Raw genomic sequence first — 60,948 nt, 5'->3', positions numbered from 1 at the left:
TACAGCTTGCTAAGTTCTTCCTCTGGAATTAGAGTAAAAGCGGACATGGCCTTAGCATCTGCAGTCCCATCTTCAACCATTTCTTTAAGCCTTTTGTAAGCCAAGGTGACTGACCAGTAAGTTCTTCCTTGATGATCAACATAAACTGCATCAAGGTACCCTTTGCTCCTTCTTGGTCGATACTGAATGGTCCAACCTGCTTCCTTGAGAATGCGGATGATTTGATTTCTTAGCAACTTTTTTTCTGCGTTGCGTCCCACTACGCCTTCATTCTCGTGATTGCTTTTCTCCACCTGGAGTTCGAGCATGCTAGGTTCCACAGTTAACTCGTTTTCATGATCTCTTGTATTTCCTTCTCCGCGAGTCTGCTTCACACTACCAGTTGAGCCTATTGTCCTGGACCTCAACATCTTCGACGGCCTAGCTTCCACAGCCAACTTTTCAGCCCTGTTTCCACCATCTTCACTAACCCCATTGCCACTAGGATTTTCCAATATCATCCTTTTCCGTCCTTTGCGGCCCTTGCCGATTTCCTGCTTGCTTTCACTGGTAATGAAGCCAAGATCAACACCCATATCTCCACCTATATCAGTATCTCTACCATCTTCCAAAGCTTCATGCGTACTCCCATCCTCCCCATTTTTTGCAACTTTTGGACTCCCCGCCGTAAGGAACTCCAGTTTCGTACCCTTATCAGCAGGACCCCCACTCACACCAACACTTACAACTCCAACGTGGGCAGCATTGGTACCACATGGCAAAGGTTTAGACTCACTCACTTGCTCAGTGATTAAACCCCCACGGGTTGAAGGAAAATGAGACTCAGGCTTCCTCATAGAATCCTCAGAATATTCACCACTATTGCTTTTTGAATTGTTTTCTTCCTTCCATTCGACCCTCTTTCCTTGTCCAACGTCATCAGCAACAGCATTGGTTGCATCTCCAGGTTGTTTGTTTGAATCAAGCATTTCCCTTTCCCCTTTCTGCCGAACATTTGATCTCAAACCCTCCCACATCTCCTTCACGAAACCCTACAAAAGCAAAATTGCACATAAAATCCAAAAGGGTTTTAAAAAAATTAAAACCAAAAAGCAAAAATAAAAACAAGTTAGAAAGATGGAAATTGAAAACACTATACTAACATTTTCTAGCAATTCCAATTAAAAACTTCAAGATTTTCTAACTCCTAACAAAAAATTTTGGATTACACTAAATTTCCAACCTAAAAAGAGACATAAATCATAAATGTACTGGGGAATCAATTAAAATTTACGCAAAAAAGAATCGAATTTATACCCAAAAACTTACCAATGAAGCAAAGTTCCCCATAAAAATCAATCAAGACTGAAGGCCTTCTCCTAAAAAGATCAACGTTTCGATAACCAACTGTGCTTAGAAGTTTAAGAGAAAAAAAATTAAAACATCAAAAAAGGAATTTAGTTTTTGGAAGGTTGAAAATAAAGGGTTGTTGGGAACTGGGGAATTGGAGTTCAGAAGGACAAGAAATGGGTGATGTAGTACGTATGGGTTCGAGGTTAAGGAGATGAAATTACTATTTAGGACGTCGTGTATTTGTCGAGCAGTCCTTAGATTGGTGTACCATTTAGGAGAGTTGGAGAATAACAGATAAGGCTAATTAAGATGATTCACCAGGGTTACTTTATCTTTAGGATGACGTATACGTCCAAATTTACACATGTATGAAATTTTGAATTTGTGTCAAAGCTTGTCTGTATATTTCCGTTTAAAAATTTAAAGAGAAAATCTAGGATCATATGGAAATTAATTAAATATAGATTTTTCAACACTAATGTATGTATGGTAAGTCAATAACCTAGATATGAGAAATTACTTCAAACCATTTTTTAAATTTTCTTTCCATTTTTGGATAGTCAATTTGAACAAAAAAATTTTTTTGGCTTGAACAGTAATTAATCAGTCCAAACCTAAGGAATTCATGACTCTCTGTTATTAGCACATAATTTGGTATCAAGCGTGGATTTATGTTAACCAAAAACGCACTAAAAGCCTATTAATAGACTTTGTGATTGCCAATTTTTTATTATTGAGTAAGGTATTACCTAATTAATCACTGAATCAAGGCCTTCTCCTAAAAAAATCAATCCTTTGATGACCAATTACGTTTAGAAAATTCAGAGAAAAAAATTAAAACATCAAAAGTGTTTTAGTTTTTAGAAGGTTGAAAATAAAGGGTTGTTGGGAACTGGGGAATTGGAGTTCAGAAGGACAAGAAATGGGTGTTGTAGTACATATGGGTTCGAGGTTGAGGAGATGAAATTACTATTTAGGACATCGTGTATTTGTCGAGGAGTCCTTGGACTGGTGTACAATTTTGGGAAAATGGAGAATAATTGATAAGGCTAATTAAGATGGTTCACCATGGTTACTTTTTCTTTAGGATGTCATATACGTCCAAATCTACGCATGTATGAAATTTTGAATTTGTGTCAAAGCTTATCTTTATGTTTCTATTTAAAAATTTAAAGACAAAATCTAGGATCATATGGAAATTGAGTAAAATAGTTTTTTTAACACTAATGAATGTATGGTAAGTCAATAACCTGGATATGAGAAATTACTTCAAACCATTTTTTAATTTTCTTTCCATTTTTGGATAGTCAGTTTGAACAAAAAAATAATTTTTTTGGCCTAAGCAATAATTAATCAGTCCAATCCTAAGGAATTCATGACTCTTTATTATTAGCACATAAATTGGTATCAAGCGTAGATTTATGTTAACCAAAATGCACTAAAAGTGGGTTAATAGACTTTGTTATTGCTAATTTTTTATTATTTAGTACAACATTGCTTAATTAATCACTAAATCAAGGCCTTCTCCTAAAAAAGTCAATCCTTCGATGACGTTTAGAAAATTTAGAGAAAAAAATTAAAACATCAAAAAGAGTTTTATCTTTTGGAAGGTTGAAATAAACGGTTGTTGGGAACTGGAGAATTAGAGTTCAGAAGGACAAGAAATGGGTGTTGTAGTAAATATGGGTCTGACATTAAGAAGATGAAATTACTATTTAGGACGTCATATGTTTGTCGAGCAGTCCTTGGACTGGTTTACAATTTAGGGAAGATGGAGAATAACAGATAAGGTTAATTAAGATGATTCATCAGGGTTGCTTTATCTTTAGGACGTCGTATATAAGCCTGTCAATGAGACTATATGAGTCGGGCTTTAATAAATTCAGACTCAGCTCATTTAACTTGTAACACTTTGGGTTTCGGGCTGTCAGTTTCGGGTTAATAAATGTGATGATCATACTCAACTCACAAAATATTTGGATTTTGAATTTTATTTGGATTTGGCTCAAACTCACTTATTACTCCTCAATTTTCTTAATATAATAACTACAACTATTGAGTTGTAAAACTAATTTAACATTCACAGGACTACAACATTAAAACTAAATCTCTCCGTGCTCCCGTGTTACTAAATCTCTCCTTTCGTGATTTCATCATTCACGGTCACTGGAACGTGCACTTGTTGGCTCAAATGCTTCCACCAGATGTTATCCCAACTGTTCTGCGTACATCGGCCCTGATGGAGCAGCAGGCGGACGAGGTGGTGTGGATGCCCACACAATCTAGCCATTTTTCCTTGGCAACGGCCTTCCACGAGGTACGTCAAGTAAGCAACATTTCTCTTATGTTTTCTAGGGTCTGGCAAGCCCCAACTCAGGCAAAAGTATCATTTTTCATGGTTCGACTTCTATTGGGACGCCTTCCTTTGGATGACATGCTCCATACTTTTGGAGTTCACGGTCCTTCGAAATGTGTGCGTTGTCCTTGCCCGTCGGTAGAATCGCTTGAATGTGTTTTCTCAACAAGTCACATAGCTAAAATGTTTAGGCATACTTTGGAGGGTTGTACAGCATTAGTTTAGGCTCATTAGTGCGGGGGTCACCTGGTCTCTTGGTGGCTCGCCTCTCCTATTTCTGAGAGGCAGCGAGTCATTTATTACATTCTCCCAAGCCTTGTATGTTGGCATCTTTGGAAGGCAAGGAATAGAGCCATTTTTGAAGCCATCAAGTCTCAATCCACTTCTATCTGCGAGGACATCTTTTTGGATACTAAGTTGTTGCTTGGGGGTTAGTTTAAGGAGCAGATTGGGGCTAGGACATTTATGCAGTTGTATGACTGGTCGCGTCAATCTGGCCGGAGGTTTGGTTTCAAATTGATTTGCTGGAAATCTGTTGAAGGGGGGAGTTCACTTTGAACACCGATGGTTACTCCAAGAGAAATCCTGGGAACTGTGGTGGTGGTGGAGTCGTTCGGGACGTGGCCGGGCAGCCATTGGAGGGTTTTTCAGCATTCTTTGGAGAGGCGACTAGTCTCCAGGTAGAGGCATTGGCTCTGTTGATGGGCCTTAGGATATATGTTCAGAGAGGAATAACAAATATTAGCGCTCAGGTAGACTCTCTGCTTTTGGTAGGGATTCTCCAACGTCGATTGCACTGCCCGTGATGGATCCGGAGGGAGGTCCAGCACATATGGAAGTTCATTGATGATCCACCTCATTTCTCCCATTGCTTTAGGGAGGCCAGCCAGGTTGCGGATATTCTGGCTAATGTTGGAGTTGCGCATCCTAACCAGGCTATCAAAATGTATGAGTATTGGAGTGATTGGCTGCGCTTGGTTCATGGGAGTCTTCGCCTAGATAGCATGAAGGTGCCTTCCGTTGGGAAGGTGCATCAATTCTAAGTCTTGAACTTGCTCTTGCTGGGCCCCTGTATCTCAGTTTATTATGAATAAAAATGGGGGTGGCGTCCCTCCCCAAAAACGGGGTTAGCCAGAAAAAAAAAGTACATAAAACATAGTAATAAACCATATACTGATCTGCTTCTTCTTGCGGCTTCAGTAAACCCAGAACTAAAATGTATATAATTTTTTTAAAAAAAGGCTAATGGGCAGCTCTCGTTTACAGTATGAAAAGAGACAACACTTACCAGACAACACGTGTGGTGATTTTCGGTGGAGACCAGGGAGCAAAGATTATCTGGAGTAACTGGTTTTACTGCTGGCTGTGGGTAGTGGCTGTGGCCCGTGGGTAGCGGAGAAACCTCTGGCTGTGGGTTGCGGCTGTGGGAAGCAGTGAAGAGGCAGAGCTGTTGGTTGCGTCTGTGGGTTGCGGCTGAGAGGGAAGTTGAGGAAGGTTGCGAGTTTTGGGGTACAGTGAAGAGCCAGAGGCGGAGGAGAAAAATGAAAGATGCATCGAACCCTAGTCCAAATTTGTATATTTGATTGCTAAATTGACAAAAATGCCCTTACTTATCGAGCTCAGTTGAGCTACTCGATAAACAAGGAAATTCGAGTTTACTCGGCTCAATAACTAAACGAGTATATTTCGAGCTCGAACTCGACTCGTTAACTGAAATTAACGAGCTGAGCTCGAGGCTTAACGAGCCGAGCTCCAACGAGCTTTTGAGCTGCTCGTTTGGCTTAACAGCTCTACTTGTTCCTAGTTTGACAAGAAAATTATGTTTGCAGACAAGATTAGGTGACTACAATTCGTACAAGCCAAAAATAAAAAACAAGTATAAACACAAAACCCTAATTTCCCTTACTCTGTACTTGGCACATCGACAAAACCTTCTTTCTGGGTTCATGGCAGTCCATGATGTCATCATCAATGTTTGCTTTCCACAATCACAAAATTGCCTCACCATTTCTCTTTGTTTGTTGAACCATGCGTTGGGTTCTCCTTTTCTTCTTCCTGCCTTGTGGATAGCAGAATGACAACTTGGGTCTCTCAGCATACCGACCTGAAAGTGCCATTTTATGATTTGGATCGGGTCTATATTATCCATCTGAAGTGGGTTGCATGGAGGGAAACTTTCCCTCCATATTTCACCAGCTTTTTTTAATTTATATATGTGATTTTTTTGTGAATTTTCAGTGTTGCCCTCGGTCAAAGGCTGGTGGTTGCCACGCTCTTCGACCACCAATGGCATTCAGGATTCTGTCAACAATTTTTCTTAACTGGGAGCAATTCATAAGTCTAGGGACTTAAGTGTCCCATTTTGAAGTTTAGAGACTAAAATGGGTTATCGTCCATAGTTTGAGGGGACAAAGTGGAATTAACCCTTTTTAAAAAAAAAATGAAGTGGACCTTAAAATGGTAAAACAAACAATTCAACCTGAACTCATAGAAATTGACTAAAAATTATCCGAATTTGAAGTAAAATTCATATTCCTGCACTATATTTGCTTGCCAGACTACATTCGCCATGCTTATTAATCCAATCCTGCTTTTGCCTCTTTTTTAAGAAATTTCTTTTCTCTGCAAAACTGAACGAAGTGTAGCAGGATCATAAGGAGGAGACATAGTACATGGAAGCACCCCAGAGGGACCAGCAGCAAAAAAATCCATCATGTACTTCTTAATGAATCCCTCCGCTGGGCAGGCCATAGACTCTGAACACAGTTCTACAGCTTGTCGAGGAACAGTTGGCTTGTAATCATGGTTCAAAGTCGTGGTCGCGGTTGCGGTCGCAGCATGGATGGTTCCATATCGGTCTCGGCATATCGATCGCAGTTTCGGCGTGACGCAAATTTTTAAAATATTTAATATTCTAAAACTTGTAAAAAATATATGATAAAAATATAATTAAAAATTAACAAAAATAATAAAATTTCGAGCTGATTCGGGATGACTCGGGACGATTCGGGCGACTCGACCATTTCTATCCATCTTGAAGACGTTTCGGCCGAGTTTTCGGCGATTCAGTATCTCGGAGTCATCTTGTCCCGATGTCGGATCGAGAAGTCCTGTTCCAGTGACGACTCGGCAGAGTCGTCTCGGTCTCGGCGGAGTCTTTGAACCATACTTGTAATAGATGGTCACTGTTTTCTTTGATCACAAGCTAATCTAATGATTAATTTAGGACAAGGCAAGGTTCTCTGATGCAGCAGATGATGATTAAAAAGATGACTACATAAAGGAAGATGATGACACGAGGGACGAGGACGAAGACCACGATGAAGATGATGGTGAAGATGACCAACAGGACGAGGAAGATGAAGATGGTTTAGATACAGAAACCAAGAAAGGAAAAATTCGACGGGTCACACATGATTTTCACTTGGTAGAAGGAAACATGGGACATGACATGGAGGATTGTCTAGTAGCAGAAGGAAGGAAAATCAATGGTCATCAATTAGGCCTTTATGCAATTTTTGATGGTCACGCTGATCGTGAGGTTGCTGAATATTTGCATAACCATCTTTTTGACAATATCTTGAATGAGGTATTCATATACTGAAATAGGCGTAATAAAGTTAATTAATGAAGAAAGTGTAACTTTGAACTATAAAAATATTGCACAGGTTGTGACTTTATTAGGGACAGATTATGACTAGTTTTCATATGTCTAACGTTCTTCTATATCTTCATACCTATATTTCAAGTATTTTCACCTCTGATTCTATAACACATTTTTGCGAGTTTTTTAAAATTCCAAGCGATTCAAAGCAACAATTAAAAAGTTCTATACATATATGTAAGTTTCAGAAGTTGCAATGTCTGTGTTGCTACTGGATTCTATGCCTTGCACAATATATATTATCTACGTTTTGTTACAGGATTGGGCACATAATGTAGAGTTCAAAATTATTCCTCTATAATAAATAATCCTCCTGGAGCACTCTTTCCAGAAAATTTTCCTTGACATAATTGTGACAATGCTTCATTTCTTAATTATAATCTCGATCTAATCAGCCTACTGTGTGTTGATTTGTAGCCTGATTTCTGGAAAAAATCCAATTTCATCTGTCAAGAAGGCTTGTAAAGAAACTGATGATGATATCTTAGAGAATGTGGTTGGATTTTGAGGAGGATCAACGGCAGTAACTGCAATACTGGTCGATGGGAGGAAGCTTGTGGTAGCAAATGTGGGAGATTCTCGTGCTGTGCTATGCAGGAATGGTAAAGCTAAACAAATTACAGTTGATCATGATCCTAAGAGGGAAAAAAGACTGGTCGAGAGCAAAGGTGGATTTGTGTCACAAAAGCAAGGTTGGTGTCTTTTTTTAAGACCCTTTAGCACATTCGACTGATTCAATAAACTCAAAAAAAAAGGGTTAAATTAACTTGTGTTAGACTTCTGTGTATAAATATATTTTTGAAGCACAGAATGATCTTCCTTCCATTTATTTTTTACTGCAATATACCAAATTTTACGTTTTGTCTATGCAATAAAAAAGTGAAGAAACTGCCCAGCTGTTAATTGTACTTGGATATCATTTATTGCAAAGAGCTGAGGTTCTTGCTTAATCAAATTACTTTGGCATTAAAACAACAGTAAATGGAATGTTGCATTTGAATCTGAGGCTTTACCATAGATTGTTCTTTCGCTGAATTTAGGTTTCTTTCTTCTTCTTTTTTTTTAATATTTAGAGCAGCTGAATTTAGATTAAGAAGAACTATACTATCCAAACAGGCAATGTTTCACGCGTTGATGGCCAGCTTGCAATGACTAGAGCATTTGGAGATGGGAGACTGAAAAATCACATTACAGCTGAGCCTGATGTGTTTATTGAGAAGATTGAAGAAGATGTTGAGTTCATAATCTTGGCAAGTGATGGCCTCTGGAAGGTACTAAACATGAGCTAATTGTAATTCTTGTATATATTGTTTGTTTGTTTTTTTAATTAGGTAATTCTTGTATATATTGTTATCATTACTTTTCTTGTCACCTTGTTCTTTATAAATGATGCTTTGGGGATGTACAGTTTCTAGTATTAGCATCTTGAAAATTAATGATGACAAAAAAGCCATACAGGATTTCTTAACCACGTGAGATCTAAAGATGTCCAATCCGAATCATGTCACACTCAGTTTACCCCTTGTGGTTATAAACAAAAAATGAGCTGCTACAGAATCTGATTGAGTCCAAACATGCCCAAATAAGTACGTGGTAACTTGAATATTCTTCTGAAATTGAGGATGTTCTAGCTAATTTTTTTAGAATTTCTAGCACCCCTCTTGCTGCCTTTGATGTAAACTACTCAAGTTTTGTTACCGTTGACAAATGGATTTCATTCCTGATATTCCGGTTTCTGCGCTGCAGGTGATGTCTAACCAGGAGGCCTCTGGTTGCATCAGAGAAGTCAAAGATGGCTGAGAAGCAGCCAAGGAACTGGTCGAAGCAGCACTTGAAAGGGGAAGTCGAGATGACATTTCATCTATTGTCGTGATGTTTGTAGGAGTCCATAATTTCTGGTTGGACTCTAGCAGCTTGTAACATCCCATATGCTATATTAGTTGCTAGCATTTCTCCTTGAGCCAGTTTAAAATGTGCAACTTTCATGTTGTTGACAGGCTCGTACTCCTAGTCATGTACCAAATTCTTATAGCTAATCCAAGCAAAGAATTCAACTTTAGAAAAGATAAACAGATACCTTTATTGTTTCGGGACAGAAGCTACGTTATCTACTGACAACATCAAAGCTTTTATATCAGCCGCATTGCTCACAGAGAAAAGGATATATACATCTAATATCCAAGCAGCAAGAAGAGGCACATTCATTAGCTTTGCTTTTGTATTGTACAAGGAAATCTCTAGAGAGCACATGGGCTTGAGGAAGGAGAGGTAGGGCATGTTGCATTCCCAACAGTACTCTGAAAGCTAGTAACTTCAGAAACTTTTAATTCAATAGCGCTAGGAGCCACTACCTATATATATATATATATACAGGGCAAAGAACCTCAGCGGCCATTAAACTATTGACGGGATCAGGTTTTGGCCATCAAACTATTTTTTATTAATAATTGACCACTAAACAATTTAATCCATAAATTCGTGACCATTTCGTCATTAATTACTCTTAAGTTCTGAAATTAGCATTCCACGTGACAATTTTCGGGGGCAATTTTGTCCAGCTACAACTCAAATCCTCTGTTTACTCAAAAAAAGGGGGTACTAACCCCATTGTAGGAAATGATTAAACAACACACGGATGAGATGATGCCTGCCATTATCAGAGGAATTGAATTGGATCTTCTAAGGCTTGGCGTCTTTATCAGCCGTCCTCCTTGCCCGCCTTTTTCTAAAGCTCATGGCATAGAAGGTAATAGAAGCAGCTGCAAGAATTCCCAATACAGGAAGCGCTACCTGCTGAATCGTCTACAGTGGAGGTCCATGGAACAACCTCAGCTAAAATTCTGGTTTTAGAGAATTCTTCTTCTTCTCCTTCATCGTCATCTTCTTCTTCTTCTTGGTTATTTTTTTCTGCATTTTCTGAATTTTGAGTAATGGGTTGGGCTTGGGTTGAAAAAGGGACTTGGAACTAAAAAGATTGAATCTTTGGGACTTGAATGGGAGTTTGAATGAAAGAGGGGGAAAAGAGAGAGTGGCGTTGAGCGTGGGAGGTTTGTGAGTCGAGGGTTGTGGTGACGCTGAGGAAAGGTTCTGGTGGAAGCAGAAGAAGTTTGTGGGACATGATGGCAAATGGAGAAGACGAAAAAGTGCCATTTATGGGTAGAGAAATCAAAGTTGAAAAGAAAAATCTAATGACTATTCATGATTTGTGGAGTTGGGTACCCTGTTTCAGAAGGGGCGGAAACAGAGGGGTTGAATTGTAGGGTCAGTAAATTATCGGACAAAATTGCCCCCGAAAATTGCCACGTGGAATTCTAATTTCAGAACTTAAGAGTAATTAATGACGAAATGGTCACGAATTTATGGATTAAATTGTTTAGTGGCCAATTATTAATAAAAAATAATTTGATGGCCAAAACCTGATCCCGTCAATAGTTTAATGGCCGCTGAGGTTCTTTGCCCATATATATATATATATATATATATATAAGAAGCTATCTATCACCACAGAGGTTTTCAGTAGGCTGTTGTCACCCTTTTATCTCTCAATCAAACTGGTCAATAGAGAGTGATGATTTGACCAGGACAATTCACAATCAGCCCCACTATTACTGCCATCAGTCTCTGCTAATCATGTTACAGTTGGCAAATGAAGAAGCCCTCGCCTATCGTCTTTTTTGCTAGATCTCACCCCTTAAGCACCACATGAAATATCATACCAACTCTACAGAATGTACACAGCCTTCTAAAACCTGTACACTGAAGCCTGCTTGAAATAGCTCCCCTGCAAAGCACAACTCGAATGGTCAAGCTGCTCAATTTGCAAATTTTCTGTTATTTATTCCGGATTCTGTGCTACATGGTTTTCCTGCTGGGGAGATCCAGTGAAAACTTGGCCCTGATCTCTTAAATCTCGAAATATAGACAGGAAAGAATTAAGGCCTTCAGAAGAAGCCCCTCCTAGAATCCATAACAACAAAGAACTGAAGGAATTCATTGACCCAGGGTTACCACCGGCTTCTGATTGGCGAAGATCCTGCTGCCCATCTAGCTGGAGAGGATTGCCCAACCTGTCTGGGTTTCCATTATCTGGGCGTTCTTGAAATTCAGAAAATTCAGCTGGACCATTTACAGGCACTGCTGGGCCCACACCAGCCCGAAGCCCGGGCCCAGAAGCCAACTCCGAATTAATTGCTCCTGAGTTCCTTGTGTTTAATCTTGTGATATGAAGTGTTGAAGCAAGAATTGTGGAGGACGTAATGTGAAAGTCTGGATGCTGCTGAAAATGTGACCTCTGGTTTTGTACAAACCTTTGCAGGGCTGGAACCTTTGCATGTTATAGTGTGGAAAAAAGTAAGGAAAAAAGAATATTACACATCTAAACTACTATAAAGTTAACATGAATTATTCATCACGAGGTTTGCAATATTTTCTGCTAAATTCATTCTGTTGTTGTTTGCATCATTATGGCTGGTGCAACAGATCCAATATGTAGCCATTCTGTTGTCCATTATTTATTTCCTTATTAAATTAAACCTATCATAATTATATGTCACCTATCACAATTTGTATATTCAAATGCACATTGTGTTGAGTAAAGCAATGTATTACACCTATTTACGGTTAAGTTGCTATTTGAATTATGAAGAATTTATTACCTCAAAACGATTCCAGAAGTACAGGATAAGGTGTTGCATAAAAGCTGCTGTTGTTGAAAGCGCTAGATATGAAAAACCTTGCAAAAAAAGATACACCAAATAAGAAAAAGTGCACTGGAGCAGAAAGCCAAATCCAGATAAATAATGCGTTCCAGCCATACCATAGGTATATGAGAAGAAGTATATGTGAAACACCAGAAAATAGAGGAGAAAGAAGCGAGGAAAGAATTTCATTGATATTGGCGTGCGGACACTGCAAGGAAAAGAAACCAGAATTTTCTTAGAAAACAAATTTAAAGGTAGATCAAGTCAGACATGCAAATGTCTATTTGACCAAATTATTATCTCAACTAGACATTCTAAGAATGAAAGCGAAACTAATAAAATGCTATGCGTAATAACCTTCCATCCGTGCAAGGTTCTAACATGGTTAAATTTCTGCTAAAGAAGCTGCAATAGTACTAAACCTTCAGACATAATTGAAACTTGGACCACCATTTCATTATCACAGGATGTTATTGTACAACATGCTTAGTGATTTAACTACTTGCGCAGAGAGAGAGAGAGAGAGAAGGAGGGTGGGGAACCTGATCAAGGTGAAAAGTTCACAGAGCCAAACAAGAATCAAAACCATAAAAGCCAATAGTTGATCATCGTAAAATTCAAACAGGAAGAATAGGATGCCAATCATTATCTGCAAAAAGTAAAATGATTTCCAATTTAGCACATCAAAATTCCCAAATAAAGAATACAAAAGGAGAAATTCAACTAATAAAATAATTTCATAAGCTGCACTTACTGGTACAAAAACAAGGGATTCAATCACGTGGACGAATATCAATTGGAATGTTGGAAGCCTATGTCGAGCATGATGCTGGAGTTGCACTGCAGGATGAAAGAAAATTCATAAATGATGGAAGACGGGGACTAAAATATGAGCACTCTGACCATTATCCATATGTTGAGGGGTTCAAAGTAATTAGAATGCTACCAAGCTTTGACATTCAACTCTTGATACAAATCCTTGGTCAACAATGAACAGGACATTATTAATTGATCAAAAGTGCAATCTGGTGCTCCAAATTGGAAAGCACCAAAGCCAACCAAGTTTTTAAGACAACAGATAATGGATCAAAAAGAAACCTGTGAACTTCAGCATGCGGGTTTGTGTCTCTCTCAATGTAAAGGAAACTGACATTGTAGTTGTGAAGAAAACAAAAAGTGACATCATCAGCACACCACATTTGGTAACAAGATAATCTGCAGGAAACAGAGAGCAGCCAACCAAAAATTTTAGATATCGGAAAGTGTGAACTGAGAATAATACTGATATTTCAAAGATTTGCAGCTTCATATATTTGATGTCTCACATCTAAGTCAACAAAATGGATACATTCTCCATTACAATTCACACCTTCAACAGGCGAGTGCTAACACAATAGCAACACCATTGACTGAAGAGCTCCAAAACAAGATTGTCAAGCTGATTTTCCTGCAGCCTAGCCTTAATTTTTAATTTTGAGGGTGATGTTCATCCATACGAACTAACTAATCAGCTTAGAAACCTTTCAGGAAAATTTGTTGCTCATATATTATAAAGGACATGCAAATTAATTTAGCAGATCTTTAACTGTCAGAACAAGAGCAACGCATGAATTATCACAGGAGAATGGCTTAAGTAACCAACCTCCAAATCTTGCAGAACTTTCTGGTTGCTTGTGAGCATAAGTAAGATTATAGAACTCATTTGTTTGGTAATTGTAAATATATCCTGCATTAAAATTGTAAAATAATTGTCAGAATGTCCAGAAGCAATCCAGCACCTGTTATGCTTTCAATACTAAACACTGAACAAATCTCAGACAAATGAGAAAACAAGAAACATTACTTTCAGAATCTAAAGTCTACCAAGGTTTCGAAATTAAAAGGAATAAAAAATTGCAATTAAATATTTACAGAAGGAGAGTCATTTGATACACAGACCATCCACCTTAAGACATACAGAAGATAGAAATATGACTTTTCACTTTTTTTCTTAGTCACATATCACTGAGTTAACAACAAGCTAAAAGCAAGGATCTATAAGGTGCAGAGAACAATAAATTCTTGTGGAAAACAGAAAGAAACTGAGGAGATTTAGAGAAAACAAGTTTGAGATCATTTATTACCTTGACCAGGAGAGTTCAATAGACTATTCATTAGAATAGTATCATACCCTACCAGTCTGTTAATCAAAAGTTGCTGCCACCTGAAAGGAACAGAAAAAAAAATTACATAAAAGTATACTGGTGGGAATTTTTGTGTGCATATGCTTCAAAGCACAAACCAGGCTTAACAAAATAAACAGTTGTTTATTTGTATCTATGTCTGTTCTCTTTTTGTCCGCTCAGAGTAAGAGTATTCAAGATCTTCAAACCAAAAGTTGACTCAATATGATATACGCTCTTGACATCTTTTTCTAACTTATTCTACACTTAGAATAAGAAAAACAAAAATGTTCATTCTACAAGCTCTACTGGGCTACTAATACATTCAAATTTTCTTATGGACAACAGATTTTAATTTCCAGAACATTCAAAGAAAAATATCCTTTCAAATTTTGAACAGGTTTACCAAGAATCACCTGTTTTAAGTGGCTTTAGAATAGTTATAGAAAGTTAAAGAAAAACATTTTTTTTCATAAACGACTCTTATGTTAATGCATCAAGAAAACATATTAAGCAGAGAATTTCTCACTTGCTGCACATAAATTAGTAAATTTTTAGTCAACACTACTGCATAAGGCACAGAATTAATCATATATCAGCTGCTTGTAGCATATGACATAAATTTTAGAACTGCTATATGAAATCCATCTATAAACAAGAGCAACTGACAAACCTTTCTGAGTTCCCAATAAGAGGTTCATAAATATGACAAAACAAAAGGAAAAGAAAAACAATCTATATATATATATATATATATATATATATATACATTTTACAGGGTTAGCATTTTCTCTCAAAAGTTTGGTGGCTTGACCCAAACCATGACTATGATCTACCAGAATTCAATACATAGATAAAACTTCATCATAAATAATATGCTTGCCCCAAAATCGCCAACCACTAGCTATTCTTCTTATGACAAGAAAGGACTGAAAGTTCAAATGATATCACCAAAGAAGTGACCAAGGAACAAGAAGACATATTAAAGATCTTACCTGTTTCCAAAGCAGGGATGCCATGCTGAGATGCTAACATTTATGGTGCGTATGTTGTGCCTTATTCTGGCTTCTTCAGGCAGCAAAAAGTACCCCTAAAGCAACAAATCATCCAACTTTTTAAATAAAATGGGAAGGACTTTAGAACTTTAGTTAACCTCATATACAGTCAGTATATTTAATTGTGAGGAACTAAACAGTAATGAGGATTACCTTCTCCATCGTGTATAAATAAGTTGGTTCGAATACATTGCTTCTTTTTCCAAGCCAATGCACTGATATTTCAAAAACAAGCAAAAGCTAAGGCATGAAAGATATTACCAAAATGCTAGAAGACAAGAACTTCATTACAATATACATATCTGTATATATGCATATGTATGGATGTACATGCATATGCACATCCATGCATATGCATACGTACATTGTAAAAAAGAGACACATAATGGTTTAATGGTTTTAACATTTCTTAGCTTCAGTGACGTAATATCCAAACAGAATTGAGAAGCTAGTAGTTGACTAAGAGAACTATTAAGACCAAGTAGGCTAAGTATAAAAAGGGATTCACTACTAAAGACTTCAGAGAACAAAGTTAACTGACTACACATGGCAAAAGACAGCCGTGTGGAATATCATAGGTACCTCTGTAGTCTATACCCAACTTGTCTTGGTGTGGATTCTGTAGTAAATTGGAAAGCATTCATCTACATAAAGTTGTAAATACACAATTAGGCAACTTTCCTTCTATCCATGCAGATATTATTCTGTCTCCCACATCCAATGAGTTTTTTCTTTCCTCAAAACCCCACAATCTCACATTTAATTTGTAGATCTTCTTGTCTATTTGATCTTACAGAATTTCTTTCATTGAAAAAATCTCTTTCTGTCCTATCACTGATCCAGTCAACCTGTTCCCCCCCCCCCCCCGCCCCCACAATCTCTCTCCTCCTACTACTGGTGTCATCAGAAAAGGTAAACATCATATATTCAATGCATTAGGCAGTCAAATCCAGAAATCAAGCTAAAGATTCGCCCAATTACCAAACCAAGATTCATACCTGTTATGTTTTAGGTGCTTTGTCCTTGCACCTGAAAAGAAATTCTCCTAAATCACTTTACATTTTAGTCACTTGGGTAAAGTGGATTCTAACATCTAAAGCATATTTTTTAATATTCTCCTGCAAAAGTAAAGTGAACTATAATCTTCACTAGTGAACGTTTATTCTCTTCAATTCACTCTCATTATTTCCTATTATTCTTTCTTCCAAGCCCTCTCTTTTCGACTTTACTTCTCTTCAAATCAGTCTTACTCTTTCTACTTCTTTCCCTTCTCTTCTCTTCCCCCCTCAGTCCCTCACATACGCATAAAACCCCACACATGGAGAAACGGTTAATTCCCATCCTATTTCAGATGCATTTGTTTCTCAAGTTTTTTTGTCGATATAGTTGTACTCCAATTATAAACTTCTCAGTGAATATAAGGGTACATATATTTCACGAATCAAAATAGAATATGAATTTGATAGAATATTAGGCTTCTTCACTCTCACATTGTATTTACATTCCCAATAAATATTGCTGGTCCTTCAAATTAAATTTGAGCTTCTTCATTTTAACAGCCTTGGAAGTTCATCTCGCTCTCTTTTCCATACCCAAGACATAGAACGCCTCAAAGAGGGAGAGCTAGATTGGTAGGAAGGGGAAAGAAAACCGATTTAGAGTGTACATGCAAGGTATTTTCTCCATTTAAATTTCTTCATTATTTATATGATGCAGGATATGTCTTACAGCTTACTAGGTCACTGTTTTTTACTAGTATTTTTCTAATCGTTTTCTTTATGGATTGGAACCACGGCAGTTGATCAAATGCCAAAAGAAACAAGAAGCAACAAGTGAAAAGAAAGATAAACAAATTTGTAAGACTCCAGTCAACCTAGAGGTGCAGAAAGAAATCATGAATACCTATGTGTTTAGCTCAAGCAACAAAAGACCCCATTCTAGACTTTTAATCAAGAATTCGTAATGCATAATCTAACCCAAAAATGGCCTCATTTTCTTTCATCTGTTTGAGTGAGATGGAGACCAGCATAACTGTCCTTCATAATTGGAGGCGCACTTTGTGATATCCACACTAATTACATTTTCATCTTGGAGATTAATAGAAAGTTATACCAAGAAAACACTCGCTTCAGGAAGAATCTTAACTCTTCCATTATTCTCAGCAAAGGCATGCCAGATGCACCATTCCTAGCATTTTAAAACAAATGCTCTGCAACCTTGGATTGGTGACTCAAGAAGCATAGTTCTCAGGTTCATTCAGCAGGCATATTCAATCGATAGTATTTGAAGTATGTATCTTCCAGTTCCCCTTCCTTTTAAGCAATGAGGATTCCCTTTTTGTCTATCCTATTGCAAGAAAGTTATACCCCACTTTTTATATTTTTCCAAGAAATACTTTTTTTAATAGATTGCACAGACTAGCCACAGAAAAATAAAGGCTGCTTTCCAGATGATGTGACCTTGGAATGAGCTTTCACATTTGGTAATATATAAGCATCCTTGGACTATAATAATGCACAAACTAAAGAGAAAGGAAAATGTTACCTGCATACGCATTCAGCCTGTCTAAATGCAGGATTTTTAGCCACTTCGGGATATCAAGATTCAAGTTTATTCCAGATATATCCTAAACATAGACAATGAAGCAAAGAATATCCTGTTTAGATTCAAAAATGGGAACCTATAAATGCATTACAACATGAAGTATAACAGATATATTCAGAGTGAACTGCAGAGAGTATAGACATAATTTTTATGTCAACGCAATCAGGAACTTATGGTAAAGAGAGCAACATTAAACCATAAAACTAAAAGAATTCCTATACTGTTCGTATAGCTTGACATTTCCTTCCAGTAGACTAGGATTATCACAATGCACATCTATCATAATCAGTTTAACCCCCAAATCCAACAAGTTCATCATCATCATAAGCCCAATATTAAGTTTTAGATCCCGCCTTTCAACACCCAGGGTACAAAACAGTATGACACATCTCAATAACCTTGTGCCGAAAAAATCCAACTTGACTGAGATGATACACTTGCATGCCAAACCATTGACATCCAAAACAACAGTCTTTGTAATTTAAGAGTTGGAGAGCGAACCTCCATTACCACACAAGGTCAAAGCAAAAATGTAATTCATCTGACCAAAATAATTTTCCCTTGATTATTTTCACGATGAACTGAAACTCTCAGCGCATCATACAAAGTTTTGGCAAGTAAACTCATACTGTGGACATTTTTTTCTGCCTTAAGAAAACATGAGAAAAGAAAGAGAGATTAAGGCCAAAACCACATGCAAGTCTCTATATCTTTACAAGACAAGACTCCCATAATTCATAACAAAGTTTCCACCAACACAAAAAATAAATAAAAAAATAAATTTTTAGTCAAAGCTCACCCATAAACCTCCAAGAATTCGTTTTACAATTCTCCAGAGGAAAGATACCCGCCCATGCCATTTTCTGCCCAGGTGAACAATTGCTGCTTTAAGTGATTCTTTTGGTGACATGTAAAACCTACTATGTGATGCATCTTTGTTGATTTTGTGGACACCATCATCTGCAGATTGTTCCAAACCTTCACCCACTGTAGAGCCTTCTGCTTGAGATTCCAAAAATTCACCATAAGTCCTCCATAACTTCAATGGAGATTTATCCCTAATAGCACCAGAAGTAAGCCAGTCCAACCCTAACTTTGCAGATAAAATAGTAGGCTCGTCTCCATTCGCACTTTCAACTTCTGATTTTCCATCAGCATATCGGCCCTCAAGACCATTGATTTCATTGTATTCAGACTCATTCCACGTCCATAAGCCATCACTAGTGATCTGCACTAGAAACAAGAAGTGCCTTAATGATGACAACTTAACCACATATTCAACAATGGTGCACTGCCCATTAGCCGTCATAGGAGTTAACTTTATGAATACAAGTAGTGGGCAACTTCTGACTGACTCATAAATTTCATAATCCAACACTACTATGGCGAAATATCATGCAAATGCACATGTACAAAGAGGAACACACAAAATCCAGCTTTGAGGGTCTCAGAATGGAGCAATATATCCTTAAAGAAGCATATTAAAACCATAACTCTTTGTCAAGAAAAATGACCCTTTTCCTACAGAGTTAGTGTTGCCAAGCCAATAACCATAATCTTCCATGAAATTTTGTTCTTATATTGAAGTTTTATTTTTATGTTGAATGGTGCAAATATAATGTGAATCAAGTCATCTTCCATGCTAATAAACGATTGCCAATCATTATCTTTGATTATAAATTAGATAAAAGTCAAAAACATAATCAGAATTAATAATTCTATACAATGCTGCGCCCCCATTTCGTTATTTTCCTATCTGTTTTAGCTTCTATTAATAAGTAGTATAAACTCATTTACTTCTGTTGACATTGGAAATTCTATTTAGTTGAGCTGCATGGCACCATTCACATGAACAACAAGCCCCAGAAAAAACACATGGCACCATTCACATGAACAACAAGCCCCAGAAAAAACAAAGTGAACTAGAAATCAAAATCCTTTCCAGCCCCTTGTAGGGCTATAGAGTCTCATGAATACTGTCTGACTGACTTTCAAACTTAAACAATAAGGAAATAATTCCTAAGTTGATGGCTATGCAGTTACCTCTTTGCTACCTTAATTTTCATTTGAAGCAATAGGCATGCTGAAAATGCTAAACTACCCCAAACACTGCATGGTGTCTAAACGCATTGTAACCAAAATAGGATTTATATATCAATCAAGATCATCAGAAAAAAATACACAATACAAAACTTTAGCTTGACCTGATCAAACCTCGAAAAACATATAATATGCACAATGAAAGGGTATCCTAGGTCAATCCAAAGTAAGTAACATCAATCATTTTATCCACTCCAGAACCAAAAAAAAAATGCAGATCAGCATTCAAGAAACTTACACATAACATTAGTGTCAGATCTCTTTTGTAGGCTTTAATCCTGTTTAGGTAAATAGAGACATTGGATTTTGTTCGGGGTTTCTAAGCTCCAACTTGGATTCCGCTTTATGAGTTATTGGAGTTTTTTTTTTCAGAAAAATAACACCAACGCTGTCTTGAGATGTAATGCGTATGAGGTAAAATGGTGGTAGGGAAATGTGTTAAGGGAATATTCTTCCAAAAAAACCCAAAAGAACTTTCCTCCAAAAATGCAACCTATACAAGGCATATGCCTCATAAGGAATCTAGTCAGAGCAAAAAAACATGGTTTAGTATTTAAACTACAATGCTTATACTTTTGTTTCTACCTTATTCAGTATGCAAAAGTACCCTTGCAGCTTTAATCTTCACAAAGATGCTAAATAAATGTTACTGATTTTCATGGTACAACACTCATACTGAACCATTCAACCAAGACTGAGGTTGATTTAACTTACATATGCAAGATTTTAAGGGAAGATTTTGTTGAAAGAAAATCCACTTGAAGTGAATTTACTAGAAACACGGCCTTATATGCATAAGAGATCAACCACTCACTGTGCACCCCTTAAATAAAACAAGAGGAGCAAGATGTCCAGAAAATAGATACACCAAATTCTTAGTTACAAATTGTCATTGCACCCAAATCCTTTTAAGCATATATAATTAGATTCAATAAATAAGGAAATCTGAAGACCACTTTATCTTCTTCATTTTTCTCTAGTTTAGTGGACCATCAACATGCCACTTCAACCTATTGACATCAATCCAAAAATCTAATCAGACTAGTATAAATCAAGTACTTCAAGAATCCAATGAATGAATCCTACATAGGTAGCCCCGACGAACAAGCCAGTAATCAAAAAGACCAAAGGATTAAGAAACTGCACATAAAATCCCTGGCCACAGAAAACTATCACCGTGTTATGGTGCTATCACCGTGTTACCAGGAAAACAAGTGTAGATAGAAAGAGAGTAGAAAGATCATACCTTGATCTGAATAAGCTGAGCTTCTGACACGTTCACTTTTGGAAGTTCGCTTGAGCAACCAGGCTTCATTCAGTGGGAAAAAAAAAAAGGAGAAATAATGTCAACTTCCACACTTTTATTACAGAACAAGGAAACAATTCAACTAAAAAGCACCAAACAAAAACAGCAACTCCAAAACCAACAAATCCCAGAACATAAAGAACACACAAAACACAAACATGACAAACAGACATCGTGAGACATACATAAAGATCAGTTGATTAAAAGAAAAAAAAAACTCATATCATATGTAAAAATTAAGAAATTCATACAAATCCTCAAAAAAGTATATAAGAATACCTAAGAAATTCATAACAGTTCCAAATCCTAAGTATCCCACATGTGTGACGCAGAAAAGAAAGTGTAACTCATTGGGAAAACATCCAAAATCACAATACAAACAGCATCTATAGTAGGATATGTTATGATTACTGTATCAATACGAGGAGGATTGGAGATACAGAAGCATTGCCATGATGCAAAGTAATTCACCGTTTATATGAATCTCAGCTGAGAGGGAAAAAAAAAATCCAGATTGAGAACTAAGAAAAAGGAATGGCATTCAACCTAAATCAATGCCCTATAGTTCTAAATAGTTTACAACAACAGGTTTATAACTGAAAATCATTATGAAGCAGTAAATGAAATAAACTAAACTTTATAAAACTAAAGTTTTAGATCATTCAGCAAAACATACCCAGTTGTCCAAGCATATCACCGAATCTATCATTCATACATGCTACGGATAAAATATTTGCTATATTAAATCTGGTATAATTGCAATGGAAATTCACAACATTAAACATAAACGTGATTCTAAAGGATCAGTACAGTAAAAAGACAGTAGATTGTACACAATTGGGTCAGTTTGTTGTAGAGAGAATAAAAATCACTTGAGTTTCAATGTGAGAGTGACAGATGAGGAAACTACAGTAATTTTCTATGTGAATCATATCATAGAATGAGGATTCACTTATGATATGTTAGATATGGAATTCCCACACTTTACTACAGAGGACTTTTCACAAAAATGGGCCTCCCACTTCAGCTAATAATGCCAAAGAAATAAATCCAAACATTTATGCGAGAAGGGCAGCTACATTACAGATTATCCAGACATACCAAACAAACACTAACAGGGAAAAAAAGGAGGGCAACTGAGAAAAAGGGACTGAAAGTGGCAATTTACTAAGCAAAAGTATTCCTGAATACAGCAATCCTATGGCATCCAATTGAGCCAAGCAAGAAATGGGATTGCTTCTAGCAACACTGATGAAACATTTGATCATATGAAGGTGGCTGGCAGCCTGAAGCCCCACTCCCCATTTCCATACAGCTGCACAACCATAATTAGTCTGCTCTGATGCTACACCAACAGAGTTTTATCTAAAGTTGGTTCTGAGAGCACTTGTTGCATTTTAGATTTTTTAACCCCTCACACTCGTAAATCTTTTACAGTTCTTAACAATTCCCTACTTCCATTTGAGTAATCAACAAGGCCCTTCTGCCATTTCAACACAATAAGGTAAAAAAGCAGCTGACTTATGAATTTGTGGGAAAAAAACTAAAAACCCGGGCAATCAACCGGTGATGATGTTAAGCATCTAAAAAATTCCCTTTTTTATACTGTTCAACATAATTGGCCTATAACAAGTAAAAACAATAACGCTCTGAAAAAATAAAGCCCCTATAATTCTTTAAAAATGAACCCCTATAATTCTATTATTCAAGAAAGTGTAATCTAAGGTTATTTCTGATCAATTCCCATAATATCACGAGATTCCTCGAGAAGCTAGCTGGCAAAATAAAACCCATAAGCCCAATTTCTCAAATTAGTCACACAAAAGAACAAATATTCACCTTCTTCCCTAATCAAACAATCCAAAAATCAAGCAAAATATCCCCCAAAAAAAGTTTGAAAATAAAAAAAAATCATAAAATAAAAGGGTTTACCTGCTGAACATAATTGGCGTGCATGACAACGAGAATACAGAAGAGAGTGACTGCGATGAAGAGGTACAAGTACTCAAGAAAGTCTCTAATTTTGGGAGTCAGCATTTCAGAAAAGGATACGGGGCAGGAGCGGTCGTCAGGCCGACCGCTCCTGAACGGTCCTCTCACAAGCAAAAACATGAGGAGAAAAATGATCCACGTCAAGAAGGCTTAAGAAGGGGCAAAAACGACGCCGTTCCAAATTAAAAAATTTGGGCTTCCAAAGGGAATCAGACGGAGCAAACGGTAGAGTTGAAATTTTGAAAAGCAAATTGAAATTTTGAATTAGCCGCACAAAACGAAATTGAGGGAAGAGGCTTGGCGTACTCCGTCTGAAGATAGGGAGCTCAGTTTTCTTTTTTCAGAAACCTCGTATCTCAGTTTTCTTTCTTAGAAAACTGTAGCACAAAATTCAGAGAGCTGAAGGAAGAGGCTTGGCGTGCTTCGTCTGAAGATAGGGAGTTGACAGAAAACTCTTATCTTAGTTTTCTTTTTTCAGAAAACTCGACACAATTTCCGTCCGAGAGTGTTACCGAGAAACTGAGAAGAGACTTTGGTGACTGGTTCAGCAAATGTTGTATCCATTTTAAATGCTTACAAGGCTTGCAGGAAGGTAGAAGCAAACAGAGGAAATTCAACATGTCATAAAACACCAGATTCTATCCTTCAACTTAATAGCAGAAGCAGCTGCAGTCTCTGAATTTGGTGAAATGTAGAGTGTATTAGCAGACGAAGGTAACGTGACTGAACCATATAACTAACTGTGGCCAATTATTTGTCATCCAAATGCACATCTGTTAAATGAAGATGAAATTAGATTCACTGAAGACATCATATGAAGATGATAGAAGAATAGTAAAATTGTACCGTATCTGTGTGTGTGTGTGTGAGCATTTAGCTTTTCAGTGATGAACTATAATGGGATAGTAGTCATCGGAAGACCCAGGGGTATGTATTGAAATCAAGCGGAATTAGTGAAAGATGAGAGAAATAAAGTCACATTTAACAAGTGAACGAATGTACATCCTGTTGTAAATTAGTTACAGGTTATAGGTACTGTATTACAATTGATATGAATCATTGTGCATCTAATAGTTGGTCCATACTCATGACACAATCTTAGTTTGCCCTTCTCTCCTGACCATGCAGTGTGTATATAATGGAGGTGCAGAATTAAATGAGGTAAAACAGAGGAAAAGACCGACCTATGTGAATAATAAATGGGTGTACCTGGTGTTGTAAGTAAATTACATGATGTAATAAATATATTACAATGAGTAGAAAATGCTTATTTGGCCCTCAAAATATAGAAATAGTAAAAAATACGGAGTTGGCTTAGGCGGTTGTCATTGACGAATGACATAAGGTCCAGTGAACAAAGTACCTAGAACCTAAATATAATCATCCGAGTGGATGTACATACAGTTAAAATATACTTACAACATGTGACCAACACATTACAATATGTATAACTTATTGTACACGGAGTTGTATTTGTACATACATAATATCGTTGTCTTAGAGTATAATAGGATTTGGTGTACGAGTATTTGTACAATATTAATCATATCGATGAACGTAATAATAGGATTTGGTATACGAATAATGTGTGTAACATAACACATTATGAATGGTAATATACATTTATGTTGTCGTTTATGTACATACCATTCATGAACTGCTGCAAATTAAGGTGTTTGATGCATAATTAGTAGGAGCAGAAGTAATGGATTGTAACAAATTGGTAGAAGATAGGACCCCTGAATTAGAAATGGAGTTCAATAGTGAAGAGGATGCGCACAAGTTTTACAACAACTATGCCTTTAAAACGGATTTTAATGTATGCAAAGACTATCTAAATAAAGACAAAGACGGTGTGACGACGTCTAGGAGATATAGTTACTGCAAGGAAGGTGTAAAACGCAAGTACGAAGGTGATGTGATGCCAAAAAGGACACGAGCGCCGACGAAAACAGGGTGTGGAACTAAAATGGTTATTGTGTTGCTTAGAGAGATAATGAAGTACCGTGTACATGACCTTATCTTAGAACATAACCATGAGTTGCACATTGCTTAATGTTCGCACATGATGCCATTACAAAGAAAAGTGAGTGAGGCTCAAGGATTCCAAGTTGAAACAAGCGAGGATGCTGGGATTTCATTGAAACAGAGCCATGAGCTTATGGGAAAGGAGGCAGGTGGGATGGAAAATGTGGGATATACTCGGGAAGACCTGAAACGATATCTTCGTACTCGACGGGAAAGGAGTTTGAAATATGGAGAAGCAGGTAACATGCTGAATTATTTTCAAGAGCAAACACTCGAGAATCCATCCTTTTTTCATGCCGTACAGCTGAATTGTGAAGGGCAGATAACTAATATCTTTTGGCCTGATGTTCGCGTTGACCATTTTATTTATTACCATAGAATTTAAAGTTATAGAATCTAAGCCAGCAGTACAAATATTAAATTAAGAACTTTCACTTAAATGTAGTATTGTATATGCATGTATTGTATTCCATTCTTGAGAGCATGTGGGTCATTTATGGATTGATAATGTCGTCATGTAACTGCAGGTTGAGTTAAATGAGCTGTATAACATTGCTGTTAGCAGCCAACGAAGAATATTAAAGATTGCAGAAATGCTCGCTTCTCAGCCAAGAGCAAAAGCTTCCACTTCTGGGCCTGAAGCATTGGACAAAGGAAAAAAAACCTATACAGGAGGACTATACAATGCACAAGAGTCCTGATACCGAAGAAGAGCTGGAATTTCAATCTGCCAAAGAAGGGGGCAACGATGAGGAGGATGATGCTGATGAATTTGATGCGGAAGGGTCTGAAGAAGTTGAGTATAATGCATTGCAGAGTGAAGAAGACGATGCTAATACGAGGACAAATATTGAAGCCATTCCAAACCTAGAGCTGAATGAAGATGTAATGGGCATGGAGAATCCAATTCCTACCTCATCAGTCGTATCCGATAACATCAGTCAGGGATTGCAACAAGGGGCCACCATGACAACAACTGAGCAAGGAAGCATTATACACCTTCAAGAGCAAGAGCATGAGCAATATAGGTCAAATGTCATAGAACTTGCCGAAAAAGATCAATCAACGGTGCAACCACCTTTGAACGCTAGTGCATCGACGTCACATCTACATCAGCTAGAAGCACCATGTAGGTTGCGATCATATGGTCGAAAGTGGAAAGGTTGGTACAGTTATAATATTCATAAGGTTCTAATTCAAATAACATGACTGTAACAACTATATACACACACGGTAACTCTGTTTATACCATCATGATGCTATGTATATGGGTCTGAATTGTCACTAGTCATCATTCAAAACTTGTAGGCATAGTGTTATAACACACCAATGTCAGCTGCATATAAAACGGACACGACAAACTGAATTGAGTATAATAATTAAGTATGACTTTATTTCAACCACATCCAGATAAGCCTAATGTCATGTTAAGCCAATTGGGAAGTTACAGTGTGTTTGAAAAACTGTTAGTTACATCGTGTTTGAAGATTGTTATAAAATAGTTATTAAGAAGTTACAGTGTGTTTAAAGATTGTTACGAAAAAAATTACTTGGGACGTTACAGATTAAAAATTAATACAAAACTCCATATTTAAAGACTGTTTACAGTGGGTTTATAGTTTGTTATAAAATTAGTTATTGGGAAGTTACAGTTTAAAAATTAATACAAAACTTCATATATGATGACTGTTAGTTACGAAGTGTTTGTAGGTTGTTACAAAATAGTTATTGGAAAGTTATAGTGCGTTCAAAGACTGTTACAAAATAGTTATTTGAGAAGTTGCAGTTTGAAAATTAATACAAAACTCCATATTTGAAGACTATTGGTTACGAAGTGTTTGTCGGTTGTTACAAAATAGTTATTGGGAAGTTACAGTATGTTCAAAAATTGTTACAAAATAGTTATTTGGGAAGGTATAGTTTGCAAATTAGTACAGAACTCCATATTCGTAAACTGTTAGTTACGAAGTGTTTGTAGGTTGCTACAAAATAGTTATTAGAAAGTTAAATGTTATTGAAAGTTGTTACAAAATACTTCATTGGGAAGTTAGAATGTGAAAACTAATACAAAACTCCATGTTTGATGATTACATGTTACAGTGTGATTGTAGGTTGTTACAAAATAGTTATTGGGAAGTTATAGTGTGTTTGAAAATTAATACAAAACTGTTTGAAGAGTGTTAGTTACAGTGTGTTTGAAGGGCGTTACAAAATAGTTATTGGGACAGTTACAGTGAGTTTGAAAATTAATCGATTGATGTTTCTAGACTGTTAGTTACATTGTGTTTGAATACTGTTACAAAATGCTTTACAATTTGTTACACAACAACAGATAAATTGTATGTGAAATGCATGTTCTTTATTTTTTAGGAGGTCCTGACGTTGAGATGAAGCACAAGTCTACACGTGCAACAAAGAAGAGCATCGTTCTGCGGTCAGCGGAGTTCATTCTACCTGCACCTGTGACAGTAAGCATGTACGATAAAAATGTGGTTGCATATGCATGGGACCCCAACAAAAATCCCAAGTAAGATTCTTGACAAAACTATTAATTCGATCTTGTGAGCCATTTTCTTCGATAAGTACGCATGTGGTTCATTGTAAGATGGCCCAGGAAAATAGTATGAAAATGGATGAGAATTGACTTCATTATTACATGTCCGTTTTTTGGAGTACGATTATTTTTTATTAGTAAATCGTTCAATTGTGGCTCGGATTTGATAGGGACATACTTATTCAAATGTTTCAATTCTCACTGACACGGCTTGACTTGAAGACACTCGAAAATGGCATGCATGTATCGAATCGGGTCAGTAGTTTATTATGTTTATTAAAAAAATTTGAGCGTCAATTTATTGATTGATTAGTGATACGTAAACGCAATTGTAACAGTCAATTACATGTTTTGGAAACCATTAGATATTGATTAGGTGGTTGACATGTTTGCCCTTCTCATGAATTGGGGTGGAAGAACTACCAAAAGTATGAAGTTTGAACGCTACATCGTTGAACCTCTAGCAGTTGTGAGTTTGAAATTTGGACTGTATCCTATTATGTGCTAAATTTTGTCAGCATCATATCTAAATTGGTATTACGAGCCAACGCACTATTACTGATGTCTTTTACACTGCTCATACTCGTCCATGTTATTGGTTGCAGGAAGGAATTTTAAAAATGGAAAAATTCAATAAGCTGTCTGATGCCAGCTTATCTGCCAGCTTATCTGAAGGGTAATAGCACAAACAAGAGAAGAGGAAAGGTTAATCCAATATTAACTAGTTGTATTATCACTAGTTGTAACATCGGGGAATATCTAGTTGGAATATTATTCAGTTTTAAATACAGCAGACGAAAAGCTGCTGATTGCAAATTCATTGGTTATAATGAATTGTAACACACACCTAACTGGTTGTAACACAATCCGTACATAGTGAAACGTACAGGTCACTGATGTGTAACTCTTTATACACGTGACTCTAAATATTGGTGCACAGGTCATTTCATTACAAAATCTGCATAATTTGTTTTATTGTCTGAACAGATTTGACATAGTTCAATGGCATACATCGAACTCTACAGTTTCTACTGCCATGACAAAATTGTTTGGCCTGGAATGCGTTGTCTAGGCATATTTTAGCACATTGTGAGGGTCCTGCGCACTGTAAAAGGGCGTGGTTGCAGTATTATATCCCAGTTAGAGAAAAATTTTTTCGTTTTATTCTTCACACTTTCCATTTTATTCTACTGAAGGGTGACAATGAACCCGTGCCTGAAATTTGTTATTAGTATTCTTCAATCCTCCTCTAACTTCAATTGCAGTGTCATCAATAGAGGGTTCACACAGAAATCAAATTCTTGGGTGCCAAAGAACAGCCAGTAGATTGCATGATGTTCAGGAAGATCTCGCTAATTTAATGAAATGTTCGAGAAGATCTCGCTACATCAATTGTTTTGGGGTTCAAATCGGCCATCTCTATGTTCTTATTAGATACTTACTAAAGTGTCTAAGAAATTTTATGTGTTGGGGGGAGGACTTATTGTTTGTACCGAGGGCAATAGCACATACAAGAAAAGAGGAAATGTTCATCGGATATTAACTAGTTGTAGTATCACTAGTTGTAATATCAGGGAATTTCTAGTTATAATATCACTAGTTTTAACTAGATATCCGAAAAACTGTCAATTGCAAATTCATTAGTTGTAATGATTTGTAAAATATACATAACTGGTTGTAACTCAAAATGTACATCGCGTAATCAAAATTTGTTGTATTTTAAATATTAGTTACCCTATTTTCAAATTAGTTCCAACGAAATATCATGTTCTTCTACGAAACTGTTACTTATTATGTGGTCAATGGGAACCAAGCCGAGCCATCAATTGTAACTTCATTTCTATACTGAAGGAGTAATACCTACTGATATAAGCTTGTGATACTATCCGTAATACTCATCCTTGTAATACAAAGATCCTCGTACATCAATGGTGCCTGTACAACCTCGTCAATAAGTTGTAACAGATTATTAATTGCTTGTAACATACATATGCAGAATTTTCAGGTTGGAACAGCCACTTAATGTCTCGTTCAAAAAGTATAGTTACACATCATTCATCAATCTCATTCTCGGGAGAGGCCACATCAACGCGTAGTTGCAATCCCTGAGTGTTATTTCCTCCCTGAAATGCGAAACGATGGCAAATCAGCAAATATTATTAATGAAACATACAATTAATGATATACGATATCCAAGTCTCCAATTAACAATATTACATAAACATGTGCTTTAATGATAAAAGTTTGTCACCTGCGGTGATGGTGCAAATACATGATATGCATCAACATCACAGTGTGTTGAAATTGCCGCACGCTCCTCTTACATTACGTAGTATAAGTAATTGGCTGTCCACAAATCATTACCAGTGCCTATATTGCTCACTTATAACGTTAAATTAGACTAGACATTATAACAAAAATGATATATCAGACCATTAAAATATCTCTGACGGCGTTATGGTTGAAAAAAATAGATAATCTGGGATGCATCCATTCTGTAGGGACACTTGCAGGAGGCCCCTGATTAGTCAAACGGTGGAGGTTCGCATAATAAAAAATAATATGTTATTAAAGCGAACAGACGTTAACTACATAATTTGCATGATTTGACAACGTTCGGGTGCCCACAATTACAATTAAAGAAAAAAAGATAGTTCTACTACACGAATAAGAAGGTCTTTATTTTAACTACTAAATATATGCATACCGTTTCACTTTCATCGATATCAGGAGCAACAGCGTTTGGAGGGCCATTCACTGTCTGACTCATTGAATGGGTCTACGAGTTTCGTATGGGCCAAATCATTGTATAAGACAAATAAAATAGGTATATCAGGAGGGATGACGGCCATAACAACATTATCACACAATGTAACATCAATGTAACTATTTATGCTGTTAGAAACATCTAAATAAAAGCAACAGTCATGTCCATTTTATACTAATCGAAACAGAATCAGTAGATGAACAGCATCCCATAAACATGTATTCCTCAAATGAAACAGATGTCGGCTCCGATTCTGAGACCTACAGTATTGACACGGCAATAATATTATTTCATAATTAATGGTACCTAAACTTTAGTTAATAGTATAACGATAACTTAGTTTTAGCATAAATGTTCCCCTAGTACCAAAATTTGATCCATACCGTAGTCTGTGTAGTCCTTGACAGTCTAGATTTTCTTTTTACTCTGTCAAATTTATCAACCCAACTTCGCATCATTCTAATTTTCTTCCCACCACCTCATTTTTTAATGCCTCTTGCGACTACTGCCTCCCTCATTTCATTTACAATTTCAATTTTATCCTATTTCTCGACATTCAGATTTTTTTGATTTTGCAAAGGTTGCTCTTCGCTTTCTGAGAGGAAGAGTTCAACTCTCTTTGCCAAATCGGATGTGACAGTGATTGCTATTTTACTGGTGTCCTCCGACATTGCTGTTCGAGTTGCGACCTTAATCATGGCTGGAGCGAGCTCCCGATAACGAGTTGAAATGATTGCTTTTGGATCAGCTATAATTTCCCGTCCTTACCGATCAAAACAGTCTCCAGCTCGAGCTCTTCTTGTCCATCGTCTCTTAACGTATTCAAGAGGAATTGTCTTTATGCCTACGGTATCAAACACCTTCAATGAGTGTCCACACAAAATTCCTTCATTCTCGTATTTTTTGCAACTACAATGTACACTTAGATCATTCCGATTGAATACCACTATTCTTTCAGATCCTCCATCATATCTCATGACCGCAAACTCTACAAACATCCCTGCATCTTGTTGTCTCAATATAACCATAGCTGTTGACTCGCCATATTCATTTTGGAATGCAACAAATACGGTGGGTGAATACGTCTCTGCTGCATGTACAAGCACAGGTGTTTGCCTCAACCCAACCATAGGGAGCTTTTGCCTCATTTCATATTCTGCGATGAGTTCATTATGTCTCTTATCATCAATCACTCGATTGAAATGTCTAAAGAACTGCACAAGATCATGATCCAGTTTCAAATGATTTTTAATTGCTACATTTAGGCTTTCGCTAAATTGGGTGCTTTGCATTCCCGCGGTCTATCTTTCTTTCATCATACACCTTGCCCACTTATCACGAATTCGATACAACTCGAAAAGCCATTTATTATTTTCAAGATTGTATTTTTTCACCATCGCCTCCCACACCCTATTGAACTGTTCCACTTCTTCAAACTCATACATGCAGGCACCAAACATGTATGGAATATCACTATTTTTCTTGTAATGATTGCCAAGATGTTTCATAAAATTACGCCTTATGTGAAACGTACATAGACCGTGAAATGTTTCTGGCATGACAACTGAAAGAGCGGCTGCCATGGCGTGATCTTGATCGGTTAATATGGTATTTGGACGCTTTCCGCACATTACTTTTAGAAATGTACCAAATACCTATTTGAAAGAATCTATAGTCTCATCATACATAAGGGCAGTACCGAATATCACAATTCGCCTATGTTGGTTAAAACCCACAAACACTCCAAGTGGGCGGTATTCTTTATTTATTTTGTAGGTTGTGTCGAATGTGACTACGTCTCCAAAAAAGTTGTAATCAATTAACATTCCTACATCAAGTCAAAAGATATTAGTTATCTGCCCTTCACAATTCAGTTGTACGGCATGAAAAAAGGATGGATTCTCGAGTGTTTGCTCTTGAAAATAATTCAGCATGTTACCTGCTTCTCCATATTTCAAACTCCTTTCCCGTCGAGTACGAAGATATCGTTTCAGGTCTTCCCGAGTATATCCCACATTTTCCATCCCACCAGCCTCCTTTCCCATAAGCTCATGGCTCTGTTTCAATGAAATCCCAGCATCCTCGCTTGTTTCAACTTGGAATCCTTGAGCCTCACTCACTTTTCTTTGTAATGGCATCATGTGCGAACATTAAGCAATGTGCAACTCATGGTTATGTTCTAAGATAAGGTCATGTACACGGTACTTCATTATCTCTCTAAGCAACACAATAACCATTTTAGTTCCACACCCTGTTTTCGTCGGCGCTCGTGTCCTTTTTGGCATCACATCACCTTCGTACTTGCGTTTTACACCTTCCTTGCAGTAACTATATCTCCTAGACGTCGTCACACCGTCTTTGTCTTTATTTAGATAGTCTTTGCATACATTAAAATCCGTTTTAAAGGCATAGTTGTTGTAAAACTTGTGCGCATCCTCTTCACTATTGAACTCCATTTCTAATTTAGGGGTCCTATCTTCTACCAATTTGTTACAATCCATTACTTCTGCTCCTACTAATTATGCATCAAACACCTTAATTTGCAGCAGTTCATGAATGGTATGTACATAAACGACAACATAAATGTATATTACCATTCATAATGTGTTATGTTACACACATTATTCGTATACCAAATCATATTATTACGTTCATCGATATGATTAATATTGTACAAATACTCGTACACCAAATCCTATTATACTCTAAGACAACGATATTATGTATGTACAAATACAACTCCGTGTACAATAAGTTATACATATTGTAATGTGTTGGTCACATGTTGTAAGTATATTTTAACTGTATGTACATCCACTCGGATGATTATATTTAGGTTCTAGGTACTTTGTTCACTGGACCTTATGTCATTCGTCAATGACAACCGCCTAAGCCAACTCCGTATTTTTTACTATTTCTATATTTTGAGGGCCAAATAAGCATTTTCTACTCATTGTAATATATTTATTACATCATGTAATTTACTTACAACACCAGGTACACCCATTTATTATTCACATAGGTCGGTCTTTTCCTCTGTTTTACCTCATTTAATTCTGCACCTCCATTATATACACACTGCATGGTCAGGAGAGAAGGGCAAACTAAGATTGTGTCATGAGTATGGACCAACTATTAGATGCACAATGATTCATATCAATTGTAATACAGTACCTATAACCTGTAACTAATTTACAACAGGATGTACATTCGTTCACTTGTTAAATGTGACTTTATTTCTCTCATCTTTCACTAATTCCGCTTGATTTCAATACATACCCCTGGGTCTTCCGATGACTACTATCCCATTATAGTTCATCACTGAAAAGCTAAATGCTCACACACACACACACAGATACGGTACAATTTTACTATTCTTCTATCATCTTCATATGATGTCTTCAGTGAATCTAATTTCATCTTCATTTAACAGATGTGCATTTGGATGACAAATAATTGGCCACAGTTAGTTATATGGTTCAGTCACGTTACCTTCGTCTGCTAATACACTCTACATTTCACCAAATTCAGAGACTGCAGCTGCTTCTGCTATTAAGTTGAAGGATAGAATCTGGTGTTTTATGACATGTTGAATTTCCTCTGTTTGCTTCTACCTTCCTGCAAGCCTTGTAAGCATTTAAAATGGATACAACATTTGCTGAACCAGTCACCAAAGTCTCTTCTCAGTTTCTCGGTAACACTCTCGGACGGAAATTGTGTCGAGTTTTCTGAAAAAAGAAAACTAAGATAAGAGTTTTCTGTCAACTCCCTATCTTCAGACGGAGCACGCCAAGCCTCTTCCTTCAGCTCTCTGAATTTTGTGCTACAGTTTTCTAAGAAAGAAAACTGAGATACGAGGTTTCTGAAAAAAGAAAACTGAGCTCCCTATCTTCAGACGGAGTACGCCAAGTCTTTTCCCTCAATTTCGTTTTGTGCGGCTAATTCAAAATTTCAATTTGCTTTTCAAAATTTCAACTCTACCGTTTGCTCCGTCTGATTCCGTTTGGAAGCCCAAATTTTTTAATTTGGAACGGCGTCGTTTTTGCCCCTTCTTAAGCCTCTTGACGTGGATCATTTTTCTCCTCATGTTTTGCTTGTGAGAAGACCGTTCAGGAGCGGTCGGCCTGACGACCGCTCCTGCCCCGTATCCATCATCACCTAGCCTTGCCACAAAACACCGATTATACCAGTTGTATAATGTAAAAGAAAGACAAATTGGACCTATGACAGTTTTGGAGTTTTCCCTTTATTTTTTATTTCTTTGAGCCAATTCAAGGCTTCAAGTACAAAACAAACGAAGGGACTCATATGCTATTAGAGCCTAGTGGTTTTTTTTTTTTTTTTTTTTTTTGGTCAATGGTAACTCTTATTCATACTCTAATTTATATCAGGGAAAGAAAGGGCTCAATTGGACCAAAAAGAATTATAGAAAGAGAATATTACCTCTAGACTAAAAGTGTGCACTACTACACATCCTTTAGATTTGATTATAAATGCAAAGATTATTTTATATTTGAATATCCATCTTCTCGTAACATGAGTTTATTCCACTCTTTTTTTTAGCAGCAGGGATTTTCGGGGAGTGCTTGGTTCATGCTCCACAATTGGAATTGGAATTGGAATTGATATCATATACAAATAATTAGTATGGGCCTATGTTATCATTACAATATGTATTGTTTGGAAAAATCATTTTAGTTTTGGGTATCTGAATAAGATATTATACTTTTTTAACCGTTTTCCCTCTTTTTTTCCCCTTTTTTTCCGTTCCTACACATTCCACCTACTTTGGCCGTTGACAAATAGCATTTCTTCCTTGACCACCACCGATCAAATTTCAAACTCTAAGAGAAATTCAGACCTAATTACTACTTTTACCTGAAATCATATTTAATCCCAAGATCTTCAAGCTTTTCCTATCAAAGATAGGTATAAATTGAAATTAGATATCCAAAATTACAAAATGTTCACCATCTTCTTTGGTTCAAGAAGGGATACATAATTTTGACCTTCAAAATCACCCCAAACCTAATCACCAAAAATCTTGTCAACTAATGTGACTAGATTGAAATTTTTTGCTGCTACTGAAGTAAGGGTGAGTATCGAATTCGAAGTCGGTAATTTGGTAGTTTCAAATTGGTAATTTTCAGTAAATGAATCTGGAAAAATTCGACCTAATTCGTAATTGAAATAGAAAATTTTGAATTCAAATTCAATCTGATTTCAATTCGGAATTCGATTATTTACTGATTTAACTGAATTTCAGAAAAGCCAGTAAGTTTAACCAAATTCAATACAGTAATTGGGCCACAAACATGAACTTAAAATTAGTACTGATATTCCACAATCTATAACACATATTGTAGTTGGATCACTGATCCACAAACTACAAACTGGTGAAACTAAAAATTCACACTCCACAGTCCATAATGCAAAAATAAAATTCGAAATTAACTTGTCCACAAATCATAAACTACACTCCATAATCGAAAATGAAAAGTCATTGTCCAGAAACTACAACAAGAGTTGGTTCAACTCTCAACACTCAAACTTTAGCATTTGTGACCTCTCAAAGGTCAATTATAGCAGCTCCCACCTTCACCAACTTTGTAAGAGCAAACAAAATTCATGAAGTATCATAAAGGCAATTATTAGAAATAAAGAAATACTTTAAATTCTACAATAAGAAATTTGATAGCTTACCAGATTCAAAGGTTTCAAGCTCTTCCAGATTTTCTTCTACATTCAATTCTATCTTGGAGGACTAAAGCCAATCTTGAACACATATTAAATCTTGTACAATTCTAGGAGTCAAAGAACTCCTAAATGTATCAAAAACATGACCTTCCGTACTAAAAGCATATTTGAAGGCAACGGTAGAAATTGGGACTACTAACACATTGCGAGCAGCTTTAGAAAGGATTGGGAATCTAAGGCTATTGGCCTTCCACCACAACAGGATATCAAATCTCTCATCATCTTCCTCACACTCCTTATTCAAATATTTATCTAATTCAGATTTTGCATTTCTACCCCCAAGTTCCATTTTTCTCGTCTTAAACTCCAACTTGTACCTATCAGTGATTGTTTTAGAGGCATCTCCATGAAATGTAGTTTTACTCTTTTGAGAATCACTTGAAAGTGAAGAAGCGTGAGAGGCAGAATGTGAGGCAGGTGTGCTAAGCATCTTGTATTTCTCCTTCATTGATCTTGCCATTGAACTCAATTCATTATTGTCACTTGCTGCCATTTCAATAAAAATACCATGAATGTGACTAATATCAATGAAAAAATTATTTGAAGTCACATATTTGGAATCGGAAACCTTCACAGTTAGCTAATAAAAGTTTTCCAAAAAAATTACCAAGAATCTAGCTTTTGTCCAATCAGATTTTGTTAGCAGATTTTCTAACTCTTGAAGCATACAAGGATCCTGCTCCTCAAACCTCTCAAAAGCTCGCTCAAACCTCTGAGCTGTATCTAGCATTAGATATGTAGAATTCCACCTAGTAAAGACATCCGAACTGAGCAATCTTTTACATTCAATTTTTTCAATTTCAACACACTCCTTGAATTTTTTCAATCTAGAAGGTGACTGTGTAAAATATCTAACTACAGCCCTGATACAATCAACTGAATCCCCAAGTTTTTTGATGCCATCATTGACAATTAGATTCACTATGTGAGTTACACACCTCACATGAGTCCATTTCCCCCTTAACATAGCTTTTCCCCAATTTTGAAGTTTTCCTTGTAAATATTGGACAACTAAATCGTTGGAACTTGGATTATCAACTGTAACAGTTAGAATATCATCAACTCCCCATTCTAGTAGACATTTTTCTATGGCCTTACTAATTTCATTTCCGTTGTGACTAGCAATAGGACAGAAATTTAGGATCTTTTTGTTCAGTTTCCAATCATTTCTATGAAATGGGTAGTGAGGCACATATAGTTTATCCTTTGAATGGATGTCTAGGAATCTGTTGTTAGACAAATTCTGCCACTGTTATTCTTCAAAAGATGTTTCAGCTTAATTTTTTCATCTAATACAACTGATAACAATCTCTAGAAATAGTCCATCTTGAAGGAATTCTAAACGATGGACAAGCAGTCTGCATCATATATTGAAAACCTCTTCCCTTTACATGTTTAAATGGCAACTCATCAACAATGACCATATAAGCTATGCTTTTTCTAATGACTTCAGCATCAAATTTCCAACTTATAAGTGCCCATTTAACCTCTCCCTCTAAGGTTTCAGTTTCACCCAAACATAAAGTAGCATGACCAGTTGGCTTATTTTTAGGATTTAGAGGACATTTTGCTTCAAGAGTATTAAGGGGAATCGTACCATTACTTTTGGGATTCGCAGCTATGTCCTTCTCACAGTATTTGCAAATTGCATGACAAACTCCTTGCACATGCTTTTCATGAAAATGATTCCAAGTTTTGGACTTCTTCTTGTACTCTCCTATTTTCTTGACAAAACCAGATTCCTCACAGTTTTGTGTAGTCGGACTAGGAGGAAGAGTTCCTAGCCCTTCTTATTCCAGCTCTTCATGACTTGGATTACTTTCAGCATTGGTAGACATAGTTTCAGTTTTTTTTTTTTTTTTGTAAATCTGAGCAAGTAAATTATACAATTTAGTGCAACAATCAATTATCAATAAATATAAATTCAATTACAAAATGGAATAAGAGTTTAGAACTAATCAACTTAGTCGAGCAGAATCTGTTGATAATTGATGGTGCAGTAGTAATTACTAATTTACTATGCTGGTGCAATAGCAAAAAGTAGTTCGACCGTAGCTTTAATTTTACTTACATAATTCCATATGAAATTAATAAACAAGTTTTAGCATTAGATCGACCGCACCTTCATTATTCATCAAAAATTACACATGCTTCAAAAATCACCCCTTTAACCTCTTCCTTTAAGGTTTCGGTTTCACCCAAAATTCACATGCTTAAAATCAATTAAAATTTGAAATTAGAGCAACTTATTAACGAAATTGGGGCAACTAAAGTATTAAACTTACTTTTAGGCTTCAACACTGACGATCCATAGTCCTGGTTGTGCTGGTTTGCTGGAGGCTCTATGAGTGAAACTGAGCTTGGAGTGAGCTAGTGAGATGTGGATTGTGGACTGTGCAATAAGAGCCGAGATGGAGAAAAAGAGAGAGGCATGGTCTATGGAGAAAGAGAGAGAGGTGTGGTCTTCTTCATAGCTTTGTCTGTGGAATCAAGTGCGGCGGGGGTGCAAAGGAATGAGAAAGCAGAAGAAACAGAACGAAGAGTTGAGGACTTATAGCTAGTTTGTGAGTTGAGGATAGAAAAGAAAAGAAGAGAAAGGTTAAGTTATGAGAGAAAAGAAAGGATAAGAAAAGAAGAGAAGAGATTTTAGCGTTGTTTGGGAGTTTATGAAAGAAAGGAAGTGATTTTGGATACATTGGTCAATAAATATTTCATTCAATAGCTTTTTAAGGATAGAATGGGTAATCTAAAAGTTTTTTGCAGCCTTTCCTTAGCTTTTCTCTGCTTTCCGCCCGATTTGGGCTGGAAATTTTTTTAAACTGTAGCAGCCTCTTCTTCCTTCCAAATCTGTCAGATTCTCTTCCTTTCTGTTTCAGTTAAAACTGTCAAACGTGGGAAATGCTACATTTCTCTTCTCTTCTTTTCTTTTCTGCTCAAATCTCATCTCCCAAACTAGGTTTTAGGGTATGGAAGAGTTGTAACATTTGTTTCATATTACACTTGAATCAGAATTCGAATTTGAAAACAGTAAAATTGTACCGTTTTACGGAAATAAATTTGAATTCGATAAAGCTGAATTCAGTAACCTCAAATCCAATTTCGACCCAAATTCGATAATTACTATCGGTACCCCCGATTTACCGATCAAATTATCGAATTACCGACTTCAAATCACCAAATTCAAATTGATTTCGGTTGGTAATTCAATAATTACCGTATTTGCTCACCCTCAAGTTTTTAAAAGCACTTCTTTGCTGTCTGATGGGAGGAGAAGATATTGGGAGAGAGGAAGGCCGTGTTTGGGTAGCAATTTTTGAAAAATTGCTATATTTTCCGTGAACATATTTTTCAATCATCTTTTACCTACATATATCAAATCGCTACAATAATTTTTCTACAAAAAATCTAGAAAAATGCAATCCAAACAAGCCATTAGTTTATATGCTTACTTTAAGCATTAGTTGAATTGCTAAGGCATCCCACAAAATTTAGTTTATCCTTCTACATTATAAATAACATTCTTTTTCTTTTCCAAAATGTATAATTAGCTTTAGGTATAGAAAGTCTTTCTTGATTGGAATTTTAATTAAGCATATAAGGTTGTATTATTGTGTTCTAGCTTAGCTATTAGATTTTAACATTCGAATTTTGCATCTGCGGAGTATTAATTAGAATAAGAAAGATAAGGTGATTATGCTTTTTTATTTTTATTTTTTGGTAGTGTAAGGTGCTAGTGTAGTTTAATTGTCTACTTAGTGAAAGACAATTCATTTGCTCCAAAACTCAAGATAAGAAAGAAGTTCACTATGAATAGTAAATTTCAATTAGAAAGTTTTCTTCTTCGTAACAAACACAATAAACGTTTCAAATATGTTATCTAACCAACTTTAATCAAGTAGTGATGAAGTTTTACTTGTTTTAAAAAGTCTTTACTTTTCTAATGTAAAACTCAAAAATGGTGTTTTTCTTATTGGACTCAATCGAGGAGTTAATTTAGAAGTGTGAAATAAAAGTTGGAGGGAGTCCAGACAAAAGGCAAATTTCCATTATGACTGGGGGTATACTAGAAATTTGAGGAGTTACAAGTTGTAAGGGAGGATCCAATATTCATATTGGGCAACAGGATTGTCATGGAAACAAACTAGACACCTCGCGTTGCCCGATCGTGAAAAGAATATACAATTTGAAAGCGTTAACTAAACCTCCAATATCAGGCTCCATTTTGCACTTTGGTTCTCATAATTCATTTAATTAGCTATTTAGACCTCAATAATAGGTCAAAAAACATTTGCTTCTAAGAATTGTGCAAAGGATCACATTTTTAGCCCTTAAACAGTTAAACGTTACTAAAACATTTTAGCCCTTTAAGAATTGGGCAAAAAAAAATCACCAAAAACATTTTCCCCTCTAAGAATTGGGCAAAAAACATTTTTAGCCCTTAAATTCTTTGACTGCAAGTTTCATTTAAATGCCACAATAGTTAACGGTCAACTTTGTCGTTGAAAGCAAAGAAATCTTAATTTCTTATATATAAGATTAGAACTAGGCTGTGTTAACAAACATTACAAAATAAAGGATTAATAACACTTTGCTCCCTTGAATTTAGGAGATAGTCACACTTTACCTTTCTCAACCTTAAATATATATATATATATATATATATATATATATATATATATATATATATATATATATATACTTTATTCCCATAAAGACTAGTCAAAGTTAGAAATAAAAAAAAATTGAGTGAAATAACATTATTTCCCTTTTATTCATGAAATTATGTATAACTTAATATCATTTCCTTTCATTGCCAAAAGATTTATAACTTCTTTATCATATCAATTATTAAAAAAATAAAATGGAAAAAGTTAAAGAAAGTTAATATTTAGTTTATATCCTTGACATTTTTCCTATTGGATTAATGTTTACTTCTATATATGTTTTGTTCAATTTATTAGACTTTAAGTCAAACAAAATTAATAAATAACATAATAGTAAAAATAAGTGTAATTATCAAAATTTATATAAAAAGGTAATATCAAACTCATTTTTCTAAAACAAATTTTTATTATTTTAATTTATTTAAACTTCTAGACTAATATTGTTGTCATTTTTCTATTTATGAAATTAGTCAAATACGAAATTCGTAATCAAATTTGCTAAAAATGGTTGATATACCTCATTTTTAAACATAAAGAAGGAAAATGGAGAATAAATGAAATTTTATTTTCTTGACAAGAAAAGGCAATAATAGTAAACTATAAATACATCAATTGAACATGACAATAGTTTGAGCCTAAAAGTTCACATAAACTAAAATAATAAAAAACTACATTTTTAAACAAAAAAAGTTTAGTATTACCTCTTTTTGAAAAAGTAATTTGGTATTTGTGTTTATTTTAGTATTGTGATATTTATTATTTATTATTTGACTTAAATTATAATAAATTGAATAAAGAATATATAAATGTGAATGCTAACCACTGATAGAAAAAATTTTAAGGATATAAACTAAATTTAAACATTATTTAACTTTTTTTAGTTTGATATTGTTGTAAGTTGGTATGACAGAGACGATGTATACTTTTTTAGCAACGAAGGAAATAATACTAAGTTATAGATAATTTTATGAATAAATGGGCAATAATATCATTATACTCACCTTTTTGTATTTTTAATGCTGACAAATCGTCACGGGGGTAAACTATATGATAAGCGCAGGATGTGCTTGTAAGAATAATCTATTTGCTACACCTCAAGTTTTAAATTTATAAATTTCTAAATACCCCATACACTTCTACAGGTTTACATATTCCGTTTGAATATAGGATATTAAGAGTCGATTCCATAAGAAAGATTGATCAACTATCGACACTATTCAAACTTCTTTATTATTTATATTATCAACAAATTGGAGAAAAGTAAAACTATGCTAAAAGTATGCTAGAAAATAATAACGGAAAGGTACTCAAGTCAAGGTACCTCTAACTACTCAAGCAAATGCAATTCTTAGACAATTGAGTACTACTATCTCGACTAGTTAATAGTTATGGTGTAATTTCTTAAGATATATGAAACCCGTTTTCACCAGTAAATCAATTGTACTTATAGCTAATTCATACCCATTTTCATGACCATAAAGTTAGCTATGGATTCATTTACTTCTATGAAATCACATGGAATAATATTACAAAAGGTACAAAGGTGCACCTCTACTTTTATTAGTGTACTCCCTAAATTTAGTAATTTCTTAAACAAGTGTTAAACTCCAAATTGTTGTTGCAATTCAACACCTTGTGATTATCATAATTAATGGCCAGTTAATCATAATTATATAAGCAAAAGTATTAAATAACATGCATAAAATAATTATTGGGCTTGGATTTTATTGGTGGGATAAAATCCAAATCCAACAATAATAGTATCAAATAATCAAGTAATCAACAAAAAGCAATCATAAAAAATTCAACCAAGGCATAAACTTTAAAATAACATCATAAACATAAGATTCGTGTATTGCCAAACAATAGAATCCAAGCCAGCAAAAAGTGAAAACAACAACAAAATTATACAGACAGAATGAGATAAAGGGAAACAAAGGGCAAAACAACCTAACAACGAAGCCTAGCGTCTGCATGAAGGAATCAAGATCTCACTCTTCATAATGATTTCTTCTTCTCTGAAAAAGCATGGTTCATCTTCATCAATTCTTCCCATTCTTCCTACACTAACACTATAACATCTAAACAAATCATCAAAAGCATCCACCTTGCTATTTCTCTGACATAATCCTCCCTTATCAGAATTATTATCCTCATTGGTCTTGGAATTCATCAATCGATGAAGCTCCTTCCATTTCTCATCATTTTTCATAGCGTTCTTCAAACTTGCTCCAAAATATTTTGGCATGTGGGATACCCGGGGAGCAGGCATGGCCATCATCATGTTGCTACCATAGACAACCCTTCCATCGAATTCAATCATGCTTTTAACGTAAAAATCTCTAGCCTTGGCTAGAAATCTCTTTGGTGCGGCAATGTATCGCCTTAGCTTACTTTGCCTACCCTCTTTGCTTCTCATCTAGCTTAGTATTTTCTTGTAGGAACTTAAAGAGCAAGAGAAAGAAGTTTTTGGTACGGTGTGGGGAGGGAGGTAAAATAGTTTATATAGATTGATTTCATTGTTTTGACTATTGACACGTTTGGTTGGATTGAAAGAGAATTCACAAATGCTTGTTTGGAATTATCAGAAGTGAAGAAGATACGTTGAAGAATATAGAAACATACGGGAAATGGAATTTTTCGGGTCATAGTTGCTGATTGGCTGTTTTTGGCTTTGCAAAGTTTATTTTAGTCTTCGTGTTGTCATACAACAATTAAAAGCTTTCGTACAGTGAATATGTTTTTCACATTTATTATAATCTAATTAACAATCAAGAATTTAAAGTTCTATCCTAGGAGAATTGGGTTCTCAGATTCTTTCTTCTCATTTTCAACTGAAAAATAAATAACGAATGAATTCTTTATGTCTTATGTGATTTTTTAGGTAGTTATTTTCCCCGGTTTGTTTGAATTAATATTATGATGAACGAAAGAAATTCTTTTGCCTCAAAGAGATTTCTCTCATATTTTGGGGTTATGACCAAAAGAGCCAAAAAAATGGATATAGTCCGGAATATTTTGTACAACTCTAGAATTACTGGGAGACAACAAAAACAAAAGACTATAAAATACTAGTAAAATATAGTTGGCTGCCAAAAGCTGCATTTGACTATTGCTTTCTCTACTTTCATGCCCATTCTTTACCATTAGACCTTTCTCTTCTCGGAAAATGATGATATCAAAGTTCTTTGAATGATGCCCAGCTTTGGCATTTTCCTACTCCATACTTGGATCTTTTACACTTGACGTAATTAATGGAGGATTCATAATAATCATCTAGTTATATTCTTATCAAAAAACAAATTTTTAATTGTAATCCATTATCATGTGACTGGCATCAGTGATACATGATGAGATAATTGTAACTGAACCAATAAGATTTACACCTTCAATGTCTTGTGGTGACAATTGGTTTGTGCCTTGCACTTTCAATTCTCATAACTTAGAAGCTAGCTAAACTTCAATACCGTTTTCTGTTTAACCAAGTTGGTAATTAATTAAACTCGATCCTTCGTTTTGAATTGTATAATCGAACAATAATTGATAAACATTAATGAGTTAGGTCATTGCATAAAGTATTTTTGGAATTAATTAATATACTGCTCAAGAAAGCAACTTAAAAGCATTTGTAAAAATTGCATGCAGATAGAAAATTTCAAGCAGAAACCTATAAAAAAAAATTGCACATCTGGGAACTGAAATCAGGTGAATTTCCTAGTAGAATAACCCAAAACTAAGAAATTAAGTTTCAACCTAGATAGTTGTAAAAGCTATTGTGTCAATACCCAAAATTTGTTTATGATTTAATTGTAGAACAATATCTCATTTATTACACGTTCTTTATTTTTAAAGCAATACTTTTCAGCTGGTAGGTATATAGTTTAGATAAATCTTTCCTAGAATGATAATATATACACTAGCAGATTTAAATGAAAGTCACGTGTACAAAATTTGTAGTTTAAATTTAAATTTAGATGATGTGTCATTCATCTAACTTCCCAAATGTATACATTGTCAGTATAGGAAATATTAATTGGTGGGGTTAAATCCACACCCCTCTAGTCTAAACGCGAAGAACCTATTCCTCACCTATCCCAGGTGTGTTCTTCCCAAACAACAAGCATTAGATGCAATTAGGAACATCCAGTTCCCTATTTCCCCCATTTACATACGGGTTGCTCAAGAAACACACGAGGATGGTTCTCCTCATCTACATTGTCTGATTCAATTCGAAAGTAAATTTCGCACTGAATCTGCGAGGTTCTTCGATATCAAATCTCCCATTTCAAATTCGATGTTCCATTCGAATGTTCAAGGTGCCAGAAATTCATCAGCAGTTAGGGATTACATATCCAAATACGGTGATTTTGTCGAATGGGGAGAGTTCCAACCAGATGGCCGGAGCAGATTCTCATCTGACAAAACAGATGAGGTATATGCCGTTGCGCTTGCCGGGCAAGATAAGGGCATGGCCCTCAATATCATCAAGAGGGGCGATTCTAGATCGTTCATTATTCATTACGACAAGCTGTCCAGCAATCTGGTTAGAATATTCCAGAAGCCGCCAGAACCATACGTGGCTCGTTTCAAACAGTTTGAACGCGTTCCTTCGTTCTTGACCCATTGGGCCGATACAAATGTTACTGGGCCTGGTAACAGACCACACAGGCCCATGTCCATAATAATAGAAGGCCCAAGTCGAACTGGTAAAACATGCTGGGCAAGAAGTCTCAATTCTCAGGCCCACAATTACTATGCAGGCCATATTGATCTGGCCCATCACTCTGATGATGCATGGTACAACGTCATAGATGACGTAAACCCTCAATTTCTCAAACACTGGAAAGAATTTCTGGGTGCACAACGAGATTGGTCGTCCAATTGCAAATATGCCAAACCCAGAAAAATTAAAGGGGGAATTCCAACAATTGTGCTCTGCAATCCTGGTCTCAATTCTTCATATGACATCTACTTAAGTGCACCAGACCGTCAGGATCTTCTCAACTGGACTAAGCAGAATGCGCATTTTTCTTCCTGCAACAACCTCTCTTTGCACTCACAAACCAAGAGCAGGCACCAATTGTCCAAGAAGTCGAAGAATTGGACAGCAACAATTGAGTTCCCGTTGAGCTGCACACTCAGCATTTCTTGATCAGATGGGTCGTTCAAATGTTAACTGGGCCAGTTAATTCCAATCAATGCTGCATTGAATCCCTATGTATTACATACGTATGCATACTCGTATGCTGTCTAGTACTCTACGTTACATTTATACGTATATCCCTGTGCGTGTGGGGTCCACTTCATCCTCCATGGAAGGGGTTTCATTGGATCAGGGGGTTCAGTCCGCTTCTTCTACCGAAGAAGGTCGGCTGCTCCCGGTGGAGCTGGCATCATCCGCGGCCTCATCTAAATCCGACAGGGTTCTCTTGAGCTCCTCGACTGCCCTGAACAGCAAGTCCAGTTCGCGGATGAATCGATGGCTCCCCACTTCTAGTTCCAAGTGAATATGAAATCATTGCCATGATCATCATTTGTTTTTTTTTTTATTATCAATAGATATTTGAAAATCAAGTATCACTCTTCAATTTTGATCCTGAAATTTTTGTTTTTTTATTATCAATAGTATTTTTTTGGTAAATTTTTGCTATGCTTTGGTATGTTTTAGTTGATGATGATAGTTGCTATTATAAGTTTTCAATATTGGAAGCTAAGGACAGGGGATGATAAAAGGATGCAGTAAAGTGGGGGGCAAAAATGAATTTGATTGGCTTCATCTTTTTCCACCACAAAAGATTAGTTTTGGTATTGAAGATGTTCCTATAAAATCTTGATAAATAGTGTGGGTTTTATGGACATTTTGGCGTAAAGGATGTGAATTTAGACAAGAGGGGTGTGGATATAGCCCTACCCAATGTTAATTCATATTGTTTTAGCCGATTTGCAAATTGGGATATAAAAAGATTCAGCAAGCACAACAGCTTTTACCAGATGCAAGAGGCTTTTATGCTCCAACAACTTTTTCTTACCTCAATGTCATCAAAAGTTGCCAGAAAAAAATGTCTTCAAAAGTTTTAAAGAAGTGGTAAGAACCATTTCATTCATGTTATTGGTAGAAAACATTTGATGGTACATATTTTTGTCTATCCTTTTTAGCATCATTAGAAACTATTGACTGAGCTATTTTAATTTTTTTAACAAGTATACTTTTGTACCATAAAGCAGAGTGTTTAGGATATCTTGTAAACAACTCGTCATTGTAATCCACAAAGTGGATGCCAAAGCGGATTGAGTAGCCGAAAGCCCATTCGAAATTGTCCATCAATGACCATACAAAGTAGCCACCCACATTGACTTCAAATTGCCTGTCAAATTTGATATCAATCAATCTTGATTGTGCTTGTCCATTGATAATATTCTTCTAAGTAGATGAATTGTTTTTGACTAAATAAAAAGTTAACAAACAAATGCATTGGGACTGTTAAATTAACTAGATTGCTGTTGATGCACATGGGTAATTGGATTTTGACTTAATGAATACTTCTACCTCATAAACATTTATTATAATCTTCTATTTTCCTAGGAGTTTAATAAATTCTTTTTTGGAGTAAAATATTTTTAAGTATTTTTCTTATATAGTATGGAAAAGTATAAAGTTAAAAAGAGATTATAACTTGGAAATCTCATAGATATTATGTCTGCATAGTTTTTCCTGGACCGATCAAGTATGATGTGAGTCATCTAAAAAAAATATTTGACAAAATTTATAAACTCACTTGAATGTTTTGATGAAGATTAAATAAGTAAAAATCACTTGAATTAAAAAATCACTTGAATTTATAAAATCACTTGAATGTTTTGATGAAGATTAAATAAGTAAAAATACATAAAAAAAAGAGAAACAACAACAATTAAGAGAAACTTACTCAATTGCTTGTAGGATACAACATAGGTGGTCATGGATATAGTCTTTTCTTATGTCGTCTTTGATAGCTTCAAGAATTGTCATACTGTCATTTCTTGCCTCATTAAGCCCTAAGAAACAAGTTATGGAGAAGGTAGAAATATTAAAGTACTTAAATAGTTAATTCTACTCTATACCCCTATTTATTCAAATTTCACTTAGCTTTCTCAATTTCATTCATAGATATTTTTTCCCCCTTAAAATTTTTGGATGTGTCACATATTGAACATACTATTTGCAAAGCTAGCAATTATGACTCTCTCTCTTTTCTTAGCATGCTACATAAAGATAGATACATACTCAAAAAAGATAAAGAAGTTTGTTTTGATGGGCTTCATTTGTAAGCACAACTAACTAGTTTTTGTACTATATATCTTTCATGTGAATAATTTCGTTTCTAATTTATGTAATCCAGTGAGCAATTGAAGTAAATTGGCACCATATTGATATGGTATCACCAAAGGGGCACCACCAAAACAAAGTGCAATATGAAATTTGTTTAAGTTGCTAATTTTGAAAATTTAATTTTGTCCTAAATCTCCAGTTTATGAACACGAAGCAATAAACATGTATTTACTTTCAAACCACAAATGAATTTGCTATTACCGTTTTCAGTAATGTAAATGGTGGGATTGTTGTATTTCATCTTCATGTAGTTCAACAATTCTCTGAGTCCCTTTGGGTAGATATGGAGCCAACTTCCAATTACTGATACTTCACCAATGGGCTTATTGTCTCTCTCAACTAATACAAAAAAAAAAAAAAAAAAAGGTCAAATTTGAGGTTACATTAAAAAGATGCTACACACAACTATGGTAATTACACTAATCTCCATGAACTTTCTCAACATTTGAAAAGCTTCCCTTGAATTTTTGGAAGTGCGTAAACTCCAATTTGAAGGCCAATAATGAGTTCAATTACTACAGAATCACCCTTGATTACATTAAACACGAATTTCTGCCAAAATAATTTTAACTTCACAAACAAAGAAAAGCTTAGTCTGATTTATAACATTCGAGTGAAGACATTGTATTCTCGACAAATTGTAGTACGGATAGTTTAAGGTTCCCTTAAAACGTGTATTAATTCAATGTATATTAAAAAAAAAAAAAGGGTTTGAGCTATCCATACCTACAATATCAACCTCAGAATCATTGATGTAGCTCAAGCTAGATGGATTAGGCTTATCCAAAACATATCTGGAAGTGTAGTAGTTCAATCCTATGAAGTCAAACGACTGTATCAACAAATCCCTTTCAGTGTTGCTGAAATTGGGCAACCGATTGCCAGCACGAACTCTCATGCTTTGCGGATATTGTCCAGATGTTAATGGCTGCATAAACCTAAAGGTAAGAAATATTAATTGTGTGAAGTTCTTTAAAAGTGGGAGAAGGATATTAATTATTTATGTAAAAGCGGAAAAAATATTCATATATTTCTTAATCCCTTCAATATGGAAGTGATGACCTCAAATTGGAATTCAGGTTGTGGAAAAGTTGAAACATGAATTAAAAAAATCGATTGCTAATTATGTAACTAATCCTTTTAACTTAAATTTCTGTAAAGAGAATGGACAATGTTAATGGCACTTTAAAAATTTTTTATTTACACTCCTCTCAAGTACCGTTTAGATTGAAGGAAAGGAAGGGAAAGAAAAGAAAAGAATACTAATGAAAAAGAAAGGAGAGGAGAGTAAAGGAAAGTGGTTTCCATCCATCTTATTTGGATTAAGAATGGAAGGAAAAGAAAGAAAAAAACTGAATTTTTTGTTTGTATTGAAGAAGGGAAAAAAAAAAAGGAAAGATCAAGTGTTAATTTACTGAAAAATAGAAAAAAAAAAATTTCAAAAAATTTTAAATTATTTCGGTTAATTTAGTTTCATTTTTCTCCATTTTTGCTCACTTTTGGATGGAAACCATAACTCAACAAAATAACTAGATTCATTCCCTCCCTTTAGGGGTGAGCAAATTCGGTTCTTACCGAATTTATAACCGATTTCAAATTCAATTCAATAATTTGAAATCGGATATTTGGTAATTTGGTACAAATTCGGTACATGCCGAATTCACCGAATTCTAATATGGTATGAAATAGGTAATGAGATTATGAATTTGGTAATAACCGATTTCGCATTCAAATTCGGTAATTGAAATCGGGTACCGCATTACCGCATTCGAATTACCAAATTGATATATAAAATTATATAATATATAGATAAATGCTATTTAGTATTAGTATGTACTACTAATACTTTATTATATTATATAGGTAAATGCTATTAATAATAATTAGTATATGGTATTATCATCATATCATGTACTTATAATAATAATAATAATATATAATAATATTAATACTAATGAAAAAGAAAGGAGAGGAGAGTAAAGGAAAGTGGTTTCCATCCATCTTATTTGGATTAAGAATGGAAGGAAAAGAAAGAAAAAAACTGAATTTTTTGTTTGTATTGAAGAAGGGAAAAAAAAAAGGAAAGATCAAGTGTTAATTTACTGAAAAATAGAAAAAAAAAAATTTCAAAAAATTTTAAATTATTTCGGTTAATTTAGTTTCATTTTTCTCCATTTTTGCTCACTTTTGGATGGAAACCATAACTCAACAAAATAACTAGATTCATTCCCTCCCTTTAGGGGTGAGCAAATTCGGTTCTTACCGAATTTATAACCGATTTCAAATTCAATTCAATAATTTGAAATCGGATATTTGGTAATTTGGTACAAATTCGGTACATGCCGAATTCACCGAATTCTAATATGGTATGAAATAGGTAATGAGATTATGAATTTGGTAATAACCGATTTCGCATTCAAATTCGGTAATTGAAATCGGGTACCGCATTACCGCATTCGAATTACCAAATTGATATATAAAATTATATAATACATAGATAAATGCTATTTAGTATTAGTATGTACTACTAATACTTTATTATATTATATAGGTAAATGCTATTAATAATAATTAGTATATGGTATTATCATCATATCATGTACTTATAATAATAATAATAATATATAATAATATACAATATATTCTTTTAGTATTTGTTAATTGTTTTATGACTATAATAATACAAATATATAGTAATACATAACAATATAAGATAACTATAATACTTATTATTTTATACATGAGTAACATGATTAGAATTAGAAAATAATTAATACATATATGTATAATACTAAATATTAAACAATAAACATAATTCATAATTAGAATTTAGATATTGGTAATTTGATATATCATTCATATTTGAATTATTGAATATTTGAATGCGTAATCTGTAATTTGCAAGTATTAGTGTACTCTACATATTTAACATAAAAATTCATATTATCTATGCACCAATCTTAATTCTTAAGGCTTTAGCCTTTAAGTATAGATAAGACAACTAAGCAGTTAGCAGTGTAAGTGAATGCATATGAATTGCAAATCAATGTATTAGTATATTGACTTTCACAATAACATATGTAAGTAAATAAGTTTTATTTTGATTTGAAATAAATTATAAGTTTGTAACTAATATAACTTATCACTAATCATTGTAATTTGTAAGTTTGTTACTAATATTACTTATTATTAATCATTGTAAATTATGAATTCATAAATTATCACTAATCATTGTGTTCCTTAAATCATAGACTAAGGATTCTAGGTATAAGTTATCAAACAAGTTAAAAGTCATATTATTTATTTACTAATCTTAAGGTTTTAAGTATAAACAAGACAACTAAGCAATGTAAGTGAATGCATGTGAATTACAAATCAATGTATTAGTATATTGACTTTCACAATAACACGTGTAAGTAAATAAGTTTTTATTTTGATTTGAAATAAATTATAAGTTTGTAACTAATATAACTTATCACTAATTATTGTAATTTGTAAGTTTGTAACTAATATTATTTATTATTAATCACTGTAAATTATAAATTCATTGTAACTACTAACTAATATTACTTATTATTAATCATTGTAAATTATAAATTCATAAATTATCACCAATCATTGTATAGTCTAAGGTTTATTCTAGTTTAAATTAATAGATAAATTATTACTTTTTTTTAATAGATGAATTCGGTTAAAATTTGAAATCGGTTGCGGTATGAATTCGGTTATGATTAATTCGGAATTGAAAACGGTTTAGATTTCTATAGGTAGAATAACCGAATTCACTGAATTCAGTGCACCGAATTACCGATTTTGCACCGAATGCACACCCCTACCTCCCTTTCCCTTTCTATCCTTTCTTTTCCCTCCTCAAAAATCTATTCAAACAATAAAGACCAAATCTCTCCAATTCCTCTACTTTCCTTTCCCACCCATTCCCTCAATCCAAACAGTGCCTCAAACTTTTTTCTCTCATGACATGACAAATTTTGGAGAGGAAAGTGGTAAGAGAAGTGTGAATAACATATTGAGAGCACCATTACTCATATAATAATGCACTATTATGGTCTAAACTGTGAAAAAACAGTTAGTCCAAATAATGCCTAAGAAAAAAAAAGATGTCCAAGTTAACAGTTACATATGCAATAATGAAAAGTCTTAAAAAAAAAGATGTCAAAGTTCGCAATTATATATGCAATAATGCAAAGTCTAAAATATCATACCCAAAAAAAGTGTAATTACAACTATAGTGTTATTTACATGTGGATATAATATCACATATCGTTGAGAAAAATATTTCTTTCTTCAGTGTATGATTTCCTGCACTAATATATGATCCAAATAGGGCCTAGAACAAAATTCCCATGAAATATTCAGGGATACCTTAAAATAAGAGTTATACCATATGACACCAGTGAAGCTTTTAGTAGGTTAAAAAAAGTCTGCACGTTGAATTTTAATAGAATGCATGTAGCAGAGGAGGTTTTAGGTCCTGTTTAATAATCCAATTCAACATTTAAATTTAATGACTATAGATCTTAACATATTTAGACGCGTTTGATAATAAAAAATTAAATATCTAAATTAATTAAGTGGTACTGAATTTTTCAGGCAAAACTTGCTCACTAAATTAAGTGATGAGTTATTCACTTATCATTGAATATGATATGCATTCAAATGTATTAAATTTAATACTTAACAATTCAATAACTTAATAGATTCAAATTTTATATTTCAAATTTCAGACTTAAGTTTCATACTTCAGTTGTATCAAACACCCCCTTAGTCTTAGTGGTTAAAGCTAAGGCTGTAGAGTTTGGAGGTCTTGAGTTTATCCCTTTTCTTTCTTTTTGCTTTTTAAATCACATCAATCCCTTGCTTTATTTATTTTAAAAAAAAAGAGAGTGCATGTAAGCCAAAGCCCACCAATTACTTACCATCCCAACATGAAATCAAGGGCTCTGTCTGTAGCCATTAAATTTTCATCCGTTGAATTATATGGCTCAAACCATATTGCGGCAAGTGCAATTCCAATCTTTCCCTTCTGCCATATCTGCATGATTAGCATCATATTAGCAATCCTAAAGTCTTATACCTTAATTGTGAAAAAAATTCTTGTGAGTCCTCTTAGGTTGAGTGAGACTCTCCTTGGTGTGCGTTGAGTGTAGTTTAGTTCACCTGTATCTATTGTTGAAAAAAAAATTGTCAGTACTAAGGGATTGATGAATTGAAACCTGATATTTGGTTCTGTACAAATGTACAACTGCTGCATGAGCAAGAAGTTGATTGTGTGTGACAATATATGGTTCTGTTCCTGAATTACCACCAGTGCAATTTATTTGCTGCCATTCAGAACATCGGCCAGGTGCAAATCTACCAATTGCATAGCCATGATTACTGAAAGTCCATGGCTCGTTCAAAGTAATCCAATACTTAACTCTATCACCAAATTTGCTGAACAAAATATCAGCAAAGTCTCGAAAATCAGCCCTGTTTTGCATGTCAGAATAGCTTAATCATTATCTTAGGTGTAAATTACGATCAAAATGGACTATTGCAATAGCTCATTCTATTATAGAACTGGAGAGGAGTTCTAAGGCAAATATCTTTCAAGCCTTTGAACGCTCCTTTCCTTGTTGTTTGACAGTTTAGCAAAGAGTTATCACAGTTTGATGATCTGAAAATAACGTTTATTTTCCTTCTGATTAAGTGACAGCTGAATTCAGAATTGGATTAAAACATCCTGGATGTTGATGTGTACCATTGTTCACGATTTTTTTAATGGAAAATGCTGTATATATCCTTCTTTCTATCTTCATCTAGTTTGTTATCCACAGAGAATTTTGTAGAACACATACATACATACAATCTTTGTGTATGCATAAGTACCTAATAGTTATCTTTGCTATCTTTGTATCTTTGTTATACAAGTACTTAGATAGTTTACGTTACTTTTAAAGGATTGATTTTATGTGTATTGTTTGTGTATACACTATTGGATAGCTTAAAATATAGTTATGTTATATTACATATGTTACTTTTATAGTGGTCGATTGAGCTTTTGAATGTATCAATTGACCAATTAGAGTTTTAGATGTGCACCATTTTGGTCATTTAGTTAAATTGTTTGTGTTATATCAAAGAAACTATGGAAGGCAAATTAACGCAATAATGCACTCCAAGAATGACCTAGGCAAATTAAAGATGTAACCAAAATATTACACTTTTGGAAGTTCAATGGCTGAAAAGTATTAAAAAGAAAATTTACAGTATGCAAAATGGAACTTTTCAGTAGTTTTATGACTATAAGTGTATCCGAACCTTGTACTATTTAAATCTTTTTGTTTTATTTACGAATTTTATTTCCCTTACAATGGCTGACTGATATTTGTATTGTAGTTTCAGCTTTGAATTAACTATTAATTCGAGAAGTTCATTCAATTCTTCCTTTGTATTTACACTAATTTTCAACTGCTTGTAATGAACATGCCATCGTTGCTTAAAGCCAAGAATGGAAATAGATTGGTAAAAGAAAAAGGATTAATTTTCTATATACACTGACAGTATATACACTTTTACTATTCGATGCATGACATAAATTCTAATTTGAATTTGAAACCCAAATTTTGCAAATATGTCGTGCATCTGATCATGATAGTGTATAAATTGTTAGTATATATAAGATTTACTTAAAGAAAAAAGGCCTTAACAAGTTGATTTTTCAATATTACCTATATAAACATTTTCGTTGAAAAACTAAAAACCATGTGATTTAATGTTCCACTGATTATATGACTCGATTAGATGTTTTATGTAATTGACATAGACACAAGCACTCTTGTGGAAACAGATCATTTCAGAAAGAAGTAGGAAATCAGTTTTAATTCATGTACTTACACAATTCGAGAACTTAAGAAGCCCCCATATGCATCTTCTAGGGCTTGAGGCACATTGAAATGAAACATGGTCACAAATGGTTGTATACCTGCATATTTATACATGCAATTAAAGAAATTTTGGATGTATAATATATGTATCCTAGGAATTTGTATGGTATAGTATCTATTGTAGTCACCTAGCAGTTGCTTTTATGTGACTTTGGCTGTCATGTTTAAAAAAAAAAAAAAAAAAAAACCAATTTGGTTTGTTGTGCTCTTACTTCTCAAGCAACTAAACAATTGACAACGATTCATGAAATTCATCAGAAATTTTGTAAAAACAGTTGAGGACAATATTGATTGGCTTGAGGTACACATTCACACGCAATCTATCATTTAAGCACACAATTCTATAGAATTTACACTGAAACCCAATTAACGAGTTTTCTAAGGCACTTGTTATATATACCCTTTTTAGTATACCAAAATTTTCATGAATTTTAGTAACCATCATTACCATTGGCTAGTAAATCATTGATGATGTTGTTATAATAGTCAATTCCTTCTTGGTTCACTCCTCCATTTCGATTTCCTCCTGGTCAGGACCAAAGGAAAGAGAAACTATCTCAAATATAAAGCCATACAAATGCAGAGAATATGCATGATAAGGGTACTTTTGTTAATCACACTGGAAGGACCACAGATAATAGATAAATTTCACTCACTTGGTAGTATCCTTGACCATGAGATAGAAAACCTGTATGCATCTAGCCCTAAATCTTTTGTGATTTTTATGTCCTCCTACACAGCAATAGAGGAGAATATAAACAATGGCAACTATCCATGCATAAGCCATATTGTTAACCTTAACCAAAACTTGAGATTTTGATGTTCCCTTGCATGCATAAGCCACATTGTTACCTAAAATTTTTGTTACTAGTCAGTTCAAGGATTTATCAGATTAGTTTTTCTCTGTCGGAGTAAAGATTTATATTTACGGTTAAGGCTCTAAAAATTAGAAATTTTGAGTTCTAATCTATCTGTCCCTCCCTACTTTTTAAATTCCACTCCTCCTCTGTTGAAAAAAAAAAAAAGGAAAAGAAAGGGTCTGCATGCATTGGTAGATAATGGCTAAAATGTCCAGGAGCTAGTTTGCTAACTAATGGATAAGATGTGAAAAGTTGTTGCTCACATTTTACATGTTAGAAGTGCTGATGAAGAAATTACTTTGTAAATACCTCAAAATAATGATAGGAATTCACAGCAATATCTCCATTACTTTGGTCTACAATTTTCTCTGCAATTCCAATTACACAAAAAATATGGAGTTTGTGGAGCAAAGGATATTCTAACCCAATAAGAAGAAGGAGAAAGTGAAAAAGTGCATGTAAAATTTACATCAACAAGGTGTATTGTCAAATGCTAAGTACAATAGGAAATTAACCATTATTTCAAAGTTAGCATTTGTGCGCAACGAATCTTCTGTCCCACACTCTGTCCCACTTTTTATTATATTGCTATTTCTCCTTCATAAGCATTATGTTTTAATTCTTTTTTGTTTCCTTAAGATCCAATAACTATTAATTGAGTAATACACAAAATTTAACAAACTCAAAAAATCAAAATGCATAAAAAATGAGATTTTTTATGAATTTTCTGCTGTATTTTTTAATTTTCTATTATATATTGCTTTTTTTATGCTGTTGTATTTATTTTTTACTTAATTAATAATTATTGAATCTTAAGGAAACAAAAAAGAATTAAAACATGATATTTATGAAGGAAAAATAACAATATAATAAAAAGTGGGACAGAGAATGACACAGGGTGTGGAACAGAAGATCTGTTGAGGCATTTTTGCACCTAATTAATTTCAAAGTTAACTAACTAGCAAATTTCTCTATTCAAAAAATTGATCAACAAGTTATCGATCTAGAAAATATATAAAAAAAAAAACATAGCAAAAAGTAGAGTCTAAATTTAGATTGCTTAACCCAGATATTAACCCATGAATTTACATAGAAATAGATCCATAGCCAAACCAAATGGGTCTAAATTCATGCAGTGAATTATGCCAAAGCCCAAAATAGATGGGCTCCATGCCATTACGTGTCTTCTAGTTATCAATCCATTTGGGTCATTTAAAAAACCAAAATGTGTAAAAGTTAGGTCTTTCAATCGAGGCTGCTGAGCTAGCTAGGTTGTGTTAAGTCCAGGTTTGGCTCTCAAAAGAACTAAGAGTTTTGGGCATTGAATATGGGCTCATTATTATAAGATTCATACTCGGTTCACAAAATTATTTTAGCTTTGATCCAACCTCACAATTCAATACATAATTGTTTATAGCAAGCGATAATATTTGTGTATTATTATATGATTATCTATAAATTATTAATTTTTAAGTAATAATCTGCATAATTATAGATTAGATATATTATTATTTATATTTTACATACTTAAATGTATAATTATTTGGGCCGACCCTTAATGGACTGAGCCTAATAAGGCTCAGACTCCCACATCTAATTTCACCATAATATTTAAGCCCAAGCTATTTCTAGCCCAATTAAGCACTAGGTTCAACTTGTTTTTTTAAGGATGCATAAGCTGCACTTGGGCTGATCTAACTCTATTGACCGTCTATACAATAATAAAGGGAGAGAAGTAGCAGTTGGGGTACATATTTTCTGTCATTTTTAAAATTTTGAATTTTATCCTTAAAAAATTAATTTTTACCCTAACCACCTAATAATATTTGCTAACATAATCTCCCATAACTCCTTTACATATAGTAACTACCAAATTAATTACAACTGTATTAAAGAAAAAATTTACTAATATATTGTAATTTTTTTCATGAAGAATTTATAAAATTTGTTTTTGTAAAAACAAAAATTAATATATTCATAAAAAGCAATACTTATTTTTAAACTGCATACAGATTGGGTGTCCTTAATACTAGTATGTATGTATGTGTGTGTGCGTATATATATTAGTATGTAATATATATTATATATTTTATAATAATATAATATATATTATATATACTAACTAAAACAATAAAATACAAAACACTAAAACTAAAAGAACCAACCCATTATTTTAAAAAGTGAAAACCCAAATCAGAGTTATGTCTAGTTAAACACATAATCTAGCAAATTATTTGTTTCTGATAAATAACACGTATACAACATTCAATTGATCAACTATGAGTATGCAAGAAATTTTCACAATAGTTTGGCGATGTGATTCATTAGAGGGGGAAAAAAAAGGAATACAAACCCTAAGAGAAGTACCTGGGTATGCATGAGTGAAGTTATCCCACAAACTTGGACCTTTACCACCTTCATTATATGCACCTTCAACCTAAAACACAGAGAACATATACATATTCATATATAAAAAGCATAAGTTTTGTTTAATTTTGAGTTGGAGTTATGTTACACAATCTTGTAATGAATATAAACGTAAATCTGAAAACATTTTCCATAAGAGGTGGCCAAATTTTCAAGATTCATGAAGTTTTGTAATCCATACAAAACCAAGCTCTATAAAATTTTTGCAAATTTTAGAGAGGTCAAAATCCCGGCTGTGCATTTGGAGTAAAATGAAACAAAAAGGGACAGAGACAAGGAGAACAGTGCATTTACCTGGTAAGCAGATGTTCCTGCACCCCACAAGAAATTTTCTGGGAAACCTCCACGGTTGATTTTTGCTTCATCACATTGACACTTTGCATCATTACTAGAAGCAAAGAGTGAGTGAGGAAGAGCTAGAAGAACCAAGAAAAAATAGGCTTGATTTTGCATTTCTGATTTTGTCTTTGTACTCCTACTTTCACTGCATAGGACTACCTTTATAAGCTTCATCTTCTGAAAAGAACACGAGTCTAAAGTTTGACTGCATCAAAAGCAAAGAACTACAAAAGCGACTTAATAACCCTAAAATCAAAATCTTTGCCTCTTAGAAAACTACTAACTTGGTCGTATAAATTATCAAAAGAAACATATTCGTAATTGATCAAATAAATCAACTTGTTGGAAAGTGGTAGCTGTAGAAAATTTTAAATAGTATACACGAATCCTAAACAACAGTAAATTATACTGTAGTAAGAATAATCCCTTTCAATGGGACCTTTTTATATTATCTTTTTATTAGTTTAATCACCATTAGAACACTTTAGCTTTCAAGGGTTGCGCTTTGAATCTTATACTAAAGCAGCGATCATATGGAAAAGAACTTGATGCCAAAGTAGATCTAATACTTATCTTGGCTTGAACAGTTTGAACAGTTTGAAGTTTACATTGAACAGAATAGTTGCTTTACACTGTACAGTTTGAAGTGTAGATCTTTTACTTTTTGAATTGCTGCATTGGATGCTGAACATATAAATGATTTATGAACAAGATTGTGTGTATTCATGAGCAAAAATGTGATGTGATTGGGATATGTTGTGCTATGAGACTAATGAGAGCACATGATTTAGTTAAGCTCTGTATAAGTACTGAATCTCCACGTAAAACAGTAGATAATTCACATTTTGCCTGCATGCACTTTACATCAACTGTATGCTTGCTTCTATATATGGTTGTACAAGTTTATATTACATGTGAAACACTTTCGAAAAATAGTTTGACAGTGGTTTAGAAATGAAATTTGATTTTGAAAAATGAGAACTAGGACTATCATTTTGTAATCAATGTTTTAAAAGGTGGAGGTGTTGAACTGGATATTTAATGTCTACCCAATCAATGCAAAAGTCCTGAGGCATGGGATGTAAGTCCCAGGTATTTTGATATTTGTATTATATAAAAAGATAAAAAATATAAGAATAACATATATATATATAATATCACTAATAAATACAAAAACTCGATAAAATTCAAGAAAATTACAGAAACATTATAAGAAAAACCATAATCTTAAATTTTAATGCATTTTTGTTAAAAATTATGGGATTTCATGACCACAAAGTGTTCAAATTATAAGGCTAATGCTCAATTGCTTGAACCTATAACCTATGCCCGTTTAAAAATAAAATCATTAAGTATCAAAATTTAAAGTCTAAACCACACGTTAGTCATCTAGTCATGTTAGTAGAAAATAATTATATCTTGGCATCAATGAAAAGGAAAAAAAAAGTATAAGAAACAAAGTCATAAATGCTTCTATTTTGTATTTTTTTCCCAACAATTTTCAAAGAGAAAACAAATGAAATCCTTTTTTAAGATTAATAAAGAACAATAATGAGATAGGAAACAAAAATAGGAAGAAAGAAAAGAAAAAACAAAGTTCAACATTAAAAAAAAAAAAAAAAAAGCCCCAAATTCCGGAATACTGAACTCCCTAAGCACTATGGGGCCATTGCCCAACAACACAGACGCCTCATTCAATCACCCTTGGACATTTGAGGCTCTCTCCGCCCCAGGACTCCCTTGGGGCTGCCCAGAAAACGCCTTTGAACACATTGTAATTGAAATGTTGTTTACTGACTAGATAACTTACAAAGAAACTTCTGCGATAAGAAAAAAATAGGGGGCGACCTGATTCCATGTGCTCATCAATTCCCTCTCCCTTTTATCCCTTAAATGAGTTGAGTTGGTAAATCCAAATTTTATTTGATGCTAGATTGTTTCTTTTGCTCTGGTAGATACATGCAT

General features: G+C 34.5%; 6 protein-coding genes and 1 pseudogene across 9 annotated transcripts; 3 read left to right on the top strand and 4 right to left on the bottom strand.

Annotated features, from left to right (window-relative positions):
• The first annotated feature begins 3,523 nt into the window (after nt 1-3,523).
• LOC113708221 (probable protein phosphatase 2C 39) lies at nt 3,524-9,272 on the top strand (annotated as a pseudogene).
• Nucleotides 9,273-10,862: 1,590 nt separating this feature from the next.
• Nucleotides 10,863-23,320, bottom strand: LOC113708848 (membralin-like protein At1g60995). Its single transcript, XM_027231491.2, has 14 exons — nt 23,212-23,320; nt 21,220-21,282; nt 18,673-19,101; nt 17,814-17,895; nt 15,423-15,484; nt 15,210-15,304; nt 14,176-14,255; nt 13,695-13,778; nt 13,151-13,267; nt 12,807-12,892; nt 12,595-12,701; nt 12,169-12,260; nt 12,008-12,084; nt 10,863-11,676 (listed from the first exon to the last, which is right to left on the bottom strand). Exons 1-14 carry the CDS (start codon nt 23,314-23,316, stop codon nt 11,188-11,190), a joined length of 1,968 nt encoding a protein of 655 aa, XP_027087292.2. The 5' UTR covers nt 23,317-23,320; the 3' UTR covers nt 10,863-11,187.
• A 1,656-nt stretch (nt 23,321-24,976) lies between these two features.
• LOC113708222 (protein FAR1-RELATED SEQUENCE 12-like) lies at nt 24,977-25,327 on the top strand. Its single transcript, XM_027230685.1, has one exon. It carries the CDS (start codon nt 24,977-24,979, stop codon nt 25,325-25,327), a length of 351 nt encoding a protein of 116 aa, XP_027086486.1.
• A 6,948-nt stretch (nt 25,328-32,275) lies between these two features.
• On the bottom strand, nt 32,276-32,761 carry LOC113708223 (protein FAR1-RELATED SEQUENCE 5-like). Its single transcript, XM_027230686.2, has 2 exons — nt 32,560-32,761; nt 32,276-32,448 (listed from the first exon to the last, which is right to left on the bottom strand). Exons 1-2 carry the CDS (start codon nt 32,759-32,761, stop codon nt 32,276-32,278), a joined length of 375 nt encoding a protein of 124 aa, XP_027086487.2.
• Nucleotides 32,762-32,770: 9 nt separating this feature from the next.
• Nucleotides 32,771-33,076, bottom strand: LOC140014193 (protein FAR1-RELATED SEQUENCE 12-like). The gene has a single exon (XM_072064614.1). The coding sequence runs from the start codon at nt 33,074-33,076 to the stop codon at nt 32,771-32,773; it is 306 nt and encodes a 101-aa protein (XP_071920715.1).
• Nucleotides 33,077-45,335: 12,259 nt separating this feature from the next.
• Nucleotides 45,336-46,193, top strand: LOC113708225 (uncharacterized). Its single transcript, XM_027230687.2, has one exon. It carries the CDS (start codon nt 45,336-45,338, stop codon nt 46,191-46,193), a length of 858 nt encoding a protein of 285 aa, XP_027086488.1.
• A 920-nt stretch (nt 46,194-47,113) lies between these two features.
• Nucleotides 47,114-59,295, bottom strand: LOC113707938 (beta-glucosidase 12-like). Of its 4 annotated transcripts, XM_027230342.2 has the most exons (12): nt 58,939-59,295; nt 58,585-58,654; nt 56,527-56,585; nt 56,014-56,089; nt 55,806-55,883; nt 55,308-55,395; nt 53,645-53,900; nt 53,348-53,463; nt 49,137-49,348; nt 48,612-48,749; nt 47,968-48,076; nt 47,114-47,406 (listed from the first exon to the last, which is right to left on the bottom strand). In XM_027230342.2, the coding sequence occupies exons 1-12, from the start codon at nt 59,155-59,157 to the stop codon at nt 47,148-47,150; spliced, it is 1,680 nt and encodes a 559-aa protein (XP_027086143.1). In that variant the 5' UTR covers nt 59,158-59,295; the 3' UTR covers nt 47,114-47,147. The 4 variants fall into 4 exon arrangements, with proteins under 4 accessions (XP_027086143.1, XP_027086147.1, XP_071920336.1 ...); XM_027230346.2 differs by lacking the exon at nt 56,527-56,585 and having other exon boundaries at nt 58,939-59,160; XM_072064235.1 differs by lacking the exons at nt 56,014-56,089; nt 56,527-56,585.
• Nucleotides 59,296-60,948: the final 1,653 nt, after the last annotated feature.

Source organism: Coffea arabica, chromosome 9c (genome assembly GCF_036785885.1).
Source record: "Coffea arabica cultivar ET-39 chromosome 9c, Coffea Arabica ET-39 HiFi, whole genome shotgun sequence".
Lineage (NCBI taxonomy): Eukaryota > Viridiplantae > Streptophyta > Magnoliopsida > Gentianales > Rubiaceae > Coffea > Coffea arabica.
Note: the sequence above shows the minus strand (reverse complement) of the source record. Positions and strands in the feature narration are given on the sequence as shown.

Excerpts from the sequence above, each read along its gene's own strand:
- LOC113708848 (XM_027231491.2), bottom strand. The coding sequence starts at position 23,316 with ATGCTGACTCCCAAAATTAGAGACTTTCTTGAGTACTTGTACCTCTTC. Across the intron at positions 17,896-18,672 it reads GAATTCTTGGAGGTTTATGG|GATATATCTGGAATAAACTT; the intron begins GTGAGCTTTGAC and ends GTCTATGTTTAG. Across the intron at positions 12,893-13,150 it reads CCGCATGCTGAAGTTCACAG|TGCAACTCCAGCATCATGCT; the intron begins GTTTCTTTTTGA and ends TTCATCCTGCAG.
- LOC113708222 (XM_027230685.1), top strand. The coding sequence starts at position 24,977 with ATGGATTGTAACAAATTGGTAGAAGATAGGACCCCTGAATTAGAAATG.
- LOC113708223 (XM_027230686.2), bottom strand. The coding sequence starts at position 32,761 with ATGATGCCATTACAAAGAAAAGTGAGTGAGGCTCAAGGATTCCAAGTT. Across the intron at positions 32,449-32,559 it reads TTTGAAATATGGAGAAGCAG|GAATGTTAATTGATTACAAC; the intron begins GTAACATGCTGA and ends GACTTGATGTAG.
- LOC140014193 (XM_072064614.1), bottom strand. The coding sequence starts at position 33,076 with ATGGAGTTCAATAGTGAAGAGGATGCGCACAAGTTTTACAACAACTAT.
- LOC113708225 (XM_027230687.2), top strand. The coding sequence starts at position 45,336 with ATGTTCCATTCGAATGTTCAAGGTGCCAGAAATTCATCAGCAGTTAGG.
- LOC113707938 (XM_027230342.2), bottom strand. The coding sequence starts at position 59,157 with ATGAAGCTTATAAAGGTAGTCCTATGCAGTGAAAGTAGGAGTACAAAG. Across the intron at positions 49,349-53,347 it reads CTTGATTTCATGTTGGGATG|GTTTATGCAGCCATTAACAT; the intron begins GTAAGTAATTGG and ends TCTTACCTTTAG. Across the intron at positions 48,077-48,611 it reads CATTTACATTACTGAAAACG|GGCTTAATGAGGCAAGAAAT; the intron begins GTAATAGCAAAT and ends CTTGTTTCTTAG.